Genomic DNA, 72,089 nt, shown 5'->3' on the forward strand with positions numbered 1-72,089 from the left:
GCAAATGACGCTGGGGAACATCAGGGGATCAGCGCTCGTCCGCCGGGCCGCACGTAGTGACGGCATGACGGCCCGCGCTCCCGGTCGGTGGCTTCATTTAGCATTCCCGTCGTTGAGTCCCCGGCGCTTCGGCAGCAAAACTACGTCTAACAACAAACTAAAGGGAGAGAAAGAAAGAAGAAGAAGAAGAAACAAAAAAAACCTTTCCTGGGATCATTGGATTACACGTTAATGCTGCCATTAGATTGGGCCCGTCGCAGAAAGAGATGTGGCCGGGTAATTTGGTTGTCTGTCATTCCCTCCATATCTCCATATCATTCAAAGCTGCATATTCATCGAGCCATCGTCTTAATTGTGATCTCCTTCGGTAAGATCTCCACGTTATTAAACTGGCTGTACTTTCCGTCTGCCAGTGGCCATAGATGTACCTAAATCTACACCAGGGATTGTTATTTTTATGTAAAAGCTTTTTTTACGTAAAAGCGATAGACCAAGTTGAAAGCCATCACTCATAAGAAGTGAGGTCTATTTGCGAAACTAAAAAACAAAATTTAAACGACTGAGTGAGTGATTTTCAGACACTGAGAGGGAGCCAGTCGTTTATTTCAATTTTCTGCATGGATTGCGAGCCACTGAGGCCGGCGTCTCCAGGCACGGGGAAAAAACTCATCAAAACCAATGAAATTATCCGCCTGAGCTGTCATTAAGTACCACATCGATGTTATGATGGGTCCAATCATCTTGCAAGTTCTCTCTCTAGCTCTCTGTACTCCTTCCCCCTCCTCTACTTCCCTACCCAATCTGCATTAGTTAAGACTGACGGATCTGCACTGCCTGGCAATCAACTACGTGTATACGATACCTCCAATCCCGTACCTCTTCTCTCCGTACGCGTCTGTAATGACTCCAGTGCAATTTTCTATCTCCAACCACGAACCAGATAGGCTCTTCGATTCGCCGAGGCAATTATTCGGGGAGAGAATTATATTGCTTTTTTCACGGGGGCATTTACCCAAGGGAGGATATTGAAGTTGATGGGACATTGCTTTGATGAGAATCTGGGAATTAAGCGGACGGGAAATATTTGGTCATAAAGTGCTTACTACTCCGCGGTAAAGACGGCGATTTCCGGAGTATAGAGTGCGCGAGTGACATGTCAACTTTATGGATAGGGGAAACAATCAATCCTTTTTTTTTTGATACTCACAAAATTGTTGATTGTTTTTCTGAAAGCATCAGCTTTGCAGAAATGGCTCCAGTACGGGTTTAATGAGCATAATTATGAGTATATGAGCATAATGAAAGACGAGCTCGAGACATTATAACTTGAATGTTCACGCCAAAGAAAACTTGTTTTGAAAATGTTTTTGGTGCCACGTGATGTCAGGCCGTCTGCCTTAAACCTATCCATTGTAACAGGATTTGATCAAAAACAGGATTACTGCAAAAACTTAAATTTAAAGAAAAGTAGGATCATTTGCTTTTCGTCCGTTTTTTCTTTTCGTTTAAAGCAACAAAATTGCTCAACTTAAGAAGGATGCATAACAATCTCCCCTGTTGGAGTTTCAGCTCAGTGGATACAAACAATTCTTTACATACATACATAGAGAATTCCACCAGGAAACTTCGTTCCTAATTCGGCGTAGGCCTAGACTCGAGTCGTAAGTCCATGAATTTTCCCAAAGATTAGCTGTTGCAACGGTCGAAACATTCGCGCTGGAACTGTTGCTCGGATTTTACACTGCGTTTTTGTCACAACTGTGCGCAGGGTTTCAACGTCTCTGCCTCGAGCTCGTTTCCCTTTGCACTTTTTCGGTACAGCGAAAGTGAGGATTTTTGCGTCCAAGAGTTCGGCATTCGACAGACACGAGCAAAGAATTTCAATTGTTGCCTTTAAACAAACATTTGAAATCAGTTGCCTTGGCCGTGACATGACACTGTATCGTACATTTTGCAGAAACAAGGAAAAATAAGCAATTTTGTTTTCTATAAATGGATTCATTGCTGACGTACGTTAAAAGTGCGCGTGCGGGCCCCTCATTTTGAAACCACCTAATTCATGTTGTAGTTTTTATCCAAATGATAACATTTCTCAGGGTATTATAGACACCAGTCCTATCTTCACTTTCAACAGTTAAAGCAGTAAGTATTTTCCGGGAAATTACAGTATAAGGATCCCACGTGGCTTCGACTTCCGTTTAACACAGTTAAAACACCGTTTGTCAGTGTATATTGGCCCAAATGGACCGGAAATAAGAACATTAGCTCATTCGAATTGGTTCGCTTTGTGCCCAAACAAAAGGAAATCAAACAGAATATTTAAAGGGCATGCAATGTATTTTTTAATACTACGTGTATCTTGAAAATGCACCTCCCATTTAACCTTATTTTCAATTTTCATTTTGCCATTTTGAAGGGTATTTTGGTGCCTTTTTCGGTTTTATGCTGATGCCAATCTCCGCTCAATGTTCATGAGCAAAACTGTGATGTCATTCCGGACAGAAACCTCAATGTTTAAATACAGCTATTTCAGCACAAAAACTTGCTAGAATTTTGGATATTTTGCTGACGTAAATTTTCTTTTCTTTGGTGATTCGTTGTTGTGTCACAACATGGCAGTAAGCCAATGAGCAACCCTTTCTCACAAATGATTCAACGAGTAAATTTTGTATTTACAATTTGAACAGAAAACCCCTAAACTGACCATTGTCTACCTGAAATGACATCACATATAGGAACAACGCCCTAAGTTGTCCGGAAAAGCATGGATTTTTTTAATGTTTAAAGAAGTGCACTTTCAATTAAATTAATCAAAAAGGGATGTCAAATAGTTTTCATACATTTAAGAGGAGTAGAAAGTTATTATTATTTTTTTATTATTATTTATTGGGTTTATTATCACCATTTAGCAGCTAAAAGCTGAATTGCACAGTGATGTACAATAAAAAGTTCAATTGAATTAGAAATGATCACAATTCAAGAGAAATTAAAACACATACAAAATCCACAACAATCCATTATTCTAAAAAAAAAAAACACGCTTGGATAATAGTAATTACAAATGTATACAGTTAAAAATTCTATGTTGTACTATATTGATGAGTCTGGTGAGATAGGGTACTGGGCTGTTTCTAAATCTCTTGGATGAACTGGGATACTCCTCAAGTGTTCTACTCGGTCTAAGATTCATAGTGTGTGAACTTTTTGATTTAGGGAACCACTCATTAAATCTACCTGATTTAAAAGCACTTAGAGCAAAGTTTGTGCACATAGCGGTTCTTCTATCATAAAGGTGATCCAGACACAGAGTAGATAGAGCATGTTCGTAACCAGTGTATTGACTTCCTAGAATAATACGGCACACTCGTTTTTGGATCGACTCAATTTGATTGGTCTGTTTGAGTGTAATGCTTGAGTGCCACACTGGCGATGCGTATTCTAGGACTGGTCTAACATAGCCTGTATATATAGTCACAAGTTCTTTCTGAGTAAAACCAGTTTCTTTCAGTTTCACGAGCATGAATAATTTTCTATTTGCTTTACCTATCATCTCGGCAATATGCGAGTCCTACTTTTTAAAGTTGCACAAAATGTGTTTCTAAGAAAAACTCATCGCATGGACCCTTTAAATGATATTGACGCCAAATAGTTGTGGTTTTTCTTTTTGATTAAAAATACAGTTTCAAGAGCAGGCATTGCGAGATAGACACGCCATCAAAACAATATAACACAAAACACCGCACGATTTTCAGTGTATAGTTATGCGCGCCCGTACCCTTACATTAATGATCTTTCCAATGATATTGTTCCTTGGGAAACGCGTTTAAACGCCCTTAAAATGCGCATTCCAAGCGAGAGTGCCCCTTTAACATCAAACGTTCAAAACCACTTATATACTTCAGGTGGTTTTTACCAAAAGGTACAGGATATCTGAGCGTGCCGACGTTTTACAAACGTCAAAACTATAGTCCCTTTGTATGTTCAGAATCGATCTGGTATCACTGCGGCCTGGAGTTCGGAGTATAGTAACTCTAGTCCGGAGATTACCCGGAGCTTCGAAACTGCTCCCTCGCCGTCGCCCCGTCTGCGTCGCTCCCGTCGTGCCCCGTAGAGTCCGGGTGACATCCAGTCATACCCACTAGGCTGAAGACTTCCATCTCTTGTATATAGATGTACAAAAGTTTGTTAAGGAAACAAAAAAGTAAAGGGCCCACTTTCATGGAACTGTTGAGTAAACAATAATATTTCTTAGCAAATGAAATAGCTGAAATGTGGGCTGTTATTACCTTGTCTTGGAATAATGTATGCAGGACAGCAGGGATATGAGTGGATACATGAAATCATCTCCAGGCAATCGGGTTCTTGAATATGCATGCCAGGTGTACCATTCTACTTTCTAGCTTCACCAAGGAACAGTCAACTTTATTGGAATCAATCCAACGAATAGCCTTAAGAGTTATCATCCCTGATAAATCCTATACGAGCAGGCATTGGAACAGTGAAATATTCAAAAGTTCTGTGAACAATTTCTCGCGGATAAGTCCAATTCCAACCCAATCATTTACTATTTAAGCATCAGCAGGTGTCATATTTATTGCTCCAAAAAAATCTGTTCAGCCCGCCTCTGTGCAGACCAAACAGGTACAAAAACAGTTGTTCATCCCATGCTATAATTTGCAATCTTGACTTCTTGTCCAAAGTTTCCAAATTGATTTGTATCGGTGTACATTTATGTGCAATTGTGTATAGTAAATTTCTGTTTTAATATTGTCTTATTAATTGTTTTAGTTTTCAAAGTTTCATGTAGTCTATGTATGGTGTCGATTTGTACTTTGAGTGTTCGATAATCTTAAATTTGTTGTTAATACATGTACTTAAGCGTTTTAATTTATCTTCTTAAATTGCTGTGCTTTTATCCAACCATTTTTTTTAAACGTATTTGTGGTTGCAAGTAAAAAAAAAAAACCAATAATACAAATAAAATATTTTAACACTGGAAAACTACAGTGTAGTGTTTATTTCAATTTTCAATTTCAATAACATTTCAATCAAACGTAAAGTAAAAGCATAATAAGTAGTGGGAGGCATGATTTTAAAAAGCCGGAGCTCTTAAGGGGCATGCCTATACTTAAATGCAAAATTGTAACAAAAGAATCATTTAAAGACAAACAGACAAACTATGTACAAATGAAACACAAACAATAGCCCAGGACGGACTGACGAACATGCAGACAACATGGGTCAAAGATTTACATAATAATGAGACTAAACACATACTATTGGCGGAAATAGGGAGCAAAATAGCTGGTCGAGGCAGAAAAAAAGAAAGATACTATGCTAATTGTATATACACCACACATTTTGTCAACAAGGCTTTGTCTTACGGTGTCACACTTTTCTAATACATCTGGAAATAAATGAGCTAACGGTAAGCGAAAGTTAAAACAAAATTGTCAAACAGATCTTAGTTTTTACCCCGAATTTGAAGAGACATGACTACGGTTAGATTCCAAAAACAATCTAGGTCGTATAGGCCGACGGTTCGAAACATGCCCACGTTGTATGCAAGTGGATGTCTTTTTCACAATTAGTGGAAAGGTAACTCATTTAGGAAACACATGATTAAGCATTAGCAATTAATATGTGAATAAATAATAAAACATGTTTGTAATTAGTCGTTGAAAGGTGTTTTAAGGCCACCGCTCGCATTAATTTAACTCGAGGGCATGTACGTAGAAATAGCAGCGAAGAGACGGCAGAAAAATGTAGCATTCAATGAGATTGGCCAGATTGGCATGTACGGACCCCATGCCATGGTTCCCATCATAAACGGTGGTTAGTCAGGACAAGACTGCGTGCACGGTGCTCCGGGCATGAGTCGGGCCCGGTGACGACCGGGTGCCGGGGAGCCAGAACCCGGGCGACCAAGCTGGCTCTAGGCTCGGTGCTCCCACACGAACCACCTCGGGAAATATACAAGTACATGTACATCCCCGTCTCCCTGCGTTCATTTCATTATAATCAGTGGTGGAACAAAATTGGGAAATTTGAAACTCGCACGCAACAGGTCCGTAATGTTATTAACCCCCAAAATACTTCCTTTAACACATGCGTTTAATTGTTTGATTATTGTACCTGGCCTGTTCCTGAAATTGCAGGAGACTGACCCACTTTTCCACACAAAAAACAACTTTCCCTAATGGAGTTTCCAGGGATTATGTGCTATAGATAGAAGAGAACTCCAGCTTCTGTTATATCCCAAATATCCCAACCTTAAGTAACCAAAATGTTTCTAAATTTTCCAAACAAAAACAGAATCTAAATTTGTTGGAGAAATTGTCCCTGAAATTGACTAATTCAAAGCCTTTGTTCATACCGCTCTTTCCCAATGAAAACTCTCTAGCACCGCTCCTGAATTGAACGCAGTTGTATTTTGATTCAGTGAAAAGGGGAGGGGCGTGGCGTGAAATTCCATGCTTGTATCATCAAAGGCACAATCCCGTCACCTAGAGAGACTGACTTTACCAAGAACACATCCCTCGAACAGGCTCCGGGGGCGAATTTTCTTTTCCCAAACGACATCCGTATACATGGTTATTTAGCGCCCTGTTCGATACTTTTATAATACGCAGGTATGTCTTGGCGAGCAGTGCGATAGCTCAGCCGATACAGGGCTGTGATTTTGCACTGCGAGGTCGCGGGTTCGAAACACGGTTTTGCATCCAATTTTAATTTCTTTTCTAACCAGGGGCTTCGAAGGATTTTTTCAGAAAGGAAAATAAAGTCCGAATGTCAAAACGTTTGAATTCATTTTTTTCCTTATATTATATTCTCCAATTTTGTAAGTCCAAAACGCCATAGCGTACACCCATATGCGGATGTCGTTTGGGAGAAAAAAAATCGCCTCCGCGGGTGCATTCGATATCAGCTTGTTTGTAAGTTGTAACAATAATTCATTGGCCAGTCAGTTTCTTTCTTTACCTCTTTACCAGTCAGTTTCTTTCATTCCTATGTAGCTCCATGGTTCAATACAACAGTCATGAATCAAACAAATGTTACTTGTGTTGCAATAATGACACACGAGTCAACACTCACGAGTCAGGCTATGATGTAATGTTTCAATGCATGGTTGCGGGGAAAAAACAAGAGTTATAATATCATTCACAAGTTCAGGGGCGAAAGAACAAAACAATTGTTACAACACTCACATAACAACATGCTGTTGTCGGTTTCGCCATTTTGTCCGCAGTAATTTTGTGACGTCACTTCGGTGCTTTGTCATAACTGCGCATGTGCAATTTTTTTTTTTTAATTAAAGCATGGAGGAATTCCTCCATGATTAAAGTGACCACAGTGGCCATTTGCCTTTTTGCCGACATCACTGGACAGAAGTGTGGTTTTGCCCTTCCATTTTCCCCAAGATGAATCAAAAGTACAAAAGCTCTCGTGACTTACAACAACGACAACCGTGTACCTTTAAAACTCAGAAGCAGATTCACATCTGGTCTCCGTTGATTGGATCATTGGACCATCATCTTCATTCCATTCGTAAAAGGGCTCCGAAGACTGCCCAATTACTAATCCGTGGTGAGCGACCCGAAAATAGAGCCGTGTCGGCCTCGATGATATTAACCCATGTCTTATGGCGGAGGCCAGGCTAGCCGCAAGGTCCCACAGGGGTGTTACCCCCATCGACGGGACTGCGCGGACTAGCTGCCGCGCGCGGCAACCACTCAAAAGAGACCGCCATAATTGTAAGTGTATCAGAATTGATCAGCAGTTTGTCTAACGGACAAGGAGCCGGGGTTACAACCCTGCCGTCGGTATGCGGCGTGGCGCCTGCTGCACGGCCCCACGAGCTCCACAGGGACACCCCTCCATGTGGGCCCTTGCCAAAGACTTACGCTACTAGCAACAATTTCCGACCCAACTACCAATCAAGGAATAATACAATTATGGCTTAAATCATAGGGTTTGATTTCACCGGCGCGGATTAAATGTCCCAGTCCAGAGTCTGTAGTAGAGTTGACTTCCACCACAGCGTGATTGGGAGTGAACGGCTAGGTCCGGTATTACAATCATGAAAAGCTGTTTGTGTATTTGCTGTGATGGTTGGTATTTACCAGTGGTGAACCACTGTTGCCGCGCAGAAGAATCAAAATGCTTGCTGTAGCTGGCCGGGTGTGTTGTGCCGCGTCGGCCCGTCAGAACTCAGCACCGTCACGGTAGGAGATCTAGCGGGATGCCCCGGCGGTGGCGTTTGAACGCACTAACTTGTTTCCTCACTCGGGCAACAGCGGGGACTCTGTGATTACCGAATCAAGAGTCATGCGAAGAAATTAGCCCCCGAATACCGGCCCGCAATAACCGATAACGCTTTTTTTTTTGAAGAGGGAGAGCTAAATTATCTCGGGGACCAATTCGGTGAAGAGTTAACAACAAAATAGCGGGGGGTCACAGGTCACAAGACCCTGGCAAAAATGGCCATTGATGGCTCTGTGTGTTACAGTGGTGAGGTTTTTTTTTTTTTTAAATCGTGGGTTCATCATGTCACAAACCTAACTCAAACCCGCTTCTTGAACTTGGATGATCTTTCAGTTTCGAGTCAAATAGATGAAGAATATGAGACAGGACCAGTTTGAGGAATAGACAGTAAGAGGGGGATGCTATCAATCCTTTACCTTGTTATACGGAAGAGAAAACCACTGGGGTGAGGGTTAGACAAAAAGTTTAAGACAAGTCTTTCGGACGAAAAAGGGAACAGCACAGGGAACCCACTACGACAGGTGGCCCCACCATGTGCACGCTGCAAACCGCCTCCACCTTAAATCACTGCTAATTGATTGTTGTCGAGTTCGAGCCACTCGGTAATTTCCCCTCGATTTGCGATGGTTCTGCTGTCGCAGCAGGATTCGTTCGGCAAAAGAAATGGGCCCCTCGTATTCACAATGGCGGTGTCACGTGATCGGTCTTTGCTGGTCCCCAGCCAATGGTCTTCTTTACACCCAACTGACTCGCAGACTCAGTATTGAAGGGAATAAACAACATTTGCAAACATCCAAAAACAAAACTACCAAATTATTATGAAATACCTTACTGGATTGTTCAGGCATGCAACTTTTCCTCGGATCACCTGATTTCCTCTTTTTTTACTTCCCATGTGTGCCATTGAAAATAGAAAAACACTGTACAAAGTCTGGAAAATATTTGAATTTCCTCTTTTTTGTGTGATTTCCCAGTTGCATGCCTGATTGTTAGTGGATGCATAGAGCAAAGTGAATGACAGTCTAAAGCAGCCTGTAAAATAATGGCACCTGGTGTGCAATTTCCAACGCTGGTCGACCGACGTCGGCGTTGGAAAAAAATGACTTTTTTTTTAAAACTGCCCCCAATTTACCATATTTAGTTACCTCGCATTTTGTTTGCAATCGATTACACGCCTATTGATGCAATGCTACAACGGGGCTTCAAATTATAGGCTTTGTACAACTGTGCAGAGAAACAAAATGTGACCGGTATGTTCTCACCTCCAACATGCCCCCTCTCCACAGTTTCTGTATCTTTAATTCCTTTAATTCTTATTTTTACCTGTCAATTTAAAATTTAAAAAAATGAAAGATCAAAAAGAATAAATGAGAAACTCGAAGCCTTAAAAAAGTTCACTGTAATCTTCTGTAGTGAGGGTGTCACATTGTCGAAGCAGATATAAGTTACTTGGTAAACTTCATTTCATCTGCAAGTTGAAAAAAAAGTACGGCCCATATGCGTTCGCAGTTTTATCTGTTAGGTAATTAGATCAGGATCTTTCTGAAATCAAAGAGAGAAAGACAAATATGTTTTGATAAGGACAAAATTAGAGATGCAAGTACAAAAAAGACACTGACCTTGGGCTAGGGTATTGCTTTACAATCAACGCTCAAGCGTGCCCCTAGACTGCATTGGTGCAACAGTCGTTACTACTCTCTAAATTCCAAAGAGTGAAAGTTCACTCCATTCGAGTGAAGATTCACTCCCACAGTCGGAAACAAGGGACTAGACGTTTTAGAGTGAAATTCCTTCAATCATTAAGATCGAGTTTTCACTCGAGCTTCGTCTGCAGTGGTTCTTTTCTCAGACTATTTCAATCAAACATAGGAGTGATTTTTCACTCTAAAACGTCTAGTCCCTACTTTCACTCTTTGGAATTTAGAGAGTAGTCTGGGATGGGTGGGATGCGACGAAGAAACTGTAACAGCCCTTTGCAAGGAGCGTTACTTGGATTCCCGATAACTGTAGGCCGTGTATTCATCATGGTGTATTATATGAACCGTACGAAGCAAGCTAGCTACCACCAGACATGGGGGGGGGGGGGAGCTATCAAATTCAAAGGCCTTGGCCGGCTTGGCCGGACCGCATAACTCTCTCAACCTTTTAAAAACGATTCTGAAACTGGTGTAACGACCAATCTATAAAATATTCTTTTATCATTAGCAGAACAAATGCATCAAGGGCCCATAAAAGATGGTCAAAACTTCTGCTGGGCCTCGCGCTGAGCGGTTTCGCAGCCTGGCCGGGAAGACTCGTGGCGTCGGCCGTAATTCGTGAGTTAACAAGGGACAAGGACCGGCCCCGGCTGGGATCGTCAGTTTTAGATTTTTTTCTCTTCCCTTAGATTTTTTTTTATAGTTTGCTGCTATAACGTAAGAACCCTACAGACCTCCAAATTCCCCCTAAAATATTCCTGCAGACTGCCTCTGTTATTCTAACTAATTAGAAACTGTTGATGTTCAGACGGCCGCTTTTTCTACAGCGCCCAACCAATTGGTCTCTACAGGGCAGCTAATGAGAAACACACATGGTATTCACCGGGCCTCGGGGCCTTCGAGGCCCGGCCGACCGGCTGACTGCAAGCCGGGAAACACGCTGTAACCCTAGTTTTCTTATCACTGAACATTTAATACAGCCGCTTCCTGCACTGTGTGTAGTATTTGTACTGTACTTTAAAGACTCAAAAGACTGGACCAACTTATGCTGCAATCCCACTCGCCGCATGCCGATACCTCATTGCCCCAAATCAGACAATTTCCTCAGCAATCCAGATCACCTGTACCAACTACACCGGTTTCCCCTCCTTGTTACCTGGCCAATAGAGCACACCTGTAGTGGCCGGCGGGCGTTTGATCCCTGGGTCCTCGGGATCAAGCGCCTGTGTATCGGCGGGGCCTGCTCTAGGCACACCACGATTGCACGGCTACTCGGCGTATAAACGCGACGACAGACAACCCAATTACCGTCGCATTTGTCCGGCGTATTTACATAGTGATTATACCAATAAGTTAAACAAACATGACACGCAGCGGGCCTGTAACGCTTTCACGGTAACATATGATATCCATTGACAGACACAGTCAAGTATGATCGCGCCTACCAAGTACCAGCCGCTCTTGCCGACCTGAATTTTCTCTCTCCGGGTTTTATTTCTCTCGATGTTCCTCCAAGTTCCCCAGATCAAAAACTGAAACTTTTTTTTTCAAGGCAGACAAAAACGCCTACAGATATTTGGCCAAGCCGGTGTAACGATTTTATAGACGCCACTGTTTTTGTACTCTGGTGTATCACGCACAACTGTTCTCTGAGGACCTCAATGACTTCACCAATAATGAAATTGACACTGTAGAAAAATCAACGGTATTCGATGTCCATATTTTTGGCCCCTAGGACGATTTTGAGAGTGATTTGACTCCAACCTGTCGCACTGAACCTGTTGAATCTACAGGGACTAGTGTCATGGTTTCTCGCCGTACAGAGAAACACGTTTGTCCTTTTTTTTGGGGGGGGGGGTTGAACGTTTTGGTGGAAATCCATTACAATATGATTTTGTTATTATTTGAGAATGCGTATTAAGGTCCATAAAAGCTAAATATGCAGTGATTTAATTATTACAATGCATGCAATATAAGGTATTTTTGCCTTCGCGAATAAAAAAGTTTCAGCAAAATCTCACAACTTTCCAAAATATCTGTAAATAACAAGAAATTAAGAAACCCTTCAAGAGAAGGCTCAAATTAAACCCTCATTCCTTTTCTAACAATATTATGACGTCTTGAATGTTTTACTTAGGCCTACACCACAAATCAAAATATTTCAGTTTTATTTCACTAAATGGTTTTAACATTTCTTCTTTTTGATATTTGTGGGGAAAAATTGTGTCTTTAAAAAATCGCCGAATAACAAACGAAAGCTAGTGAAAATAAATTACATGGTCATGAAGAGGCCCCCCTCTTCATAAAAAGTGCATATTGCCAAGCCCCGATAAAATTTAGGCAATAGATGGTTGGCTGCCTGGACATGAAAAAAAAGTGGTGCTTAATGTTTGTAAACAAAAGAAAGGACAATTGGAATTTGGGGACTTTGTCTGCGCGTCAATAATGTAGGCACGCTTGTTTGCGCATTATAGTTTCAGGGTTTGTTAAGGGGAGACAATTGCTGTGCACTTGTGTAAAATGGTACAAAGAGAGCCGCTGATGATCAGTCACCGCACCGACATCAGAGAGAGAAAAAAGAGTAGTGACATTTCTAGTATCTCTGTGCTTGCCCGGCTTGTCGGTCCATGCAGGCACCAAAAAATGGTGTGTGTATCGTGTATATTGCAACGCGTCTTTCCCTCGGGGACCAAGGAGTCCCATTGTCAACCCACTGCCTCTCGATCTCGGAAAGGCGCCTCGGGGCAAAACGCGCTGCATCACCGCTTACGGTTCCTTCTAAAGTTCGCCAGCATTGTGCGGCAGTGCCGAGCTGGCGACGACCGGCGACTGTGTCAAAAAACAGACCGCGACAATCCAACAAAAAAATTACACAACAAAACCCCAAAAACCAACCCAATATGCGTTTCATTGGACCATTAAACAATCTCTGGGATTACATTGTTGTGCCATTTTAACTTTTCATCCCAACTATTTGCGACTTTTTTTCTCTCGGTATTGTCGGTGAACACTGGAGCGGGGCGAAAGTCAGTCCGGGGAACAATGTGCAGGGTTTTTCTAAACTTGTGTTGGGCTCCCCGTTGAGTAAGTGCGGCGCCACTGCTTTTCATGGCAGCAATGGTAGGTCTAGCTCTACTATTACCGGTACTGACAATGGCTGCATTATCCGGACGCAGGAGGTGTGGAAGATGGTAATATGTCAAATTCGTCGATCCTCATCGGAAAAAAAAAATTTGCAGCTCTCCCCTAGTCCCAAAAAGTGCAGCCCACAGTAGTCCATTACACTCTGCTCCTTACAATCAAATAAACTTCGCTCGCAAAATCGCACGTATCGTTAGGCTACCATGAATATACAGTACATGTATGCTGCGGATTTCCCCCCAAAGCCCCCCCCCCCCTCCAAAAACTTTCCTTTGATGTGCGAGATCCCCAGTTTCAGCCAAAAAGAGCATCACACAAGCACTTTGAAACCAAAAGCCAGTTTTCATGCAGCTTCCATGCAAGCAGTCGAAGTGTGTAATCACTGAGTAGCATAAAGCTTGCTTTATAGCGAAGTTGAAGTCAGACAGTGTGTATTAAAGTACCTGTGACTGGCTCGACAGTGTTTCTTGATTAATGATTGTTATAACTGCGTTTTCTAAGCAATATTTTCCGCTAAACAGCACCATGAAGGGGACCCAGTTTTCTCGTTTTGATTAAAACAAAATTTAACAATGAATCATAGTTTTGGATTTCCGATAGCACCATGGTGAACTATTGACTTATTATTATGAAAATCTGGTCTCTACAACTTACGCGCAAGCGTAGCGTATGCCGTGTTCTCACTGCATCAGTCATGCAGAATTGGATGTCTTCGGAGCAATGCAAGTGCATGTACGTCGTCCCCAGGGATTACTTTAATTTCAACCTGGTTTCTAATACTAACCGTTTCCAAAAGTGTCAACGTACAATGAACTATTAACTTTGGCAAGATCATACATGTATTATGGAAATCTGGTCCCTACAATTTACCCTCAATCCAATATAATCCTCGCTGCATCAGTCATGCAGAATTTTATGTCTTCGGAGCAATGCAATTACATGTAGTGCCAACGTCGTCCCCAGGGATTACTTTAATATCAACCTCGTTTCCAATAGAAATCTGTGGGTGGGAAACCTTCTTCCTGTATCCTGATTCGATACAGCAATAGTAAGCATCGTGCATTTTTTTTTAAATTTCCAACATGTATTACATATTTTAACGTTCGCTGTGAATTATTAGGCCCACGTCCAATCCACCTCACAAACAATCCTCCCTTTCCATTTTGCTTATTTTTTTATATGTAATGTGATACTACATAATTATTGGCTGGATAAGATTGTAGCATTTTAACTTTGAAAAACATCGTGTTTTTGGATCTCACGCCGCGACGAATTGATTCTGTTTTTACCCCAGACACCGCTTACAAAAATAAACGGTGATTTAAAGCACAACAGGCACCGGACTATTCCTATTTTGCATACACGTGCAAGATGTTTGACTTTGAACATCCAAATGACCAGGGTGGGCAGTGGCGTAGCCACGGGGGGGGGGGGGGGGCGACAGCCCCCCCCCCCCCCCATGAAACCTTGTCGCCCCCCCCAGTCGCCCCCCCCCCCCAACTGAGATTTTGAGTTTCTAAAACAATTATCATTGATCTACATGACGCCCCCCCCCCCCATGAAATGTTCCAGCCCCCCAGCGCCCCCCCCCCCCCCCCCCCCCCCACTGAAAAATTCCTGGCTACGCCACTGAGGGTGGGAGAGCAGGTATAAGTGGTGCGTACTGCTCGACACCACGGGAAGGAGGAGGATGTAGTACAAGAACAGAAGCGTGTTTCCCTTTTCAAAGAGAGACGCAAAACAAACGGAACTTAAAACAAATAATACCATGAAACGATATCCAATTTACCGATATAAACATCATTGTTTATTAACTTACGTAAACTTCACTTAAAGTTGACGGCTATACCACTTGCCAAATATATTGATAAATACACACAGTGTTCGGTGTTTATTTACAATTCATAAATACCTCAGACAGTTTAGCCATTCCTATTGGTCGAGAGCCCGTCACGTGGCCGGTATTAAACGGATGATAACGACATGGCTAGCTGGTCTTAAACACTTTTCCAGTGTCACAATAAAATGTGGACTCCTAAAAATCCAGTGCCTCTTATCGTTTAATTGGTTGAACGTTCACAATCCTCACGTAGGCATGCGCAACACTACCAGGGAGTTAGAATTTTATAGTTCTAAATTCAAAACGCAACGCGCCAGGTGCGTTCTGCGCGACATCGCATAGAACATCATACGCGCGCGTCAATCTCCATAAAAGGGTTGTTTTCATCTTACTCGCCAGCTGAACACTCCATTATTTTGCAGGAGGGATGATTCAAAAGCATAAAGTGAATTTGTTGAACAAAATCGGGATGTTTTGCACGAATTATATGATTTTTTTTTACCGAAAAGGTATTTATGAATGGGAATAAATATGTACTCCGTCGGTATTTATCACTCTGTTTAATACCACTTAGAGTCTGGGTGCTGATAATTACCCTCGCCTCCGGCTCGGGTAATTATCAGCACCCAGACTCTAAGTGGTATTAAACAGAGTGATAAAAACCTCCGGAGCACACATTTATTCCCTTAATAACTTACATATTTATTTTATACAAAGGCATGGTATTACTTCAATCACCGATAATGCATCTACTTCACTTAACCAAAAGAAACCGGTCATGCTGCCGGGATTATCTTTTAAATTATAGTGCATAAGATGAGAAGCAGCAAGATAGGTCCATGATGTCAGTTTATATAACATCTTTCAGAGTTGAGCAATTGAATTTCCACCACTGCCATTTCTTCAAAAAGCTTGTGCGCATAGAACTAATTGTCTTCGTTCAATATGGATAAGAAACATTCCAATGAACTCCAAAATGTTTGTGTTAATCTTCACGGTATACTTAAAACAGCGACAAAAACGAAAACGAGCATCCACTTGAAAAAAATTGAGGCCACAGTACGGCCGCTGATGTAAGGTTTGGAATTTGTGGACCGCAACATGGCCAAAATTCTCTAATCGAGTTATCAACTTCAGCGTTCATGCAGAAAAAGTACAGACATACATTTTGTAAAGTAATTCATTTAAATCCCCGTAAGCCAAACGGATTTTTTTTTGTGCAATCAAAACACCAAGTACACGTATTTGCCTTTTTACCATGTTCAAAGATCCTGGGTATAAACTAAATAATGGTTATACAATGTATTCGTAATGACTACAACAAGCCAAAAAGCCAGCAAAGTTTTGGGTTTGTTTATGGTGTAAATCGAGGACACACATGTGAAACATCCTTGTGTAACTGGGGACAGGAGTCAAATCGAGGACGTCCTCGATTAGAAAACGTGTACAAAACCAATGGGAGCTGTTGCAAATCATCGATGATACGGAACAATAGGAAATACTCGATACACCAAAAACAAACATCCGTGTGTGAGTATGTTCTCTGTACACCCGTGTACATCAACATATTGTGAATTGCGATTCAAACCGAAGTTGTCGTTTTTTACTACACAAATTTCCTCCTCTTTCAGAAACCTATACAGAGGCTTCAGGTCCCATACATTCCCTAATGGGTTGGAACGGGGGGAAAAATCAACGATTTTAGGATTCGCCCTGTCAATTTTTATGGCTTTTGAAATAGACTACATGTTTTGTACTTTTATTCATGCGACGGAGTATGTCTAGTTCTATACATGCCGGAGATCTGAATTGTGTATTTGGGATACGGGACAGTAAAAAAGAAAAGCCGTACATCCATTACCAGCAATTCCCCAAGATTAAGTTGTACAATAAATGGTGGTTGAAATGCTCTCACAAATGGAGACCGACTTTCAGGAGGGCGTTATCTTGAGACCAAAATAGACCCAAGTACACGCTTTAGACTTCTGTATGGAGAATAGAATAAAAACAGTTCAACTTGTACCCCTCTGACTGTACACACGTTTGCCAGTTTTCTAGTCAAATCTGATTGCAGTTTTTTTCAACAAGTGTCTTTACATGTACTTGTACTTATGGCAAAAGTTGCCAACCATGAGGTGGAGCAAAAACATACTGCGCAGATGGCGTCATCTCGTCATAAATGAGTGCTATGCAATGCTCAAATTAACAGTTTAACACCGCAGAGGTACCTAGTACACCCTTATACTGCAAAGTGGAGGAATAACATTTCGATTTTTGAGGAGTAATTCAGGAGGCCCGCTTTTTTCTTTACACTTCCACGCCTCTACAAGCAACTTAGCAGCTTTCTGTTACACAGTAAAGTGGTCTTGAATTACAAACATGCGTCAAGTTAATATTCGTGTAGAATTCAAGTTTAACTTTTTGGAGTTGTTTTAATGTTTAACTCTCATGAGGGTAGACACTGGCCGCGCCTGGTATTGTAAGAAGTACTGAATAAAACACTTGGCAAAGGTGTCTATCAAATTCAAACTGCATGGCACGTGTTCATCACTGCATTCAAATTGAAATGCTTACAAGTTACCACCGTTTGGATTGTTTGAATCGATCTCTTTTTTTTTATCACAGAAGACATCACCTCGGCATATTAAGAAAAAAATGCACATGTCTTAAGGATGTCGCAACAATATAGTAGGTGAAACGGACATGTTCAAAATCTGAGGCGCCGGGGTCATAAACGGACCAATCAGATTATAAGGTTTTACATTATTTTGTTACCAATCAACACAATGTGAAAGCTTCTGCTACCAGCCAAAATAGTATTGCAAGTTCTTGACAATCTTCCGTCATCTTCTGAGTTGTTCAGGAATCAAATAATCATAATATACTTTAATTAACAAATACATTAAAATGTTGTTGTAGCAGTTCATTTATGTTGCCCCTGGAGCGAAAATACTATGTCTATGATAAGACAATTAACAGGTTTTTGTTCCAACATTTTTACACTGTGAGGCAATTGGAGTCATTTCTTGTTATGTGTTACCGTTCTTCCAACATTCTTGGACAGATTTGTTTTGGTCCAGATCGCAGATGTCTCTGATTGTCATAGTCATGGGAAAACTTCCCAATGATTATTATAGCGTTCCTGACGCCGAATACGGGCACAAAAGACTCGCGGATGGTCCATGGTGGGCCGTCCCCGTGGCAGACCCGGGAAAGTACGAGTAGGGGGAAAACTGCAGCGGCTGGAGTAAGCCGGGCATTGCGGCGTGGCGGTGGAGGTGTCCCAGCGAGTAGTAGGTCGGTGGGAACGGCAAGCCGAAGCCAGGCGGCAGGAGGGGCTTGGCGGCCATCTTCAGCTTCTCCAGCTCGGCCTCCTGGAGACGCTTGGCCTTCGCCCGCCGGTTCTGGAACCAGATCTTGACCTGGGTCTCAGTCAGGTTGAGGGAGGCGGAGAACTCGGCCCGCTCGGCGATGGACAGGTACTGCTTCTGACGGAACTTGCGCTCCAGGGATAGGAGCTGTGAGGTGGTGAAGGGGGTGCGGGGCTTGCGGTTGGTCTTGTGCTTGCGGAGCGTGCACTGCACCTTGGGTCCCGGGGCTCCCGGCGCACTGGCACCGTAAGGGCGGGCCTCGGTGGGGGAACCTGCATCGGAGGAGAAAAGACAAAAGACCAGACAATAAGTGAATGGTAAATGATAGATGCCTCGAGTACTGCAACCGGTAGAAAGCGATACTCCTGGTGAAACCATCTCCCTCCACGTCTCGACACTGATGCTGGAGGGCGGCTCCATCACCCGATACGGGGCAATCATAACTTAGAACCCTGGTGCCATTAATGGTAAAACCACCCCTTACCAAAAAAACAACCTGACTGCGGCTGACGGATTTTTTCCCCACTTTTACCAGCCCGGTGGGTTGTTGTTGTTGGGCCTGACAAATTACATTTCGGCGATTGGATTCGCGAGTTTGTTTCTGTTGTTGACATTGCTCACTGATGCGACTAATTGGGAAAACGAGCTGTAGACACAGCATTCAAAACGTGCGTCGTTATCGTCTGTCCTGCAGACTCTGCTACCTTTTTGTGGGCCACGCCAGAGCTCTGTAAAATGAATTTTGTACTTGGAATTCTCTGAACAGTGCAATAATTTGCGCACTCAGACTGTAGTTGAAATATTATATGATTTTGTTTTTCTTTTTATATGGCTGGTAGTAATTTACAAGTCGCAGACCGGCCCAGAATGGGACGGGTGAGAGACCCAGATACCCAGGGGAGGCAAATCAAATGCTTGATTGATACTCCATTTAGAGAACCGACGAAAACATGTGCATTGTATGTCGGGTCATGAGTTGGGCTTTCATTGAACACTTTCCGTGTAGTCTGGTAAAATACGTGTGCAGACTGTCATGGTTACAGTCTACACCGCCTAAAAGTCTGCTGCTAATTTACCAAACCTGACTGGTGCAGTTCTCGAGTGCATTGACGTATATTGCATTTGATTTAGAACATTGTTGTTATTTACAGCGATAGGCTGGTCGTTTTCCCAGCACCACAATAATCCGCAATAAAACTAGGATGAAACTTAAGGAACTTGCAACCAACGAACGAGTTCTTGCGACAAGTCACTGTTTGCCGCAAAAAATGTGTTTAAAATTGTAAATCTGACCAGGAGAGCAAACTTTGCAGAAGAAAATCAACGGTGAGTTTAAGAAATTATTCAAAGGATCAAAACATACACTGAACTGAAATCTCTTGCCGTGTGACAGCAGATGTACCAGTTGGTGGTCATAAATTGTTGGAGAAACTACCCATTGTACAACGCTGGATGGGCACACAAACAACAGTGACTTGTTTTTACGAGCATTTAGCCTGTTATTTAGGTTCTCAATAACACTTTCAATGATCCTGATTTAGCGCAGACATTTGTAATTCCTAGATCTTGTTTGTTCGGCTGTAATATCTATCGGCCTTGGTGACTCAGCATGATTCATTACAGCAAAAACTGTCAGACAAGACAAGTGATACATAATAAACACACCTAGCATTAAGAAAAACACCATCTTTATTGCGTCCAATCTTTTAATTGGTTAGGTTACCTGGTTTTGCGGCCACCATGGTCTGAAGGAGGAACGTACCGACGAACATAGTATACAGTTTAGTGCACATTCCTGTAGTGTAAGTACAAACTCTATACTAGGTCCTGGGCTCGATTCCTGCCCCAGTACGGCCCAATAAGCATGTGTATTTGGTTATCATAAACTCTCGGAACGGATACTTCAGGAGTTGGGAAAAGTCTTGTTTCGAATTTCCTGTGGATCAGATCTGTCTTGCCGCCAAAAGGCCAAATAAAATTTCTCAATTCCTTTAAAATATGCCATGCAATGCAAGACAAAGCATCGGGATTAAGAAATTACCCCGACCCCCAGGAAGGGGCGTGCCTCAGGCATCCGCCAACATATCCCACCCTCTACTTGCTCCCAAACTGATTTTGCCTCCCAGTACACCACACAAAAATTCCGCCGTCACCAAACCGTTCTTTGTTTCGCAATATAACTTTGAAGTTTGCAAAAGGAAGTGATTGACTTCGGTTGAGTTAATTAAACCAATTATTCAACATCAACCTGAGGAATGTCCATACCGATTTCGTGCGTCCAACACGCACCTTCCGATAATACCCGCCGAATTGCCATACCTCGGTTTTGACGAAGCAACAACATTTCGACGAGCGATGGACTTCCGTAGAAGTCCGTGCAATTTCCCGTGCCGCAATTCGGACCGCGGTTGCGATCGCTTCTGATCTCCGATAAAATGGGGCCACGACCCAGATATTATAACTCACGACACGGAAAATCGGGTAATAAGCGGAGTTATAGGAGATCGATGCGGCACGGAGTAAATTAGCAACTCCAAGGCGTGTCTGTTGTCGGCACGGAGCCCTCATTCCACTCTTGTACGTGTCCTAACACTGAATTTCTAAAGCTCTAGGCATTAGCCAAAACTTGCTCAATTTTTTAAAGACAAAAGCAAGCATTTTGTTGTAACTATAGTTCTACACAATGCATGCGTGCTGGGATATTTTGATTGTTCCGAGCCTGATGAACAAAGTTTCCATGCGGAAAAGCTTTTTATGACATCTCTTCGGACAGCACAATAAAACCAACGAAATAAAGTTTGTGTTAAATGCTTGCAACAGGCGATGAGGGTAACAATATTGGATCGCATTGTAAATGTATTGTAAGATAATTCAAGAAAGTAATATGATTAAGCTATTTAGGCTAATTAGGATTTTAGCCAACTTGTAAATAATCCAACAAAAAGTCAGACCATTTTCTTTGAAAGATGACAATATTTACATATTAACATGTGCATGAAAACTGCAGTATAATTTTGCAACAAATTGTAGCACCCGTTGGACAGAGAAATTTGAAATGTAAAATTCAAATGGATGAGGCAACTTTACATCACGTGATGCGGCCGTGTGAATCGCCCCAGAGCGGGAAAGCAATAACGCCCTCACTTGCCAGAGTCATGCCAGGCCTGTTTTATATAGGTTGTTCGTTCAGCCACGGTCTACGATACTTATCAATGGAATCAACGTGGAAATTGCTTTGCTTTTGAGTTCTCCCATTTCATAATAATCCTAGCTATGGATCTGATTAAAGTTTTGGTCTGTTACTTTAATAATCATTCATAGTTACTTTTTGTTCTGTTTAAAAACAAATGAAATGAAAATGGTCAATTTTAAGGCCATGGGTTTTTGGGTTTTGGGTTTTTTTTTAAGGGGGGGGAGGGTAGTATAAGTTCAGTTTCCAGTGCAGTCCATGAAAAAAAGAACAGGCAATTTTGTTTTAATGGAAAATAAAAGTAATGAAGGATCTATCGCCTATAAATATACAGCTTCCAAAAAGACTCTGATAACGCCCAAAAGAAGTGTAAATGTAATGTTTTCGGATGTGATTGTCAAAATCCGGAGGTAAAAATTTCAAATTATCATTCAAAAAGTAAAAAAATTCAATATAAGGTAAGTGTAATATCATGACTTTAGGCCTACTTCCATTGATGTCAATTGTTTTAACGTATTAGTAGTAATATTGATTAAGCTTTCATAAAATCTTTTCCCCATTTTCTGTTTGAGGCCCTTTTTCAGCACAAGACATGACCGGGCAAGATGATGCACCACAATACGGATTCACACAATTCATCAAAATAACACTGGCGAGAAATCCCGGAGCTCAAAAAGAGTTTTGTTAAGGCAGGGAATTATCATGATTATGAAAACACGAGGGGCAAAATCTATACAACATTCTTGGTGGTTTACTAAGCTTGTTGTACATGTGTACATGTAAAGGACATTCACGAAAGGTCAAAGCGTTCCGTATGTAGTTGGTTTCAGCCTACTTTATGTACATGTATACGCATGTATTGTTTCAACCTAAACCGTATAATACATGCGTTTAAGGTAACAAAAAAATCTCCCCATGGCCTCAAGCCTTTTGTGCTTCGGCAGCAAAGCAATTAAATCTGGTTTTCATCCTCAAATTAGGGAGACTAAATCCGATTTCGGCGTAAATATTCTTTATGGGCGCGTTCCCGTGCCTTTTGTCCGGATCTTCAGGATGCTATGAATAATAATTAATATTTCGATCAAAAAGAAGACGCTTGTGCAAGTTCTGGGTCAGGTGAATAACGGGGGTCACGCAAGTTTGTTTATTATTGGTGAATTTTTAGGAAATCTTGCATACAAATGAAAATTAAGCTAATATAGTCACAATACGTATATACAATATTTGCTATGTTAAAAAAGTCAGATACGTGTAGGTGAAAAGTCGACCATTTGGTATGAAGATGAAGTTTCAAGCGAATAAACTCGAAACACGCAACAGCTTTTCGTAACTATTTTGGTTGCATGCATTAGCAGTTTTGACCATGCTTTTTCTGCATGCGGATACATTTTTACTGATAGTGATAGGTCACGCATTCAATTCCATATCACGCGAAACTTTTACTTCCTGATCCACATGTAGTTTGGTATTTGATATTAAAACAACGCGAAGGTTAATGATGACCTTTGACCCCGCAACGGCCGGGTTGTGATGAGAAAAGAAAATTTAGTTTGTCATCATAATGAGCCTGAAGTCAGAGGTCTTGATCTTTGGGGGAAGAAGAGAGGTCTTGATCTTTGGGGGAAGAAAATTCAATTCCTAGACGCACTAAAATAGTGGTCGATCAAATTTCAAACAAAGGTGATACAGACTGCAATGCAAATTATAAGCGAATTCAGTGAATTGGAGATCATAAATGTTTGAAATCGGGGAATTGTCCCAATTTACGTAAGTCATTGTTTCTTGGCATAAATGACCAGCATACGGTTCATTTGACTTGTTTAGTGCAAGCAGAAAAAACAGAAATAAAAAGGGTGAGAGGTTGACACGACTCTTTTCGTGGAGAACACTTTGAAGATGTACATTTCATTTCTTTGAAAGTACATTTTGCTTCTTTGAAAGCTGTGTAATATAACAACTAAATTCTGTAATTTGAGGGAATACCAATCTGACATGCGCCTCTATCTACCCAAGGAGTCATTTGTGTATGCAATAACATCCATTTCATCGGCTCGACGATTTTTTTTTAAATTGATGGAGATGCATTTTTCTGTTTTTCAATTATTTTCTTTAAACAGTAGGAAAAAAATCGAGTCTTCGAAGAACATAACTTTCATGACATCAAACTCGGTGTTGTCTTGACATGCTTGACACTTTTTGTTTGGTATGAATTGAAAGAACACTCAGATTATTCAGGGTTTTTTTCAAAATAAATCAGGTCATACTGGTTTCTGAATGAAAAATACTGTACTACATGACACAATGACAGTATTGCCTTTGACTCATTTATATGAGTGTTTTCCCCTGCGAAATCGGTTAAGATGTTTTCATGGTTTTGAGTGTTTTCGTTCATGTTCAGCATGTTCAGTTTTTGATGAGTAACTCCGACATGTTCTAAGCAGATGGAAAAGCGTGCACAGCATAAACCTAGAAGAAGAAGAGGCTCTGTCATATTCATTATCACTGATAGCATTTCCTCAAATTAGCGGGATTCCATGTTCTTCAGAAACTCGAAATTAGATTGACTTGACGCATGTCCCATTTGGCATGTTTGGTCGTTCGTTACCGACAAATCATATATGCATCATTAAAAGCTTCATTGTTATGGTTTGTAAAAATCATAACCAATTTTCCTGGCCTAAAATATTCGGGTGTTAATAATCACATTGAAGTTTATCTTCAAGATGATAAACAAGATACTGAAAGATTCCCATATCTGGTCATCACTTGTCACCCTGTGCACAAACTGTATGAGACTGGTCTGAACATTTTTAAGTGTTTTCTCAGTAAATACTCTAATATTTTCTCAGATAAATTGGACTTTTTAGGACATAATTATCACTTTATGATGGCTGATAGGTCACTGAAGGGAAAAAGTAGTAATGACCAGAAATGGGAATCTTTCCCAAGATACTAAACAGTTGATGATACGCGAGTGTTGATGCAAAGACGAATACTTACTTAGTGAGTTGGGTGATAGCCTCGCTCCCTGCATCCACGGGAAACTCGTATTGCCCCACGTGTACGTCTTGGTCGTCGGGGATAAATCGCCAGGTCTTGGATGATGATGGTGACTGTGGTGGAGGTGGTGTTGATGGTGGTGAAGCAGGGAGTTGGCAGTTTGAGAATGGTGCGAGGATTTGGAAGCGAGGATTCCTTCCACCGTGTAGGTGAACGAAGGACTGGTGGCACAACACGGGGACGTGGCAGGCTTGGACGGGGTAGTGGTGGCGGTGGTGGCAGCAACACGGTCCCTGGCTGCACCGGTATTGTCCCGTTCTATCTCGGTGGTTGCATACGGTGGTGAGTCCTCGCGCTTCACGCCGACTAGGGACTCCACGCGGAACGACAGGTTCTCCCGGCCCGGGTCCGTGGGCAATTTCTCCGGGCTGGTCGGCGTACTACCCGCCGTCGGTGAGGCGTTATACTCGGGTCTCGAGAACGCCGAATTGGTGCTCACCGTGAGAGTCTTGTTACTGCCGCTCGACATCTTTCCCGCGGAGGTACAACAAAAATGACTGAATCAATAAACAAAACGTCTTCCTATCTTACAATTTCCCCCTTTATTCTAGCGAAAAAGTGAGATTTTCCAGCTTAACTCTATACTTTCAGAACGTCGTGAGTGTTGATAATCGGACGACACATGGAGATAGGAAGTGTTTTTGCCGGTTCACTCCACGCGGTTGAACCTCATGTCAAGAAGTGCGCGTATCAGTGGCGAGTGAGTTCCTCAATAAGCATCCGATATGACCACGAAAGTTCAAGTCATCTGTCAATGGGAAATTGCAGTGGGAGAATCCAAGTGCCGCCTTCGGGTTTTTCTGATACTTTTTTTTTAACTCACTGAGTCCCCTGCCCAATCAAAGTTGGCTATGGTGATGACGCAGACCCCCAACGCGACCGTAACAAACGTCTCGTTGGCTCTCTGCAACAACTCACGCGGCCCGAGACTAGTCCAAAACACACTGTTGCACTATCCCCCAATGGCTGGATAATAAATAATAACCATAATACGATAAATTTGGTCGGCGGCATCCAATTTCATTTGGTATGCGCGTGTTATGGTATGGGGCCCCAGACCTAATCGAATTCATACACTGTATCTATGGGACAATCTAAATGCAATTATGCAGTGTACATTGGCGTAATGGGCCGCAGTCGCTTTCCCTTTCAACTCTGGAGTCTCCGACAAGAAAGATCACTTTGAAAAAAAAAGAAAAAAGTTTTGGGCATTTTTGTTCCCCATTTTGGTGGCTTTAAAGACGCTCGGCAGACTGGAACAGCTCGTGAATGCCCTCGTAAAATTTTTATTCATGAAGATCAAAAAAGTCATTTGCAGTCTGAACACTCCCCCACGAGCGATCAATTACCACTCGGCCAAGCCTGGGCTAATTGCGCGGACAAACAATCTGTCACTATTTGTCACGGCATTCAAGCAGCAGACAACTTATGTTGTGTATAGGCGCCAGGCCCGGCGCGATCAAAGGAGACTCGCGGCTACCAATATGAAACAGTTCCCCCAGTGAAGAATGGCGAGAATATTAACCGGCTCCCATTCACAGACCGGGCCGCTTCTGTGGCCCAAGGTCCCAACCCAGGGGACTGGAACAAACCTGGATTAAGCTAATCTCTACCCCTCTGCGGTGCGCCCCGTATGCAGCCTTTACATACACAGATATTTTTTCCTGCTTTTTTGGTTTTTCAACAATATTCTTGGGTTTGACTAAAGTACCCAACAAAATACACTGAGTATTGCTACAATCACGTCCTGGCCGACATTGTAACCTACAAAGAAATGATACAACCAAGCTGACTAAATCTAGCTCGTGCACAGCGGCCCACGCACGGAGCGGCGGTGCGTAGCACTGTTTGGAGAGTAAATAAATTAAACAACGGGAGGTCACGTGGCGCAAGGATTGGCTTTTGGCCGGGGAAAAAAACCTCAAAAAAAGTTCAGTTGTTCTTGGTGTTGAGCCGTTTAACAAAAAAGGTGGTGTTGCCCAGCAGCGTCAGTGCACGGCACGGCGACGACTCCTGGTATCGGGTTACTCAAAGGGGGACGGAAGATTTGCCGCCTCCCAATCAGGCTGTTTTTCTTTCCCGCTTTTATTCGCCCCGTAATACGCTCCCAGGTCTTTTGTGCAAAGTGATTGGATTTAATTAGGGAGGGATAATAGGTGAAAGGGTAGGGCCGACGTTCACAATTTTGCTGGTAAGATTTTTACATAACGTTTCCAGCGCATTTTATTATGTGAAGCTGACAATATTGTATCAAAGTTCCTTGGGAGGAAATAAAAACTCGACTGCATTAAAAAGTCATAGAGTTATTTTGATGTGTATTTTTTTTTTCAAGCAATCTAATAAACTTGTCAGAAGCGTTGCCGCGACGGCATAAATCGTTCTGGAGGGAAGCTGGTCGCTCGTTGGTTTGGAGAAGTCATTTGGGTTTTACCCGGGCAGACAGGCAGACGACCGATTGTTACGCGGGAGGACTGGGGTCGGGACCCCTTAATCTGAAGTCGGCGAAAGGAATGACGAGTTAAACGGGCGAGAAGTGATCGGGGAGAATGTGGCCACGAGCCAGCCGGCTCAGACGGCCGGCTCCGCAGCCTATAAGGTGCACAATTAGGTGATAATGATTTCCAATTCTTATTAAATTAACCGGATCGTTTGGGGAGTTCAAACAAGTTAAGCGGTTCTCCCGCTTTCCCAGTTCCGATCGGTCCGACATGAGCTGCTGCTCCCGGCCAAGAGTAGAAATCCATCTGTCATTGAAGAGGACTCCGCAGTAACCTTGGGTTGTAAGCCATGGAAGGCCTGTTACCATCCAGTGCTGAGGCAAAGAGAATACAAGAACTTTTAGGATTGGCGCGTATGGTGATCAGGTTATTTTGTTCTTTTTAGTCTGGTGCAATGGCCGGTCGATCATGAGTTGGCCAAGGCTGGTAAATCAACAAATTTCTTTATATTTTTCCCTTGGATTGATAAAGACCCAGTCTGGGCTGGCAAATGACCGTCCTGCAGTTCTGCACAGTCCTGGCCTCGTCTCCCCTCGGACAATGAGGTGAACAGACAGCATGCCATGGCCGGGCCGCTCTGGTCAAAGAAAATTTCACTTGCAAACGTAACGACGGTAGACAGATGAAGAAAAAAAGAAAGAAAGAAAGAAATGCTCTGCGCCATCTTACAAACGTCTGGATACTGTAAACTCAGCTCATGTAATCATGAGATTTTTTTCTTTATGGATCATAGCGGCGTCCCTCTTTGCCCTTACCCTAATACCTCTATCCTTGGCTTGCTAGGAGGGAAAAGACGATACCCCATCAGAGAAAATGGTCCATCAAATTAAAGGATTAAATGGAAGGTACACATCATCTTAAGAGGAGTGTTTAAGATGTGTGTCGGCACTGTTATGGACTTTGGGAATAACAGGCCATTCTTCCGCGCTGATAACAGATAACCATTTCAAGCCCATTTGTTCCCTCACTGGACCTTTTCAATGGCAATTAAAACGATACCGTTGTGGCTTGTGTTCGGCGGCGGCAGCTTATCATGAGGGCCCAAGTACCGAACCACTTTTCTTTATCACGGTGGATTTTTTTCTCCTTCACTCTCAGTCTCAGGACCAATAAAACTCCCTACAAAAACTGAGCCTTCCCCGATAAGACCAGCCAGGGAGCGGGTTTGCTCTGTTGAACATGCCCCGGAGGTGCGGCGCGCTGAGCCCGGCTGTGGAACCAGCGTGCGACCGATTGCTCGCGGCGGCTCGGCGGAGATTGAAACTGTTGCAAAAGTCTCGCGGGGTCAGGGCGGCTCTCAAGATTCGGTTAAATAGAGAGGGTTAATCGGGACTCGCTTGCGCTGCCGCGCCGCTGTGTCCACGGCCCGGGCCCAGCCACCAACATAATCCACACCGAAAGAGAGACACAGAAAAAAAACCTCTTGCAGAGCTGGGGGAGGGCTCGTGGCGAAACTCGAGCGTTGAACCTGGTTGCAAGCCTACTACATTGTTTGGAGGAAGCACATGTACGCGATTGGATCATTGTGAGCTGCAGAGTCGTCGGCTTATACCGCGGTATGAACATCGGTCATCTCGTCCCTCCCACTCAGGTGCTGAAGTCACATCGCCGACAAACCACCCAAGGGATTTTTCTGGGTTAAAATAATTGAAACATATGCTGAAAAGGGTAGAGGTCATTCGACACACAAAGAATAGGGGTCAGGTGAATTAATAAAGAAAATACGTCGGTGAAGGGCAAAACCCTTTTCTGAAAAATGAGGGTGTTATTTTCCACACAAAAAATGAAATGTTGGCATTTGATATTTTCAAAACCTTGTCATTGACTGCGTTCCTGTCTGCTGATCGATCCAAATTTGCCTAGTTGAGACGTCTTCACAAAATTACTACTGATGTCGTAGTTTCGAATCCTTCTCGAAGTCGAAGCAGCAAGTGATTTTGATGCTACAGAACACGGGACACTGTTAAAGGGTCCATGAAGTAACTATTTCTTAGGAACATTTTTTTGCTACTTTCTAATCCTCTTAGGTGTATGAAAACTAAATGATATCCCTTTTTGGTTAATTTTACTGAAAAGTACCTTCTTTAAACATTTAAAATTGTCCATGGATTTTTTTCCTTCACTCTTCTCGGGAAGGCGCTGTGGCCTGTGATGTCATTTCAGTAAGGCACTGTGTAATGTATATTTTATGTTTTTCTCTTGAAATTGTAAACCCAAACATTTCCTCATTGAAAACATTTGTGAGAAAAGCTTGCTCATTTGCTTACTGCCATGACCTGACACAACAACAAATCACTAAGGAAAAGAAAGTCACGACAGCAAAATATCCCAAATTCTGGCAACTTTTTGTGCACAAACAAATTGCAACATTTAGGTTTCTGCCTGATATGACATCAGAGTTTTGCTCATGAATATGGAAATTCGCATTAGCATAAAAGCCAAAAAGGTACCAAAATACCCTTGAAAACGACAAAATAAAAAGTAATTATAAGATTCAAAGGGACATAAAAGTGCCTTTTCACGAATTGCATTAAAAAAATACGTTTCATGGGCCCTTTAACGAATAAATTCGCGAGTAATAATCAGGAGTTTTCACAGAAGCCAAAGTACGGGTAGTTGGCAGCGTCTTATAATAATGCAAGCACCATAGTTAGTTCATATTAAGCCTACTTTTATGGTAGCAGTTACTTGCTTTTCCTATAGTACAGCAAGTAGACCAATCAATATCTGTGTGTTCCTTCCATCCGTGTCATTTTACTGGAAGGTCGTAGGTTCGAGTCCTGCCCGTAAAGCATGAGACCGTTCTCTAGGCTTTTTAGAGCCGGCCATGCTGGTACATCTACGCTGACATTGACAAAGGAAAGATTCTTAATTACGAACGAGTGTACATCAGTTTTGCATGACACAAACGTAAATCTGTTATTTGTAATGGTCTGCTTTCTGGTTGGGCGGGGAGCAACTTGACTCCCCCCCCCCAATATGTTGCAGTTTTTAATGATAGCACTTGCACCAGCACCAATCAACCGGCACTTACAATTTTTACAATTTTACGGGGGAAAGGTATTGATATTGTTTCGTTTAGGGAAATTGCCAATGGGTCACTCCACCGGTCCTAAACCTAGATACGCTACTGCTGGTTTCCCTTTTATAGACCTTTATGCTTAGCGGCCATCTTAGAGGGCATCATCTGTTATTTTAACTCAGTAACAATGACTGTACAAAAGGTCCACTCATACAAAAGGGTCACTCATACATATCCCAGCAAAACAAAGGTATTGCTCTCTATGATGGCTGCTACGCTTAAGGTATTTTTTACAGTGAGGATATTTCAGAATCAATGGCAAACGAAGAACTTAAACGTGAACTAAACTAAACCCGTTTTACAGGTTGGAGTCGAGGGTGGGAGATTCGCGTGCGACATAATTTTAAGGCATTATTGCTTGGTTAATAGTGCTTTTGGGTACTTCAATGCTGATATAGCTGCGGTTTCCAACCAGCCTCCTTCTGACTTGAAGGTGCTGACCAGTGCACAAATTCCCATAGGCATATTAGACACAAAATGATAAATTCTCCACTTCAAAAAAAAATCGGAAACAAATATCTCACAACCCTCACTGCAGGTGTTCAAGACATGCATCAAATTAAACCTTGAATTGCCCTGTTTCATTTTCTGTCCATTTTTTTTAATGTGGTTTTGACCTTGGACTGTTTGGGTGATAATTTCCCTCCACAGAAGACCACTGCTGAAGGGAGATCCCAAAAGCCCATCGCCATCTTGAAAATGATCTATCCACTATAATGGCACAATTGAGGCGACTTTCCAGTCCAATTTTTAATCTTCGTTTTCACGGAAGGTTAAGTTCAACTCCGCATCAGACCCTGGTTTAATTGAGTTGCTACAAACCCTCCAGTGCAAGGACACGAAACTCCCGATTTAGAACGCAAACTGAGGGCATACAAATGGTGATTTTGGTTGGCGAAGGCAACTTTTGCGCATTTACTCTTCAACCGTTAGTAAGAACGCCGATTTCTGCTTGGTGGTATCCTGAAAATCAGAGAGCTACGCCAAACTTTCTCGACGTAAATTATGTAAGGATAAGCATGCACACTTTGCAAATTGAGTTTTAAGTATTACCTTCTAAAGATATGAGTTCTCAAAACGTCATGTTCCTCCTTAATTAAGCCCCTAGACCCCGAGTTAGTCCCCGGTTTGGTTTTGTATTTGGTTTTTGAATAACTGCGATGCCCATAGTGTCCAAAACAAAATGGAATTCGCATACTACCGACTCATAGTATAATACAATTTGGTTGTCACTTCCTGAAGTAGAACAATATTGAGCCGGAGTCCAAAATCAGGGTTTTTTTCACGAAATCGCACGAAACAGAAGTTGCAGACCCAGCCAAGGTTTCGCAAGCCCTATAACAATTGTAAAGTAACCAATGTACTCATTGGCCCTTAAACCTACTTTTCCACTCTCTATTTTGAAAAATTTTAAGTCCTGCATCTTTGACCCTGTTGGCTCTACGATGGTAACCTCTGTATGATAACTATAACCTCTGTATACGGTATCTATAGGTAGTCAACCTTCTTGCCAGCAAGCTCCCTTATGTCACCAAGAAGTTCAGGCCACAATCAAACCAGCCGAGTTGTTTTTGTCCGGGAAAACTCCATGATGCACACCGTGCTGCCAGTATGTCGTGTGGGGGGAGATGCACCCCGTCCCTCCCCTCTCAATCTCCCCTTTGCGCGCCGTGCCTGCCTTGATCGCAAATACCAGGATCCCGGCTCTTGATGTTTCGCCGACCCGGCTTGCCTCCGCCGTCACAAACCGGCCGCCGCCGGGTGTCCCGCTGCTACTTTGTGCCGGTGATGCCGCGGCCGCCTTTTGCTCTTTCACTTTTTTTTTTATTTCTCGATCTCTTCCAGAATCTTAAAGAGACAATCCCGTCCCTGTTAGGAACTCACCACAGATCCTCGTCGCGGTATATACATGTACTACCGTGGGATGACTTCCGTTGCTTCTTTTGCTCCTTATCTTTAGAGGGGGGAGGCATTTCTTACTTGTGGGCCAAATTTCAAAAATATTGAATTTGTAATGATAAGAAGTTTCTTGTGGCTTAATCGATTTCATGGTGACTATTCGCAGTTAAGTAAACTATGCCAACAAAAATTGGAAAAGGCACGCTTGATCTGTGAATTTAAGACAGGGTAAATAAGCAACAAAGAAAGAAATTGGAGAATTTCCCAAATCCTTGAAGTAAACAAGCATATTGTAGTGTGGTCGTCATTTTGTTTTGTTCAGATTTAGGGGATAAGCGAATACAGAGGTAAACATTTTGAGGTTACATTTCTCAATGTCAACAGCCTCCTTAAAGAAAGACATGATGTCCATCTTTTAAACCCCAGGCTCTGGTATGTCGTAATACCGTCGCATTTAAAAAAAAAGTTTGCTCCGAGAACACCAACAACTTTAAAACCGGAACCCATAATATACTCTCTGATTCTAATTGAAATAGTAGTACATGTAACATAGTATTTCAGTGTGGATGCACACACGTGAACTTTGTCGGGCTGCAGTATTCCTTGCACGGCACCTTCAACTTCAAGTTCGGAGCGCTTGCCTTTAATAGGTGACAGTGATGCCAATATAATTTGTCATGACGCACCGGCGCGGTAAACAGCTGATACCGTGCGCTCTCGGGAACACTGTGCTGGCGGAAAATGGGCCTATTGGTTCGTAATTCAAGGACTACAATTTGAATGGTGTCGAGTTGTTTTAAGATTGAAGAGTTTAAGCAAAACCTACAGAATCACAGGACCAGACTGCTGGCTAGCAAGGGGGTGTGGGGGCTGAGGCTTGTTTATGCTGCAGCGCCCTCTGTTGTTTCGAAACGGACAGTCACAGGCTAAAATAATGTCTTCTTCTTTTTTTAACACAATCACTGCGATGGGTCAAAAGCGAAGTATTATAATGATGTATGGATCTATTAAATTGAAAAAGGTTGTGTAACGATTCAGGTAGTTGTTTTTTTTGCAAATGTATACATAAAAACATCTTGTTGTGAAACATATGACTAGACAAGCTTATTAGTACGGCAGATAGGTGATTGCATTGTGCCTTATTTGATGATCCAATCATCCAATTGGGCACACAGTCAGAATATGTCATGAGAAAGATATTTGGTATATAAGGCCATCGCAGATTTGTCCTTTGAAAAAAAAAGATAGGTTTAATAACAAGCAATGGCAGCCATTTTGAAAATTTTGGCAAGTGCTGGTTATTCTACCTATAATTTTCCAAAGGACAAATCTGCGATGGCCTTATAGGCAAATATCTCTCTTAAGACATACTCTGACTAGGCCTATGTGCCAAATTCCATGCTTGTACCATCAAAGGCACAATTCCCCCAAATATTTCCCATATCTGCCCCACTAATATAACTAAACCGGATGCCATAGCACACGAAATTCTATGCTACCGAGTAGGAATGGCTTTTCGCTTCGTTTGCGTTACGCGGTAATCCTACGACAATAATAGAACGGGTCAGTCAGTCAGTCAGCGAGATAACTTTCTGAAAAAAGGGACACCAGGCTGGCCTACGGGGTAATCCTACACGATAGCACTGCCCGGATTCACAAGTGACAGACAGACAGTCGGTGAGTCACTCAGTTAGGAACAAAGAGCACTGCATGTTGTCCCTCTCTGGGCCCCTCAACAATGATTCGGGTGAGATCAGAAGCGTAATATTGATAGGCACGGTTACTCAGTTGGCACTGTGAAAACATACCAGCATGCACGGGTAGGTACGGTATGGAGACCTTGGTTTCGTTCCGATACAGTAATTTGCAATACTCTTTCAAATGTTACCTTACCCACATGACTAAATGTTAACCTTTTGCATTAGAATTGCGACTGACAAAGAAAAGTTAAACTTTTTTTTTTCAAATCAAATTCAAATTCAAGTCTATTATCCACACTAAAAAGTATAGAAATCCGGTTTCCACTGGCATTTCTGAAAAATGACTTTACATAAAACCGCAATAAAACCAATGTATAGTACGATATACACATATCACTGAAATCACATAAAAATTAAACCAACACAATTAATGTCGAATGTTCCTCTTTGCTCGACTTGGTCATAAAAGCGAAGTGTTCTGCCAAGTTTGAAATGTTTCCCTGTAAAAGTATTAGACAGATAGAGGAAGAAGGCACTTTTGAAAGGTCCTCATTACACCTGTAACCCCGTAGTTAATTGCTAGCAAACACATTCTTAATGAGCATAACATTCGTCCCGCATAGTGTACACATATCAAACATTATGAAGCGTGGGCAAAGCAGATATTCATCTGTCCACAAGCGAATTCAGGTACGGCATACGCTAAAATACAATTACAAAAGCCGCAACTTTCTAAAAAGAGAAGGAAAAATTTCTTTCGCAAATGCAGCGTTTGTTCACAATTTTCCCTTCAATGGCACAATTAAACTGGCCCGCTTTTTCCCCCCTCTGTTCGCAACAAAGAAAGTAATCCCTCCGAAAAAAAAGTCAAATCCCCCATTCGCCCAACCTGGCGCCAGCCTACACTTTTCCCAGTAAGGGTGTCAAGGCAACTCGCTTAATTTCAGTCGCATTCATGGAATAAATCACTTACAAAATTAACTCGTGACACCTAAAACTTTTGTTAGGGGAGAGTTTTTTTACCGCACAAAAAAAACACCCAGGCCAAAATTGTGGCGGTGCGAAGTTAGCCACGGAGTTAAAATGCTATCGATGCCTCAGGGGACGTACGTACGGGCAATGAATTGCGTTTTGTCAGGGGTAGCTTTCCTAACTCAAAAGTAGTTAGGGTCTGCTGCAAAAGTACTGAAAAAAATACCACATAAAGGGAGAAATATCAAAAGTTGCCATCCCTCAAAGAAAATTATGCTGACAATATTTCTTAGTGTATTGAACGAGGCGGGTTCGACAATGGAAACAAACTATTGGCATTGTGTTGGGCCAAGCACGCGTAGCGATTTTTTACGAGGAGCGTTATTGTCCGGCCTTTGTGGCTAAATCTACCTCGTAGTCGACATGTCTGATGATTTACCAGATTAGCATTTTCTTTTGGTGGATGCGTGTCGGTTCAAGGTTGCACTTTGCTGAGCAGTGATTATCAATTATCGTTTGCTGCGGGGACTGCACTAGTCGCTTTTCTTCTTTTTGCTCAATGGTCTCACAATCAACTTTATGACTTGTTCTGCTGTTAGCGTGCGTAAGCACCATGAGAAATGACAGTGGTTCAAGGCACACTGTTGACCTCGTTATGAGACTGTTATTAGTTCATCTGCATCACTCACATCACAGCACTGCACTAATTGGGCTCATTGGTGCTGATCCGAAAATGTTTACTTTTCCGAGGCTTTCTTGAAACCCTAACCGCGTACCTTTTTAAAGGGAAAATACAACATTTGCAAACATCAAAAAATAAAACTACCAAATCATTTTGAAATACCTTGCTGGACTGTTAGTGAATGACAGTGTAAAGCATCCTGTAAAATCATGGCACCTGGAATACCGTCATTTTCAAGAAAAGTGGTATTTTTGTATCAATTTCCAACGCTGATCGGCCGATCAGCGTTGGAAAAACTGGCTTTTTTCAAATACTGGCCCCAGTTGACCATCGCACTTGTTTGTAATCGATTACACACCTATGAACGGGTACAAGCCAGCTAGACTGGTTCCCTGACCTTACAATTCCCCAATATATGTAAACTGCTCTGTTTCTTTTAAATGGAGTCAGGGAACCAGACTACAGGAAAATGATTGTTTTTCTTGGTTTTTATAGCATTTTCGAACCCAAAACCTCAAAAAAAGTCAGTGTAACTATATTTGCTATATATTTCCAACCCCCCAATTCCATCCATTTCTGAAAATTACAGCAAAAGCAAATGATGTATATTCCCTTTAAATTCGAACCCTATAACATACCCTTTTGACTTTAATATGCGTGTTTTCGGATCGGATTTCGATCAGTAAAGATATGTTTTATTTGTAAACTTGAATTTCGGGTTAGCCGCGAATCCAACATTTGAAATGCAGTGTGTATAAAAAAATGATACATTTAGAGAAAAATAATATTAAAAATACTAGCTCCTATTTTGTTTACTAATAACTTATATACGCCTACAGAATGATTATTTCTCAACACAATGCTGTTGTTCCTATCTCATTTGGGCACCTACATCCAGAGATACAGACACTTAATTGAAAGGGATGATAATATGTCAATGTGGTCCAATTTGCAGCAAAGGGGATGAAAGGAGTTAACATGCCAGCAATCTCTCTGTTGGCCAACTTACCTATTGTTCTTTGCCAATCAATATTTAGTTGGAACCTATGATTCATGGATTATGTAACTCGTTTATATAATCATTGAAGCATCAGTTAAGGATATTCCAGCTCAACTTTTTTGATACACACTTGTTTGATAGTGTGGGGTTTTGAGCTGGTATTCGTATGACACAGAGGAAGATCACAATAATCCGGAGCGTACTAAAACTATTAGCCTGAAACTAATAGGTCCTTTGTACGGTTGAGCAGAAAGGCTAAAGTCAACCTGTGGCCCACTGTATGGATCACGTGATAACTTTAGTAGCAATTGTCAGTCTCGACGGTTTAAGAGTCCGGTATAACCAGTGACAAAAGGGATACACTCGGCATAATCCTCCATGCTCTAAGTAAAAACAAAAAAAACTCATGTCCAAATCCAGTCGCCGACGGAAATCTGAGCCACTAGCTTCGTCATCTGGGGGAAACACCCTGTTTTATATCTGGACGATTGTGTCTATATACATAACGGGTTGTTAGACATAACCCAAACATATACGTTACGGTTGTTAGACGAAATACAAACATCACCGCATAACGGTGGTATCATCGGGGCCAGGGCAGTGGGTAAACAACGTGGGGACCACCACCCATGCACCCAGAGTGTTTACATTACGAGGCATGATCATCAAAGCATAAAGCTCTATGATCAAAGCGAGCATGGAAGATGGTGAGGTGTTGAGAGGTAGACGGCGGCATCCGCGGCAATATGAGAAGACCCCGCTACAGGTCTGGAGAGAGTTGGGGTAAGGGGTAGGGGAAGGGGTAGGGGTAGGGGTAGAGGTAGGGGTAGGGGTAGGGGTGGGGAGGGGTGGGGGAGGGGGAGGGGTAGAGGTAGGGGTAGAGGTAGGGGTGGGGAGGGGTGGGGGAGGGGGAGGGGTAGGGGTAGGGGAAGGGGTAGGGTAGGGGAAGGGGTAGGGGTAGGGGGTAAGGGTAGGGGTAGGGTTGGGTTAGGGGTAGGGGTAGAGGTATTTTAATCAAAACCGGAGGAGGTGAGGATCATTTCTAGGCCTACAATAGTGGTGATTGGGCAGGGGAAGTTTCAAGCATCGGGCTTCTATTGTGACTCAAATAAAAAAAAAATGAAGATAAACATTTTTAGATCAGTTTGAAAAGAAGAAAAATCGAAGCATCTACAAATTGGTACGTACTGCTGGGCATTTGGTTCCATGCAGCTAGTCAGTACATATGACAACATTGGGTTGGTATAGACAATTACAAACATAACTGTTCCACGAAGGAGTAAAACTTTTTCTCATGCATGATAAATTGCAATTTTCAATTAATTTATCTTACTGCCCCCTGCAGTCATGGATAGCTGATTTAAAAAAAAATTGTGGGGGTTGAACCCCTGAAACATCCCAAAGCCTGACCAATACAGTAAAATAATTCCTTCTTCCGTCCAAAGCAGGAAACAGAAAAGAAACAAGGAGGCAAAATGCAGAAGAGGCCCCAAAACAGGGGAAGCAATTTAGTTTGGAACCCTGAAAAACCAAGTCTCCGACCGGTTTTGTTTTCAAGAATGCCACTTCAAGTTGGTAGAAGGTTCTCGCTTATCACAGATTTAACACCTGCCAGAGTGCTGGTAGAGTTCATTTTCATAATTTAATTGAACCATCCAGAGTTGAAAGACTGGCTTTGAAAACTCAAATGAAAATGATATATATTCTTGGCGCGCTTGGCTCTATTCCACCAGAAATTAAGATTGATGCCTATACGTGGGGTGGGGGGGGGGGGGGTGTAACAAAACCCCTTGCACCCTATTGTATACCGGAGAACGCATGTTATTCCAGCGCCAACACTAAACACGTGTTTTATGCGCCACAATAAAAACTCCCCAGAAAAATAAATTTGTTGGATATCACGAATGGGTCCCCGGGTGCTACTGCCTCCGTCTTGCCTACTACTCCACCTGTTTCCTCCGCGACTAGCGGGGAGATGAATGGCCCGCGACAGCGATTTTGAAATTGCGTCGCTGGTTCGCGGAGCCGTGCTGGCTCCGCGAGGCACTTGCGAGTCTGATGAAGGGGGTTACCTATTAAGGCGGCGTGTTCGGGCCACGCCGGGGCGAAGCTTGTCGGGGTCTCCGAGGACTTACGGTTACCGGGTGTTGCAAGGGGAGAGGGAAATTGTTTGTTACGGTCTCGTTGGTGACCGCGTACCGGTCGAGCAATGCTAGAGTGATTTATCCCGGGACTATGCTCCACATTCAGGGAACAAACTACCGGGGCTTCCCTTCATTAATCTTCCAACTCGTCGGTGAGCTGCCGCCATTTCTTTCCCCAGTCGAGGCAACCAGGGTCATGGTTGCTGCACTTTAGCTTTAAAGTTTTAACTTCTCCCCCCCCCCCCCCCGAACATGAGCAGTAAACATGTTGACATTTCTTTGTTTTCTAAGTGGGGTAAGTTTTTTTTTTATGAAATCATATTTTATAATTTTGGAAGCTTGCCCCCGGCTCCTCAAGGCGCCCACTGACTGCAATAGAGGGGAAAGGCATGGGGCAAAACGATCAAGACAAGAGTGCAACTTGGTCCCTCTGGGCCGGTTCTGCGTGACAGAGAGTCGCCACTCGTACCGGCGCGTTGGCTCCGACCTCAAGGGTGCAGATTCGGCAGCCGTCGGTCCGTCGGTGGCTTGGTTTGGTTGAGTTGGAGGACTTACAGAAATACAGAGCTTTCGATATGTTGAAGTACTCCAGAAGTACATAATTAAATTTTAAAAAATTGAGGTTGGTTAAAATTTCATACTGGAAAGGTAAGCTCGGTTAGATTGTAACAGATTGTTAATGATTGTAACTGTTTGTTTTAACTTTGTCTCTTTTTAAAATGTGTTGGCCCTTTTGGTTCAGAAGTGAAAGTACTTTATGTCTTCTAGCTTCCAATGACATTATTATTATATCTTCAGAGTTGCATTTCAAGCCGGGAATGAAAATGAAAAGTATCACAAGTCTCCACAAGTGAAAGCTAGCACTACTGGAAGTTAAAAGTTTAGTATTGATCATTCCACAAAAGCGGTACGGCGTTGTGTCCTGCGAAATGGCACATCTCTTTGAACGATCCGAATAGGCTACTATGATACCATGCAATGATTGAACAGACCAGGCAAGAGTCAATAGAATGTGTTTCGCCGATGGGGGCGCTATTTGTTATTTTGGTTTGCTTTGACTTACGCTCCATGCGTGGTAATGCTATTAAATGAGCTCAGATCCTCCGAAAAAAAAAAAAAACCAGAATGGGACCTTAATAATAGAGATACTAGCCAGGGACCAGCGCAGCCGCTCAACTCCCCCCCCCCCCCCACCCACCCAGATATTGCGACTGAGAATAACCAAGCATGATGCATAAGTTTGGCGTTTTAGTTTTTCCTTAGGGGTGCAGACCTGCAAATCGACTCTCATAGCTAGACCCAAATTGTAATTACGCGCGTACTTCCAATTTCTTTTTTAAATACTCACAAACTCTCCGAGGTGTTTGAGACACCCATCAAATTAAAACTTATTTCATTATCTTTCATTTTTTGTTAATTTTTTTTGCGAAGTTTAACCGAGGACCTTTTGGGAGAAAATTCCATTCAAAGATGATCACCCCTAAAAGCAGTCCGTGAAGCCTATCGCCATTTTGAAAATGGATGCCTACGCTCCATTACAAAATAGAGCCATTTAGTGCATAATTTCATCCAAATTTCACGGAAATACGAGCTCGCAGTCCTCTGCACGGCTTCTACCCTTGTTTTTTTTTTTTTTTTTTTTTTACAAGTCCTCAAGTTCACGGCCCTCAAAATGCTCTAATACCTGATAATTTGAGGGCATTCAAATCGTGATTTGGCCCGCGTAGGCACTTCTGGGCCTATTTACAGATCTGCACCCTTACGATTTTGATGCGTGCTTATTATATACTTTAATTCCTTGTGTTTTAAAGGGAATGTCCAATTTTTCCTTTGCTTCAATTTTCAGAAATAAATGGATTTGGAGGATTAGTATGTTATAGCAAGTATTGTTAACCTGACTTGTTTCACGTTTTGGGCTTGTAGATGCTGGAAAACCAAGAAAACCATCATGTTCTTGTAGTCTGGCTACCTGACCCCACTTAAGTGGGCCCGGATTAAGCGTTTCGTAGGCCCTAGGCACCAGTGTTCCGAAGGATGGAGAAGGAAGGGGAAAGAAAGAGGGAATAGAAACAAAGTGGAGAATGGAAATAATAAACTCCGCGAAAGCTAAAATCAGATTGGCAAAAGAGTGTACATTCTGCATGTCGCACAAGCTTCCGCGCGAAGTCGCTTCATGTCGGGGGTTGACAGCTACAGCTCTGCGCCCCCGGACCCCACGCCTTCAGGGCTTCGCGCTCTGCGATCGCATATAAAAATTCCACTTTTTAGGATTTAAAGACCCCCCCCCCTTCCTGCAGTCTGGGATCAGGGAACGGGCCTGAACACCAATGCGCAAAGGTACCGACCATGTACATAAATTTTGCGACAATGAAACGAAAACATTATCGCTGAATTGAATTTTGTATTTTAAAAATTGATTTCGAACGATTACAGTACAAGCTCTCAATATAACAAAATAATCATTCTTGCAATTGTCCTCCAATAGAAAAGAAAGAAAATAAAACAAAAAGTTATGTGGCGATGGCCAAGTCTTCAGGAGTCGGACTTATGACCCTAACTCAATGAGCCCCTTACCGACTTCCATATAGAACTCTTCCGGGACTCGGTACCCGGCCCACCACACCTCCTTCCCTGTCCATCCATGTAACTCGAAAGTCAGGCACCATAAAGGGAGGAAACGAGGTGGCACCCTAAGCCTTGCTGCCGAGTCAGCAAAAGAACCCCGTACCTATACGCAGATGCCAACCTGGACTTCGCAGACAGTCCCAACTTGTGAGTCAGCTTACCGACCGACCGAGCTAACTGCTGTTGGTAAATGACGACGGGAAATTAATACTCTTAAATGACAGAACCGCGGGCATGGCATCGAAAACCAAAAACTGGCGCCAAGCGGGTTCGAACCCGTAACCCCCGGTCCGCTGTCAGACAGCTTAACCACTAGGCTGTTTCATTAGGTGCTTTTCTCTTTGCGTTTAAAATATAACTTTTATATCCTCAGTGAGAGAGTTACTTTGTGTTTCACAGCTGCACGAAAGATGCATCAGCATCGCGCTATACACATGAATGCTGTTACGTAACCCTTTTCTACAATCATTCTTACGTAACGATTAGTTGACTATTCAGAGTCACTACCAGCAATTAACCTTACCAAGCTCGTCCTTATTCTGTCTCTTTATTGTTTCGCGTCGCGCGTCTTTCGGCCGGCACTGACATCGCGCTGATGGAGAGAAACTCTAGCAAGTTTCCCCTACTTCATTATATTATTTATATTTTTATATATTCAAACTACTGACCTGTTTACAAATATTTACGAGGGAATTTTGTCTGTGCTTTTCTAATTCAGCTCCCTTAGCTAGCTTGGGGAAATTCATCTTTTCTTGTACTTACGCTAAGTCTAGTGAATGATGCTACTATATTAATACAAGGTCACATTACTTAACGTCAGCCGGTGGCATAATTAGAATCGTGACCACGCGAGTGCAATGACGGCCAGTGGCGTAAATCTGTGCTGGCGAGTGTTGGGGGGGGGGGGGGGGGGGGGGGATGGGGATGGGGGATGCAAATTTCGACCATCTCCCAAAATTCACTAGGAAAAATTAACTCTCCGTGGCAAACTCTTGGTGGTGCACTGCATTGCGAAACGCCCGAATTGCTCGGCCGTGGACATTGGAAAGGGGGGGGGGGGGGGCTGGACACCACATAATACTAGGGGACGCTCTTTATCAATTATGTATACTCGCGCTTACATTTTTAAAAGCTTTTGTATTTTGTTTCTCAACTTTACAGTGCTATTGAATACATTTTAGTTGCTTTGACGTTCGGAAAATACCTCAAAATGCTCATTTGTTTTCTCATCACAAAAAAGTGGGGATGATTCAATAGCCCACTTAACCCCCCCCCCCTCCTTAAGGGCCCCAGCAAAAAAAAATGGATTCTAGACGCCCTGTACATGGTGCGATCTGAGGCAATTTCTCACGACTGCCAAGGTTTCAGCGCAAGATTATCATTTAAACATCATTTTCAAGTTTGGAGTTATTAAATCAGCTGTTCTGAGCTATATAATCAAATGTAGGCTACATTCAGGGACGAAAATCGTTGGGGAACGACATGTCCCCCCGTTCCCCACCGATCGATGCCCATGATTGGCACCGTGCATCAGAACGACAGACTTTACACGTACATAAATGTACGTAGGGCCTTTGCATACATGCTGTACAGCGTCATTTGGTGCATGGAGGTAGAATTAATCGAAAATTATGAGAGACACCACTTTTTTCAAAACTTTTCTCTGCACGCGGTGAACATAAACACTGCCTTATGGCCTATGGGGTACCAGAACAATGGGAGGTACCCCACAAGGAATGCCCACCGACTTGCGGGGTACCGTTTGGTACCCCACAAGTTTTTCACGAAATAGATATATGGATTTTACTCAAAAACTAGGAATGTACTTAAGATAAAAGGGAGCAATTTAAAGACTTTGGGGAATTGTAAGGTCAGAGAATCAGTCTAGCAGGCTTGTACCCCTTCACAGGTGTGTAATCAATTGCAAAGAAAATGCGGAATAACTAAATATGAAACATGAGGAGCAGTTTTTAAAGAAAAAAAAATTTTCAACGCTGGTCGGCCGACCAGCTGTTGGAAAAATACAATTTTTCTTGAAAATGTCAGCACATAGGGAGCCATGATTATACAGGATGCTTGAGAGTGTCATTCCCTAACAATCCAGTAAGGTTTTTCGGGATAACTTGATCATTTTGTTTTCCGATGTTTGCAAATGTTGTATTTTCCTTTTAAAGTGTTTTCGGTTTTTCATAGACTTTTATATATCATGGTTATGTTGTCCGTTCCACTTTTCCCGGTTTTCCACTTCGGATAAACCCCCGATACAGAGCGCTTTCATCGAATAGCGCCCTCATTTGAGAAAAAGAAATCAGATAAAAATATTTTGAGTCGATAGAGGGCGCAATGTAGGAAATCTGGACACCGATGAGCAAAATTCAGCGACACACAAACAGACCGTCAGTAGCAGTTGCTGGACCGTGGGCAATTTAACAGCGCGCACGTTACAGCGTTTATATTTTATTTATACGTGTCAAAACTCATCAGGAGCTTGTGGTTAATTTGGTCTCAACAACAAAATCTAATTACATTTTTTGAATTTGGAAATATTTTTTTTCAGGAAGAGCCAAGACTTGTAGTGACTTCAGCAAAGCGGTGTTGGTTGAAACAAAGAGCACAGATTATTTTTTTCCAAAAAAAAAATAATCAGTTAAAATCAGGTAATAGTGGCCTATCTATGGGAATATCCATTTTTGTACTTGAACACGTCATTCTAAATACCCCTAGCCTCGTGGTGAACATGTATGCCACAGCCTAGGGTGCAACAGTGCAAAAAAAAAGCCCATAGCCACTAGTGCTAAATGCCCATACTTCAAAATTCTTTTTAAAATACTCGGAACTCTCACAGGTATTTAAGCTGCACAGAAAAAAGATGATCGACATGTCATCTTTCAATTTCTTTTCATATCTTGGTGGGTTGACCATTGACTTTTCGAGAAATTCTCGCCCAAATAAGACGACCCCTATTTTCCCTAGAGCGGAACGGTAGCCATCTTGAAAAACGATCCCTCCACAACATGGCAAAATAGCGCCACTTTCGAGCCCAATTGTATCCAAAATGCTCAGAATTGAAAGCCCCGAGTCCGGGCCAGAGGTTCATTGCCATATCTCTTCAATACCCCCAATGTTATGGCTCTCAGAACTCTCTAATAAAGAATATTTTGGTATAACTTTTATTCATGAGCTCGGCGGATGGGTTTAGGCCTATTTACAGGTGTGCACCCCCAAGGAATTGCTCCGGTTTTTTTTATCCTCAGTTAATTTGAACAGCGCCACCTACTTTCTCGTCTCTGATAGGAAAAGTCTATATTGAGGGCGCTGTTTCCACATTCTTGTCAGGACGAAAGGAGTAACGATTTGATTGTCAGACTGCGCTGCAGTAGTGGGATATTTTCGGCAACAGCAATCACTGTGAAAAAAAGACATTACTCAGTGTCACCAGCATTAACCAGACTATCAGTCAATATTGTTGTACGTGAAGAGGGCACGCGGGGTAAGGCGTGAACATATTATTGAGTGTGATCTTGGAAAGTGCATTCGGACTAAAATAATTACAGAATCACACATACAAAATGAACACATTCTTTTTGATTTTGTGTTAGCTCTCTGCATTTTATTATTTTTACATTTTGTCCTTGATAACATTAAACTATTTTGCACATGGAATAAGTGGCTTGGCTTTGGTAATTAAACCGTTGACCTTCAAAGCGCCCACAACCGCCCTCACACTGTCCCAAACTCCCCCACATTGATTTATGGAGGAGTAGATATAATGTTATACAATTTCATACAAGTGCTAAAGGGTTAGTGCTATAGTTTTTCTCTCTTGCACTGCGGTATAGTATAGGTTGTTCGATGAACTTAGATGAATTATACAGTGTGTATTAGAAAATGCAAACAAATATAACGGAATGCCAGACGTAGAATGTGTAACCAACGTAGATAATACAGGTATGGTTTGAAAGATACGCCTTTCCACGTTAAAATGAGACATCAAACGTCCAAATCTGATAATTTTTGACAGAGTTATGAGTAGTTTTCCAAAAGAGGTCTTTTTTTTGCGAATACTTCCCCAAATTTAAGAAATTTAGTTAGTCCAAGTTGTGTTTGCAATCAGTTACACATCTGTAAACGGGTGGTGCAAGCCAGCTAGTCTGGTTCCCTGGCCTGACATTTCCCGGACGTCTAACTTTTGCTCCGCTTCGTCTGAAGTAGGGTCAGGGAATCAGACTACAAGAACAACATTTGTTTTCTTGTTTTTCAAGTGCTAAAGGGTTAGTGCAATTTTTTTCTCTCTCTTGCACTTCGGTATAGAATGGGTTGTTCGATGTACTTAAATGTATTGTACAGCATTTGCTTTTGCTGTAATTTTTTAGAAATGGATGGATTTAGGGGTAAGTATATATTATAATGTAACACTGACATGTTTAAAGTCTTGTGTTCGTAGATGCTGGAGAAACCATCCCATCCAAAAAAAAGTACATTTCGGTACAAAAGTCACAAGCACACTAATTTCCAACAATTTTTATTCAACAGTTTTACTTTATGTTTCGTGAAACACCCCTCTGGCCATGACTATGGTATGTGCCTCGCGTGCGTAGTGCTAAAAATCTCCTTATATGGAAATTTGTGCGCGCGCGGCGCGTACTGCGCGATGTGGCGCAGAACGCAGCGGTGCTTTACCAGGGGTTTAAAACCAACCAAGTGACGGGCTCGCGACCAATAGGAATGGGTAAACTGTCTGAGGTATTTAGGAATACTTATTGTTCCTTAGGTTATTATTTTATTATTTCTTAATGTCTATAATTGCTTTACTTTTGTTTTTACGGATTCTCTTAATTTGGAAAGCAGATTAGTTACACTGTTTCCCGCCCCCATCAAACAATGGGGACCAGTAGCTAGCGCCCGATTGATTGAATAACCTCTGCGCATGCGTAGCATGATTGTTTATTTTTGAATCATTAATTAAGCGTTGTGCATGGACGATAATTGAACACATGATTAAAAAAAAATGACTCTTGTCTCACCACACTAAAAGTACGCAAAATAGCTAGTGTCTCCATAAAGGCAACTTTCAAGTATTTCAACTGCATAGGTTTTAAAATACTAAACAGTAACGCCCCTCTCTTAATTGATATATGCCAGAGAAGCTCATCACAAAGTGCACATTCGAGGCACATTGCCAGTTTGCAATAGGCTGGTTAAGCGCAAACATTACTGTGTGGTTTTGGATTCAGGAGGCGAGATTCAGACCTATGCACGACCTGCATATAATTTGCATACATTAGGAGGAAAGCCTCCTGATGTATTCAGGACTCACTACTAGCTACCTGTCCCCATATTTGAAGTCCAAAGGACAATAGGACAGTGAACCAAACTACAGATTAGTCTGCCGTGCATAGTCCAATAATATACTGGCTTGAGGTAGGCTAACTGGTGCCAACCCAGAAAACGAAACTCAAAATTTGTCGCAATGTTAACGCCTGCTTCAATTTATGACAAATGTATCCCGAAGAAAACTGCATAATTCCAGTATTAGTTACGGCACTCGACCGCTGACTCTAGCTGCATGCGGTATCTCTGGCTTTTCAGACAATGAATTTGTCAATACAAAAACCTTTTTTGAACAGTAAAACTAAGCTGCGATTAAATAAGGGAGAATCGTTGAAAGGTAACCGTTTCCCGGCATATTCAAACGATTACTGAATGGGCTGTGAGAAAAAAATGTACGTGTTAAAAAACTTAGGAGCGACGACACATAATCTCGCGGTTGAAAAGCGCGAAGGCTCACAAGCGTGTCTCTGATTTGTTCGGCAACGCCCTCCAACATTATTTCCACCAGATCTGTGATCGCGTTTTCTGTCAACGGCTTTGCCTTTCCTTCACTCCCCCATTATCTGATGGTGGGGGAGGGGGAGAGATTCGTCCTCGTGTTGCCCGAGCCGATGGGAGTTGCCCCGGCTGATTGTGAGCAGAAATGGGCCCCACCGCAAGAAGAAGAAAAAAAAGTGGTCTTCTGGGGGCCGTTTTTTTTTGGCACAAGGGTCTTAAGTCATTATTTCCCGAAATTGGTGAGGCACCGCGCAAAATTGAAGATGAGAGACGGGTTTAGAGGGCCATGAATCACCCTGCGGCAGCTGTAATTCATACCGATGTGACATGGAGGCGGTGGGGGGGGGGGGGGGGGGGGGGTGACCCCTGACCCTTCGGAAAGAGAATCTTGGTAGAATAAAGGGGGCGTTACACACATACAATGGTAATGGAAGAGTGGGTTTAATAGCTCAGGAACCTTCTGAAATTAGGCTTATCACTTCAAAAAGCAAAACAAAAACAAAATCAAAACACCGTTTTTGCTAGAAACAATTACAATGATTAGATTGTCTTTTTAATAAAAGACGTCCATTGGGCGTTGAGATGATTTCTGAGAAGGGTTGGGCCAAGCGAAAGTGAAGTTCAACTGTCATGGCGCCCTCTGTTGATTTTAACATTAAAAACGTATGGGTATCACCCTGGAAACGAAACTTGTTTCCTTTTTTTTTCTTTTTTTAGATTAAAAAGTGTAAAGCCTCCTCAGAGTTACGTATCAAGTGCATGAATGTAATTCAGGAAGTCCTGCCAAACATGTTGGTGAGTAAGCATTTTTTTTTCAATTAGGCTCTCCGTTTATGTGGACCTGTCTGTAAGCCGGAAATTTCAAGATGTCAATATTTCTGGAGAAGTTCACGATGGGTTCGGCCCTCTCATAATCTTATCACTCGCTGTGTTTTCTCTGGACGTCATTTGTAGGCGCCACGATACGTCAAACGCCCAATCAATCAATGGGCCTAATCAGCCGCCCGGATATTCGAATTACTCGCTCAATTCACTCCCCGAACAACTTCTAACACCGAGTAGGAACATTGAATTTCGATAGTACTTGCTTTAAACCCCTCACCCCCCCCCCCCAAAAAAAAAAATCAAAAAAAAATCCAAAGGGACCTTATAAGGTCCGGGGTCCTTTGGGAAAGGATCCCGAGTGTGGTAACGACGATATCCCTAATGAAATTGGACTAACGTTTTGCTAAGGGAAACATGAGAACAGCTCAGTGACCAGCGTTTTATTCTTGTAGAGAATTAAAGGGGAGGCTTTGGCCCCGGGACCGTGACTCAGGAGAAACTGCAAGGGGGCCCACTGGGGAATTGAGCCCGAAGGTTGAGGGGAACAACCTGCTCGACCCTCCCCGCCTTGATGGACGAGATAACGGCCATAAAATTTGCCCTGTCCCCCTAGCCCTCTACTCCCCCTCTTTCTGTACCCTGCAATTTTGTTTCCCTTCTCTGAGAATTGAACAGGGGGAATATGTCTGATTTTCCGCTTATTCTTGAACTTTGAAGTGTTAAAAGATGACAAAATGGTGGCGGGGGGGGGGTATGTATGATTTCCCCATCTTTGTAAAGTAATACAAGTTGACATGATGAATATTAAACTTAAGGTGCCATTTCGTTCTTCCTGAAAATTTTGGGTTTGGGTTTTTTTTCCAGCGACACAGTGTGGTTTGTTGGTAAATGAACCACAATCGAAAGAAATATCCTTTGACTTTTGTTTCTCTGTCTCAAGAAATCACAATTTGTTAACAGTGAAAATTGGACAGTGCCACCATAGGCTTAAAGAGCTGGGTTTGAGTCCCAATTTCGAGGGTAAGTGGCAAAGAAGACACACAAAGACTTTTGAAAACTTGGCAAAAGTACGTTAGTCAAAAAGAGATTTTTGGGGGATTGCGAAAAATCGTCAACAACTTACCACACTTGTCAAAGCGGGCCTCAACACGGTTTGAGCCTCTTCAATATTTTTATGATAATCATCATAATCACCATTACCACCATCGTTGTCAAGATCGCCTTCCTCACTATCACCACCATGCACCATTACCCTGCTAATCCTTAACCCATTCTCACAATCGTCACTAGAATCATCATAACCACCATAATCACCCTAATTTGAATCACCATTGTCAACATAACTGTTAAATCACTATCGCCACCTATACAAACCCTCATGTTGACCACCGCATTCACCATAATCGGCATTATCACTATCATCACCATCGATAATCCTATACCAATTCTTTCACCATCTTCACAACGATCACTACTACCACCACCCTAAACCTAATTCTCACCATCAATACCTTAATCTACATTACTTCAGAATAACCACCACTATCACCTTCATTACATCAACCACTTTCATTACCATAGCCATTAACTCATCGTCACAAAATCATCACTATAATCGCCATCACCTATTCCTAATCGCCAACCCAATGTCATTATCATCACCATAATCACAAGGATCATCAGCGGAACACCACCACCACGATCACCATAATCTTCGGCACCGTTATCACCACGGACCAATAACCTGTGGCTTATACCGTATCACCTTCACCATCCTGACCCTAATCACCCCTTGTGCATAAGTTCAACATGAACTTTACCATCACCACCATAAACCTCCATAAATCATAAACACTTTCTCCCTCCGGCGCGGCATGAGAAAGGACACTTTTCCCCCTTCCCTTTATCCTTCACTTCTCCTGAGTCTCCACCATGATGACTCTACACTTTTCTGGCCTAATGACCCATGTGGCAAACCCGACGCCGATGCAATTGTCATATTAGCACACACCCTATACCGATACCCAAACCTCATTACAGCATCATCACCAGATCAATAAACCTTTCAAACAATTTTCCACCGACGATTACGAAGACGTCTCGGAGGACATTTGTCCTTTTTTTTGGCGAAGGGTTAATGACCCTCTGAGCACAGCTCTGAGTGTCCTCGTTTGAGAGGATTGCTGTATTGTGTTGTATATACGACGGCAAGAAGGATTTTCTCAAGAACAAAATTTCAAACATTTAATTGACGAATTTATACAGGCACTTTAGCAATATTAATGCCGTCCTATTATATTTATCCAGGGGAAGTCATTGCCTCCCCGAACATAATTAGTTCTCGAAGCGTGTTTAGATAAAACGTTACTTTAATATTCACAATTATTTTCCGTAATACAGGCAAAACCATTGTATTCACCTGCCACCTAGGCCTTAACGTAAACAGTAAAAATTGCCGGGGATGGATGCGAATTGTGGATAAGTATTTGCATACGTGTACACAGTCGGGCCTACCTTACGTACCTAGTTTGTCCAGGATTACTTTTTCTATTTTACTCGCACTGTGAACACATTTGCAACCCATTTTTTTCTATCATGATTTCCTGGAGTATTCCTTTTCATTTTGCGACGAATAACCCTAAACCCAAAATGCCTCTAACCCTGTTTTTCAGAGAGGGGGACACCTTGTGTGGACCTGGCTTAGTCCACAGAAGATTCACAGAACCTGCATCGTGTGGACCTGGTTTGTTTTCAGGTCCACACAAAGATAGCAAGGTTGGCACGATGCAGGTTCTGTGAATCGTCTGTGGACTAAGCCAGGTCCACACAAGGTTCCCCCTCTCTGAAAAACAGGTTTAGAGGCATTTTGGTGTTAGGGTTATTCGTCGCAAAATGAAAAGGATAAAAACAGAAACAAATTTTTTTTATCATGATTTCCTTGAGTGTTCCTTTTCATTTTGCGATGAGTAACCCTAACCCCCAAATGCCTCTAAACCTGTTTTCAGAGAGGGGGACACCTTGTCTGGACCTGGCTTAGTCCACAGACGATTCACAGAACCAGCATCGTGTGGACCTGGTTTGTTTTTCAGGTCCACACAAAGAAAGCAAGGTTGGCACATGCAAGATTCGTGTGGAGATATACCTCTTCTATCAATCCCAATCGGAGAAAAAAAAATGGAAGCCGTTTTTGAGGGGTGGAACCTGCAAATATTGCTTCTAATTTTGTTCGCCCAATATTAGTCTGTCCCCTCCCAAAGATTTTTTTAAATCTCCACTGGCACTCATCCCCTTCCCAATTCGACGCGAAATCATCACTGCTCAATCATTGTCTTATCCTGAGTTGTAATGACTCGAGTTAATGACTCGACTCGAGTCTCGAGTCACAATTTTTAGAGACTCGACTCAACTCGAGTCCCTAAGGGTAAAATTAATGACTCGACTCGACCCAAGTCACAAAAGTCAGTGACTTGTTACAACTCTGGTCTTATCCGTTTCGTCTTCAACAGCATGCAGTTCATTTTCATTGCTCTCGGTTTGTGTCAACTCATGGATGCTACTTACGTATGTTGCGAGGGGGCGCTATGGCCTAAATGCCTGAACACTAGCAAATCCCTCATTTTTGTTAACTCCTCGTTACAATTTACTTCAACATAAGGCCAAAAAAAAAAGTCTCCGGTTTCTAGTATGGAGCTTGCCCAAAAAGTGATGCGGCGACGCGGCTTTTTTTTTTTTTTACCTGACTTTTTTGCTTCAAATGTGTGCTGATGACTGCAAATGGTGTCCGACTAAACTTAGTGCAAATATATGGGAGTCCAGTGAGGCCACATAAAGCTTATTCTCGACCATAACCCAATCTAAAAACACGTTAAAATTGTGCAGCAGCAGTATTCCAGTCAAACCAGTGAGTTTGGCGGTTTTGGGACATCATCTTTCATTAAAAAAAAAACTTTTTCATTTTGCCGACGCGCATGGCTACGGCGACGCGCGCGCATACCAGAAACCAGAGACTTTTTTTTTTGGCCTAAGCACTCTTCTGTAATTTCACGGCAAGTGGAAGTGCCGTGCAGTTGTACTTTTCACAATCGGTTTTCGTACGTGACGCTCCGCTCGACATTATTAACCCCTATTTCAATACGGTGTATATTTCTGTCAAGCACAAGTCAATATATCACCGGTGTTTCTCAGTTGTCGACCCGTGGAAATATGCGACCGGCCCGGCGATTAACATACCTGTCCGCGGCCAGTTCCCCCTGTACCCGGGCCCCGCGGTTAGCTCCACCGAAAGCGAGACTTAACTCAACACTGACGGGTGAAATCTCACTCGGGCAATACATTGGTGACAAATTACTCTGTAAATGGAAATCACGGCCGAGCGCATCGGTTTTCACGGTGTAGCGTAATAATCAAGACAAGAGAGGTAAAAAAAGAAGAAGAAAGACGTACCGCCTCTGGGTCGGCTCAGATGGGGGTTATACAGAGTTGTTGAAAGCCGCATCAATCGTGCGGCTGACCCTTGACCCTAAATGGCGCCCTCCGGGTCGCCATTTTAATTCCGCTCTGGACCGATGGGGCAATGATTCTGTCAATAAGCAATCCTCCGAGGTCGGCAATATTGTTCACCCGGAATGCTAACAACTCTCTCCGTCAGGTAAAAACGGAGGTGAAAAAAACCTGGCTGTCTCGCGCGCTATGTTTCAGTTTCGAGAAAAAAAAAACAACTGGCCCGGGCCCACTCACTCATGATAACGAGATAACGAAGGAAATCGGAGCTGAGTGAGGTCGGGGCTGAAATGTCAACGGTATAATAAACCCGCCATAAATCAGCGGTCATTTTCAAGTCGCGTCAGTTTTTTTTTCGTATGAACTTTAACTTAAGAGACCCAATTGTATCAACGACGGTAATAGCTTAAAGCTGTCGCTGACAGCCTGTGTGAAGCATGCATGTACATTCATGGTTCATGATAATGAGTGGGTGATAGTGTCGGTAAACAAATATCTTAAAGGGAAAATGCAACATTTGCAAACATCGAAGAAAAAAAACTACCAAGTTGTTACGAAATACCTTACTAGGATGTTGGTAAATGACAGTCTAAAGCATCCTGTAAAATTAGGGTACCTGGTGTGATGTCATTTTCAAGAAAAATTGTACTTTTGTATACATTTCCAACGGTGGTCGGCCGACCAACGTTGGAAAAACTTAACTGTTTTTCAACTACTGATCCAAATTTACCGGGTTTTTTTCAGTCCAAATTTTGTTTGCTATTGATTCCATGTTCATGAACGGGTGCAGGCCAGCTAGACTGGTTCCCTTAGCTTACAATTTTCCGGCATTTTTACTTAAACATTTTTGTTTTTCTTGGTTTTCCAGCATTTTCGAACACAAAACTTCAAACATGTCAGTGTAACAATATTGTATTCATTATACTAACCCCCCAAATAGTTCATTTCTGAAAATTACAGCAAAAGCCAACAATGTACATTTCCCTTTAATGCATGTCAATGCTGAAAACGCTCTTAAATTCACTGAACAATGGCAGGGTTGAGAAGAAAGTCTCGGGCAGTGTTATTCTACCCGGCAAGAGGCGTGAAACCTATCTCAATTGTTGGTTAATCGTGTACAATTTTACTTTTTGTAAGAGGTAGTCCAAAAGGATGGACACTAGTTATTATGACATAACTGGGACATTGTTCACTGACGATTGCCGTTTTGTTTTTGAGTTGCGTTGCTGTATGGATATAGTGGGTAAAAGTACATGAAGTTGCCTTCTAATCTTTATTTGAGGTTCATTGTCACATTTTGTCCATAAGAAGAGTCGTGTTTATCTTCATAAAAAAAGGCAGCGCCTTTTATTCTCTACTGGCGGGATTCCGCGCTTCGCGCGGCACCCACTAGCTGTGGAGTCGTATACTAATGTTTATGTTGACCTCAATTTGCATGTTGACCCCATGTAGGTGTGGTCAACCTTGGTGCAGCAATTTGGCCGCATTTTTTATCATTAACGTTATGTGTTACGTAAATAGCGATACATTTTGGAGTGTTTTCATAGAGATAATGTAAAAACTATTGAATGTCTAAAAGAATTAATTTGCCAAAAAGGCAAAACAAAACAAACGATTTTTTTTTTCATGTGCCAACCGTGACTTCAGAGGACAATAAAATCGGGGCATATAAGATATAACTAAGCCTCTTCATTATCCCTTTAATGTTGTGTTTCAACACTTCTTAAGGCCTTTTACCCAAAAAAGTGACACACAGACTCAGACACACGATCGACAGACAGCGTAGGACGTTTTAATGCCTGATCTGTGAGAGCAACAAAAATGTTAAAGTATTGCCGTTTTCTACTTCCTAGAGTTTTATCAATTCCTTCCTATGAAAGACAACCCCCCCCCCAAAAAAAAAAATGACCACGGCATGATCAAGGTTTGTAGGTCACATAAACGGCCTCAATCTTTCCACGGCTATTTCAGTCTCAATATAAAATCCGTGATGTAGGGGGGCTGTGTACCCAATTATGCGGCCATTACCAAAAGTGCGTCGTCGGCCTATAAATCTGACAACCGAGCTCGTAAAAGGTCATCGACTCTAGGGGGCGCTCTGGTGACCTTCCCCAGAAAGAGAAGAAAGGTAACGATCGTCCAATAGGTTCGCTGAGTGACAGGTTGATATAGATGCCATATAGTATGACAATGATTGATGGCCTCGTTTCGTGGCCCCGGCGTCCTCTCTAACTTTTATGGTTTTAGCATATGTTTTTTTGAGCCAGAGTTGATCTTCGGGGAACTGTTTTGGCAGGGGATGTTTTCGCAATATAATATTTCTTCTATAGGTTTAATTTGTCTGAATTCAGATTGGGGCTTCAGTAGGCACATATTTTAATCTCTTGTGATTTCCATGAAATGTATAGACAGACGCACGTATAGTCGGAAGAGTTATGCTGCCCCATTGCACAGCGGGTGTTGTGCAGTATATTGAGTTCTTTGTTCTGGTTCTACAGTCAAAATCAACTCTGGGACTTTTCTCGCTTCCCTCCTATATTACTCGGCTTGAATCAACCCTGCTCCGACCTTCTGGTTGGCTTTTCAGTTTCCATACCAGATATCATACTTTTTTTCCTAGAATATCACTGTTTTCCTATGAAAATTGAAGCTATTCCATTCAGTAGGTCCTGAATGCAGTGACAGATCTAGGGGAGGGGGTAGCGGGTTAACCCCACCCCCTCTCTTGGCCCACAACAAGGGGAAATCATGAAAACAAAAGCAAACGCCTGCTTACCCCCACTTGGCAGCTTACCCCCCCCCCCCCCCTCCTCTCGATCAAAACCTGGCTCCGCCCCTGATTGCTTTTTTATCTGATGGTGTCATCGGACGGGTAAAGTAACAAAACCCAACTGTACTCCGACCCAACACACGGTGTCGTTTATCATCTTGTGATTCAGGTCGGGTTTACTTTAAAGTTACAACTAAACTCGCCCGTGGCCCTGTTTGTGTTGTACGAGAGGACCGCTTCAGCTCAGCGGTGCGTTCTTGATCTTACGCGTCAAGATGACCTTAAACCTGACTCCACATTTAATGGCTCTCTGTGGTATTTGGGTATTCATTTGTCGACGAAACCGGTAACCGTTACTTTATAGGGCCAGCTTGGCCTGACAATGATATATTTTGACGAAGCCGGTCGGGTCGTGATGACAGTAATTGGAATCGACTGACTCGACACGACGGTCAAAGAAAAACTTTTGATCTATCTTGAATTCATAGTTTCAAGGTATTACCGAATTTATATTGTAACCATTACCTAAAGTACTGTCCTAAAACAGAAAATCGTATTTGTCTTGCGAGGAGATCTAGAAGTGTCCATGGGCACTTTTTCAGGCAATCTCTCCCACAGCTATAGTCGCTATATACACAGTCGTGTTTTGTTTGTCGGCGCCCCATTTTTATCGTGTTTATCATTTGCATGCTGGCCTAGCCTCGATATGTCAATTGATATCGACCTACATGCATATTGGGGTCGAGGATGCACAAAGCGCCCCCGCAAGTTAGTGCCGCTACACGTATACCCTGGGACGGTATGCTGTATCTGTGCGCCGGTGCGCGGTGGGCAAACTAAACCCAGAAAAAAGTTGCACTTTTGTATACGTGCAAGGTGACATGTGAACCACAACTTGCACGCATACAAAATTGCAACTGTTTTCGGTATCATTTGTCATAAATTACATAAATTCGTACACATTATCACTGTTTTGGGCCAAATAAAGAGTATGGCTGGATAGCAAAGGAATTTCTGTACTGATTAGTCGTTATTTGAGAGAGAGGTGCTCAGTTGTTTATGAGTTAGACAAAAAACGTATTGGAAGGGGGACTTTCTTTTTTGGTTGAGTGTACATCTACCCTGCATCTTTGAAAGTCAATGTGTCTCATTGTGGAACCACATCGTTGATTTGAATGAATTTAAAATGACTGAATTCGCATCATCTTGAATGAAAATGTATAGACCAAGCATTGACCCCGGGGTTCGAGACGTTGAAAAACCTCTTACACCAGAAGCACAAACGACGTCATTGTGATTATGTTGAGGTCTTTAACACTCGCTTTAATATTGGACAAAGTGATGTGTGTTGCAAGTAGCTGTGAGAAGTGAGGTGTATTTTATTGCGGGGATTTAAGATGTCAGACGAAGGGTGTCTGAGATTTATGGCAAAACTGAAATGAATGATTTGTATGCAATATGGATTTTGTTTCTGTGAAATGTCCTAGAAACAATGACCCAAATTGATGGAGAAGTTTCCCACGGTTCCAGTTTGAGCAACTGAAGTAAAACACTCGCTCTGTAGTGTCTGAGTTGATATAGGAGCGTCAGTGCCCATACATTAAAATCGTCCTTTGTTGGCTTGTTGACCGAAAGAATATAATCCACCCTGCCAAAAACTAGAGAATTGTAACACAACTTTTGTTGTGGGGCGACGACGTCACGTCGCTGACCGGTGAAATACCTCTCCCATGGGAGTAGAAAGCACCGTTTCTGGGTTTGCGGCGCGAGAAAGTGCCCCTGAACCTGCTTGGGGCATACCGCGAATTTTCCCCACGCTACATCGCCGCGGTCCCGGAGCCACAACGCGCGGCAGCGAATGGTGGGACCGGGCCCGCTTCTCACGGCTCGGCACTGCCGGTGAGTTACGAGCGCGCGCCTGCGTACAAAATGTCCGCATCCCCCGGGTGCCATTATGACATGTTCGAAAAGGGGTTGGACTCATTTCTCATCTATCAAAAGGTCCGTCGTCGTCTTAAAGGGTCTACAACAGTCACGCAAGAATACCTGGTGCCGCTTTTAAACTTTGATAACCCCTGAAAATTGAATCAGATTCGTTGAAAAAAATATCACGTGATCGGTTGAGCGCCCACTGTTGTCGTCATCTGGTAACGAGACGATTTTGGACGTGCACCACTTGTAATCGGACTCTTCAACTTTCTCAAGTAGTGGACAAAATGTGCCATAATTTAAAAAAAGTGGTAATTTTCAGATTGCACCACTAGACTGGGCGAGTCTAGCAATTATTGATGGACCATTACCAAACAAAAGAGGGTGCTATTTATTATGAATTCTCCCCAGCGTCAATCACCACCATTGTGTAAACCTAGTTAATACGTCGCAACAAGTATTGGCTAATTGGCATTTCAGGGATTTGTGGGTCGGCAGAAGTGAATCAAACAACGGCCGTGGCATTTACATCCCACTTGGTTCTTTATTGGTTATTATGGTAACCCTGGTAGATAGCCAATAAGACACTTAAGGCTGTATGGGCTCCGTGCGCCAACAAAAGAGGGCGCGTTTTTACCACTTTTGAGAGCTCCGTGGACGGGACACACAGCGTGTGCGTACGTACACTGGCATGGTTCGCGCGCGAAGTACGCACGACTTCCTGAATGTGCCAAAGATAGTCACAGCGTTTTCGCGTGAGCCTCAGGCGATGTTGGCGCGCGAATACGTTCGAATTGAATTTGCGATGGTCTCCCAGACTAATCCCCGCCCCCAATAACTTTGGATCATTCAAAATACGCAGTGGATGGACCGGGAACCAGTCCAGGTCTTCCCAACTCTCCTTTTCTGGCAGTTGAAGGAGTACTTATGCACGGAGCCCATACCAAGTACCAACACTTATCGTCACCATTAAGCATTTGTCTTTTTTCTGTGATGAATGTATAAAATCATGTGGTTCGATATCCGTGGACCCTTATATCTGCTTGGCATCTCCGTGACATTGGTCCCCGCCACCCTCAGAGGTTTCCTTTGAAACATCCTTGATACGAAAACCAAATAATGCCGACGTCGATGTTGTCAGAGATTCATCTTTATTATAGCAGCAGCTGATACTTATCGTAGATGTCTAGGCATGTTGGACAACAAGCCATAAGTGTGTCGTCGATCTTGGGGGATGATTGCGGTCGTTATTATTCTGTCAACTGACTTGACTGATATGACCCAATATGATTGTGCAATTTGTTTGTGTCTTGCTGAACACATTGTGATTGAGTTTTCTTTAGAATTGGTCCGGCCGCAAGTTTGAGATGTGTGTATGGAACGTGGGGCTTTGGCATGGAGTTTTCAAGTTGTCATTCTAGAGAAGAGGGGAACGGAGCAAGGAATGGGTCCCTTGTTAAGTGGTCATTCTTCTAAGATTATGCCTGCATACTCGTCATTTTGTATTGCTCTTCACTGCCTCTCTTTCACTTCCGTACATGTATATACTTCTATTTGTGGCCTAGTGGTCTGGAGCATTGTCTGCGGGTAATTGTGTAGGTTGTGGATTCGAGCCCAGCCTGGGCTATAGCACTTCTACACCTAATATGGGTAGAGGCATTATTAATGCCATGCATTGGACTAGTTACCCATCCCAACCCTATTCATACTGTGCAGAGATTAGATATCTTGTCTGTTTCAGTGTGAGGGGCTGGTTCTTCCAGACTTTCCTCTGAACATGGAGGTAGTTTCCTCCATGCTCTGAAGCCCACATGCACCTCGAGTGGCCTTTGTTTTTCTTACGACGGGAGATTTGCATTAAACAAATCTCCATATTGCAGGATTACATAATCCATCGTTCTTTACATCAATGTCTTTATTCTATTAATTTAGTTATTAAAATATTTATTCATGGCATTAGGTAAATCAATCCATGGTTCTGCATATTATGAGTGGAGGTGATTTCTCACGGACACACTCGTCAAGTAAATAATTATGCCGTCTGTCTTCCATCTTCGACAAGCGAATCGCAAGATGACCCCGGGTCAATTCACTGGTATCCCCGTCAGTGTTGAGAACCAGCCAAGGTCTATTGAACTTTCGTTGTACTTGTAGTACGCTTGTTTTCGCAGCACGCACGCCATAGCTCATCAAATCCAACGAGCCGTGGCTGTTGCATGTTGCCTGTCATCGAACGCGGGCCTTTCATCTCGAAGGAGACAACTCGATTGAAAGTATCCAGTCCACTTCATCGAGATAATTTGGAGTTGCGCCTAGCTAGCTCTTCAACGGGAGGTTTAGGACATTAATTGCTTTGACAGATTTGCATGCTATGTTGAAGTTGTTAGGTAAATCCGGGCTCAGTCAAACACAATCTTCACTCGATCCCTCAAATCTGAGGCCCGCTGGATCAAAGAATGGAGGCCGTTCTTCCCAGATGGTGTCAATGATACCTTGATTCACGTTCAAATCTGTGGTCTTTTCTTTTTTGTGGTATACTCGGCTCACTGTGACATCATGTAGCGACCTTGTGTGTGGGAGATCTTTTGATAGGTTCAACATGGGGTTTTCTATTCAAAGTTGGCGAACTTGGCGTTTCCCATCTGTCTGTTCAAAATCTGTAGTGACGAAAATGGTCCTGATTTGCAATCAGATAAAAGACGTCCATATGTTGCTGCCTAATTGATATCGAAGTATGTGTTTCCTGGTGTACAGTTTCTTACTATTTTCTATGCAATTATCTTTTGCCGAAGAAATTTGCTAAGATCGAGATGTCTGATCCTTCAAGATTTATAATTTGGAAAATAGTGAACTTTTATACACTTGTCATACGTTATCGGCAGTCCTTATCCTGTTTCTGATGAGAAACCGAGCAGGACATACTCGTAGCAGTTCCATCTTCCCCGACATTACCTGCAAATGTTGCATTTTTTAATGATTATGATGATTCAGAGCTTGACTAGGTCCGTGGATGCTGTATAAGTGTAGCTGTCGGTTTCAAGGAAACAGTAAATTGTGTTGTATGTTTGTGGTAGAAACAAAGAACATACAATATCGGGTAACATGTTTTGTAATGGAGTTTTACCGGGATGCATTTTGCGATGGTTTTTTACCGGTGTCCACGCTCCTGCTGCCGATTACGAAACAAAAATCAAACATAAGGAGCGATGAATAACTCAACGGCATCTCAAGGCCCCTCGGCATCTTTAAAATTCTTCCGTATAGACGCGAGGAGGTCGGCTCGCTAGCCATCAACGTATTTATGAAGCCAGCTGAGCGAGGAGCTGGTATATTGGGTTGTATTTATGCCTGTCTAACTTTCTCAATCATCGTCAGTGTCCGGCGAAATAGGTTTAGAATGGCCCCACTATTAAGATGTAGATCATTTTTTTTGTTAAACGACGCGGAGGCGGGCGCGGGAAAGCTGTGTAACTATTTAGGTATGCGCTTTCCTGTCACCACACGAGCCAGAAGCCCTTTAGGCTTTGCCTCGAGCCGTCAAACGGCATCACAAGCGGCATTTGATAGCCTCGCATTTGCGAAACGCATCAGAAGTGGGGCAAGGATCTCCCGGCCCCCGGAGCTTGTGGCGAAGGAAGAGGAGGGTATTAAAAATCCATCGATCTAAATCTGCATTCTCATGAACTATCCAACATGCCCTCATGGCAGGGCGCTTGGAATTGGTAGTGTAGTGACGCGGTTAGCCGTAGCACCAGTAGGTAACTTGAGGATATTTTGCACCAAAACGACTTGGGACAGACGGGTCCAGGGTACGGCGGGCGCGTACGGGCTGATGCCAGGTGCGCGGAGCAGGCCCGGGGAGAGATTGAGAGGTTCAGGGGGGACTCCCATGTGTCCAGTCGTAGATCTCTCGCCATGCCCTTTGTTTAACAATAATCACGCTCATAAACATGCTATGTAATGTGACAGGTGGAGCAATATTTTTCAGAGGGGAATAACACAGTTGCTCTTTGTTATCTGTTCCTTGGACCAGGTGATGAGTGTGCGGGAAAAGTGGCAATTTGACATATTTTTTTTCTCCCTTTATATCGGCCTTGGTTACAGTCTTTCTGGCGAGGATTTAATTTTATTGACAGTGCAGGTCTGTCTTATTCAGCAAACATGTGAAAGTATACCCTATAAATAACCTTTTTCAGATTTAATTTGAAAATAGCGTATAGTTATGGAGAAACAATGACAAATCCTGTTTATTAAACCTTGTTTTCTGCTCGTTTAAAACGGCGGACCTCTATTCCCACCAAACCACGCCCCCTTTCTGGATCTTCTTCCGGTGTAGAGAATGCTCACACCTGAGCCCACAAAATGGTTCCAGATTGTGTTGGTCTTTCTATTTTCATTTGGATTCTTTTACCTTTCCGGGCCGCGCATGCTGTTGTGGTATACAAGACAGGCACCGCCGACCGGCCGCACCGATCGGCGCCCACACCTGTAAAAACACTCGGTCTGCCCGGCCGCGGCGGCGCCCCGCTGCACGGCGCACGGGGAAAACACGTCCAATTTACCTTTGACTCGCAGGCACTCCGTCACTCGCTGTAAACGTACGCTCCATGATCAAAAAGAAAAACAGTTACGAGATGAAAATAACAAGAGCTTTTTTTTCTTTTCCTACTCCTTCCTGGCGAAAAAAATATGGTCCCTGCTGAGTCCACAATACAATTACACTTTGTGTGTCTTTCAGGGTATACGTTTTTGTCATCACGTTACAGTCTGACTACTATGGCAGTATCCTGGTGATGAATAGGAAGTGCGCGGCCTAACATGTCAAAACGAATTTTCAAACTCTCTTAAACACTTTTTGTTAAAATCAAATGAACAAATTTATTGCCTCCGCCAAGGAGGTAATGCTTTCATTGGATTTGGTTAGTTTCTTGGTTGGTTGGTTGGTTGGTTGGTTTGTTCGTTGGTTTGTCTGTTTACAAGATAACTCAATTTAGTTATGGACGGATTTGCATGAATTTTGTTTTTTTAGGGGTGGTCCTTGGTACAAGTAGAAATCGATTATATTTTGAGAGTGATCCGGATCTGGGTCTGGATCCAGGATTTTTCTTATTCTTCACCATTTATGCGAGTATTCTTTTGGGTTTACTGACAATATGGTGGGGAATTATTTAGCCTTGGTTTGCGCTCTCTGAGTGCTTTCTAGTGTAGAGCTGTGACCAACTTGCTGGCTGTTAGATGTTACCTGTTTTCTCTGACTAGGGCAGTATGTATTGACGTCACAATGGAGTTTCAGACACTTGTAAAGACTTTTTGTTTTATAAAATAAACAAATTTGTTTCATTTTTAGGACTGTGACCAACTTGATCTTTTTACAGTTTACATGTTCAAGTTGTAGAAGAAAAGTCTTTAATGAAAACACCGCGACCTCACAAAATGCTAATTAAAAACAACAACTTTAAACTCTTCTCCGCTACTTGAGTTTATGATTCCAGTTGCTCTTGTAAAGGTATCTCTTCATTTTCCTCAAACTTTTACAATATTGTTCGAGCACGATTAGGGTTTGGATCTAAGGTATGGCATAAAAGTTTGGATTACTTTCAAGAAGCTGGTTTTATTAACCGTCAACGGTACAAGGTGCAAATCAGTTCAGAGACGAATCTCCGCTCAAGAGTATCAAAAGCAAGTTTAAAAGGAAATTGAAAACTGAAGGTTTGAAAACCACAACCCGCCACTCGTTGGTGGGCTTACGTTTAATTGGTTTAAGATGAAGGAAATGAGCGTCAGGAAGACGCCCGCTGTTGCCCGCTTCCTTTTTCCAAAGAGTGAGCCTGGTGATTTAAAAGAGCTTCTGTCATTGGTCACTCGGTGGCGAAGTCTGTGCTGGCACCCAATTGCGAGGAAGTTCACTTCCTGTTGCCCGCTTCTTCTTTTTTTCCAAAGAGTGAGCCTAGCGATTTCAAAGAAGCTCTGTCATTGGTCACTCGGTGGCAGACTCTGTGCTGGCGCCCAATTGCGCGGAAGTTCACTTCCTGTTGCCAGCTTCTTCTCTCTTTTTTTCGAAGAGTGAGCCTGGTGATTTAAAAGAGGCTCTGTCATTGGTCACTCGTTTGCGGAGTCTGTGCTGGCACCCAATTGCGCGGAAGTTCACTTCCTGAAGGGTGGCTGACAAGTTAGGAAATCGCGAGACTGAACGAGACGTGGCGAGACATCAGCGTCACATCTGGTATTGTGAGTCGCAGATTAACGAGCGAAAGGGCGAAAAAGTTTCTCACGTAAATGACGATATTTTTACGTTTTTCGAATTTAGGACGAAAAATTATGTGATATAATAGCTTAATAACTAATGAAAGTGTGCTACTTTTTCGTGCGCTGTGTTGCTATTTCCACTCATATTTACGAATGGAGCTTTTTTTTTACCCACCCATCTGGCAGCTTTCCAAGGTATAGCAACATTTAAATTCTCTGTCCGTGTTTCCCGAGTGAGACATTCATCGCCAATTTTACCCATTTCTATTGGTCGAGAGCCCGTCACGTGGCCAGTTTTAAACGGTTGATAAAGACCGGCTGGCTTGTCTTAAACACTTTTCCAGTGTCACATGAAATGTTGACTCCCATGAAGTCCAGTGCCTTTTACCGTTTCATTGGTTGAGCGTTCACAATCCTCATGTTGGCATGCGCAAGCAATACTACCAGTGAATCAGTATTTCATTGTCCTAAATTCACAACGCACCGGCACAGCTGTATTCTGCGTCAGATCGCGCAGTAAGCGCGACGCGCAGTAAGCGCGACGCGCGCGCCAATCTCCATATAAGGAGTTGTTTATGAATTCCCCGTGAGCCTGACACACCATTATATAGCTAAAGGGGTGTTTAAAAAAAAAAGAAGTAAATTTGACGAACAAACTCGTTGGAAATTTATAACTTTTGACATGTTTTGACTATGTTTAAGACCGGTTGGAACTTCTGGATGCTGATAATTACCCGCGTCGAATCAGCATCCAGACTCCTACCGGTCTTAAACAAAGTGTTTAAACCAGCCAAGCACACATTTATTTCCTTATTAATTAGTCGATCTGCATACTCTTTTTATCATACTTTTTGATTTTCTTTAAATCAGTTTGCCCTTCTGTTTTTGTAAATGTGATGGCGTACTGAGCTCAAAAAAGATATTTGTCTAGTGCAAACATGTTCACCGAAATCTTCGTTAAATGTTTGCTAAATCAAACCGTAAGTGCTTTTTAATGAAACTGCAACAAAAATTCCAACGACACATCATTTTTTGTTATCGAAAAACCGGTTTGTATTAAGTTGGCTTGCTCTGCAAACTATAGCTGTTGAATCGCAATCAAGTCAATCCGCGACCCAGATTATTAAGTTTTTTTCGACGTGACAACTTCCTTAGTGGGTCCCTCTTGTAGATTCCGGTTTCTGGATCTTTGCCCATATAATTTTTTTTCTTATGCCTGTTTAAATTCTATTTTTTTTAATCGTTCATCATTAATTTTAATATCCACCCCTCCCTTCCCCTGTTGCCACCCATGATTACAACTACTCTTCCAAATTGCTTCAAGATACTTTGACTCAGTGCAAAATTGTGATTCCCTCATATCGACAAATTAAAAGTCAACCGGGGTACACGAGAAGGTGGTTTAGCAGGCTTTCCTGCCCTACTGCAGATTAGGGTATTGCAAAGACTGAGGTAGATGTTGGTTAATTCGAAGTGACAAGACACGAGCCGTCCCAGTCTGAACTACATGCTCGGTGATCAAACCCCATCTGTTAAGCCATAGCACCAAAACAAATGAAGGCTTTCGAAACCTCTTCATCTTCGTCTTCAGGGAATTTCAGGCCACTTTCTTTTTTGGGACATCGACGCCACGTATACATAAGTTCATGCTCTGTTTTCGAAAACTGGCATGAAAATACTACCAAAATGGGACTAAAGTATGTCTTAAGCCATAGATGTAGTCAAAACTGAAATGAAGTCGAGAAACTATTTGTTACCAGATACCATATGCTTCACGGAAATTAAGGGAGTTATAGAAGGCGTTTACCAAACCTCGTATTCATCTACAAATGGCTCATTCATCTATGACACAAGCTGCATCTCAGGCATCAAAAACATTTATAAGCCTGACGTCCGACCAAATGGACCCAACGGGGCCTAAAGTCCTAATATTGGAATCAAGGTAGATGATTGAGCCTAAGTCTGAGACTAGCCGAGTTTTTGGTAAACCACGAGCAATTCATTCCTACTCATGATTCTCGTCAACTCGTTTGTGACTCAAACTGGAATATCGTGGTTTGGTGGTTTTGTGGTACAAGTAAGGGTTTGCCTTGAGTGTGTCCATGGGCAAGTCACTTTATATCAATATAACGGCGATTCCATTCAGGCTAAAGAGCTACCATGGAAGCTGCGTGTGGTGAGCAGTTCGCACCGAATTCAAAATGAATCATATAGATCATGCTCCCATCAAGAGTCCCATGGAAATGAGATTGGTATACTATCAGAGGAAAAGGGGTTGTGGTTTTGATTTAAAGGGTTACATCTCTATAGTCCGATGTCCCATTGGTCCGACGTTCCATTGGTCCGACGTCCCATTGGTCCAACGTCCCGTTGGTCCGATGAAACATACTGCGTAGTTCCACTACTGGTTGAGGTTGACTGACCCTAACCCTAACCATAACCCCAATCCTAATTGTCATTGAATTTTACTCATTGGAATTTCAAACCGGCATCCATATGATGCTTGTGTGTGTTGAGTTTTTTTGTTTGTTTGTCTGTTTGTTTGTTTCAGAAAAAACACAGATCTTTGTAAAGCTTGATAACTGATAGGTGCTTCGACGACTCAAGTTGATGATTTTGACGTCACTATGTTATATGATTCGGCCTTTGTAGACGGGTAAAAACCGTCCCATCCATGTTGCCAGTGTGAGCTTGACTAGATGTGTTACCGAATTTGTGTTATCAAGTCCGAAACAAACAGATTGAGAATTTTGTTGAAACTAACTCTTCATCATTAAAAGGGCTGTCAGTTCTATATCCGAAATATGAAACTTGAGCTGACAAATGAGCATTGCGTGTCACTTTTCAAACTCATCACATTCGTTTTCTTGCATTAGGAAGCTAGTGTCGAAAAAATGGTCAACGTCATCAGTATTCGAGATTGTCCCTTCATATTACTTCATCATGGTCCCAGCTTCGACAAGCAATCGTTGGAAGTGGTGTTTAGTTGTAATCACTCTGCATGTCCCGCATCATATTAGTGTCATTCTGGAGGGGAAAAATATCTGTCGTACTTTCTGTTTTCAATCAGTCTGATCAATTTTGGACGATAACTTTATATGAGTTCCTTAATTTGTGAATATTGTAATTTAGTTTATTCCCAGTTCGTAGAGTATAACATATTATGAGGAATAACGATTTAACTATGTTATTTTCATAACAGGAATTCGACTACATAACTGAGCGTGCATATTTAGTGTTCCCCAAATCAATTCATTGGAGTCTTGTTGGACCTTAAGGCACATGTCCATTCGGGTCAAAGGTCACCCCGCGGTGAGGGCAATTAAAACCCAATCAAACGTCAGAGACAAGCTTTAAATCTCGATCCCCTCTCGTAAATTAGACGGAATGAAATACCAGCCCATGACAGACATGCCTTTAAGAGACCTTTGTATATTTTCAGGAGAGATTCCATCTAGTCTAGCATTGGTGACAGACGGGCTCCCGTACTCTGTTCAATGTTCTAACGAGACGAACGAACCCCTTCTGAAGTGGGCCTGTAATCGGGCCCAACCGGGTTTCCGGTAACCTTAACCGGCATATTGCAAACAGTGGTCTTTATCATATTTTGTTCCAAAACATCAATACACCCTTTCAGGATTTTCTGTCGACAATAATAAGTACTTGACCCTTCGCTCCTCCAGGGCCTATCAGAAGCGCCTCCGCACGGGGACCCCTGGCCGCGACAATTGCCGAGCCAGTTTGTCCGGCGATGGAAGTTGGTTAGTCCCGCAGCGAGCGAGAGAGGGGTTTCCGCTGCGCCGCAGCGTGGCGCGCCAGGTCCCGCATTTTGTCAAGATCAGCCCGGCGCGGTTGCAATGTCATCGCCGCGGTTTATAATTTCCGTGCCGTGTGTGGTGTGTGCTTTCCTTGCTCCTGGTGACGATGTGCAGTACATGTAAATACTGGCCTGGGCTTTTCACTTTTTTCAGTGTGGTTTGGTGCTGAGGTGTATAATAATAATCGTCTCAGGCGGATGAAAGGAAATCCTTGATGGGAACCATTTTGAAGGAGTGTATCTGGATGTGCCGTCTGCCTCAACGGTGTTGTTAAGCAGAGACTACTGACTAGATCTTATTGTGATCGGCGGATGCGGGCGAGTTCACTAGCATCCAGCTAGAGACACTAGGGGCTGAGCAGAAGCCAAGGGGACAGGGCAAAGCGAATGAGGGTGACTCAGTCTCCTCTGTTTAATATCGGGCTGGCACTTCCCTTTGAGTGGGGAATCTTCTGGGAATTCGCCCCACCCCAAAGTGGAAAACATTATTATATCGGGGGATTAATCCACAAGACAGATCACCCCTTGTGCGGTTTTTTTATTATCATCTCGGGTTGGGGAAGGTTAAGTAGGAACAAAAATGAAATGCCGTTTGAGTATTAAATAATGCTATTCATCTGGCAACCTCGTGTGCTTTCCAAGATGCACTTGATTTGGAGACTGTATTTTTGTTGCGGGATTTGTTCTCGAAGTAGGCGCTGCTGGCGGCTTTCGGGGCTTTTTCGGGGGCTGCGGGCCACGCGCGCCGCAGGTCGGAGGACCCGCATAATTTGCGCCTAGTGGGGGACTGACCACATTTCCCTCTACTCCACACATGTTTCTCACATCTTGTAAATCCACAAATAAAAAAAAAAACTCTAGAAAGTGGCGAACATGTGTAAAGTGCCCAAACGTGCCAAACGACGATTATGGTCACTCGTGACCTTCTAACAAGGCACAACCATATTGATTAATATTATAAAACGGGCCAGATGTAAGCATCGGTTTTGTCTCGGCAACCAATCAAAGGAAAATTGCCCCGAGTATAGAAAGTAACTGATATAACTCGACAAGGCTAGCTATGATTAGCCTTGCGTCCCGCGGAGAAAGCAAAACAGGAGAATGATTAGACCCTATTAACACCACTACGCATACGGTACGGGTGTTAGTTGGTTCAGTTGACACTCCACCTTATGCGAGATGTAAAACCAAAAGCTTAGAATATAAAAACACACATACACCATATTTTTCTTCACAGACAGGTTGGGCAGAGACTTTTGGTTTATTTTCCAATCCGTCTGTCCGGCAAGTCAGCTACAGTCACAGCGAGATGATAAGTTGCTACACACCGGAACGCCAGGTCTAAGATTTACGGCGGCGGATGGTGCATCAGTCAGTACCCGGCCGTGAATTAAGACAACCGGCTTACATGCAACCCGCTCCTCTCATGTCTTTGAAAGTGATTTATTACCGACCGAATGAGTTCACATAGGACAGATTTTCGCGTCGGACAATTTTTTTTCTTCTTCTCTTTTTATGATTCACGGAAATTAACGGTCCAAGGATGCTGGGCTGAGGGTTTTTTTTTCGTTGGCAGCCCAGCTCTGGAGAACCCAGTGCCAATTAATAGCTGCGGTGTTTTACGGTCTTTTTTTATGGGTGTGACCCGGGTGACTTAAGTTACAGTATTCTTGGGGTCCGCGAGCATCGAGGGGAGTGGTAGCGGGGGAGGTGTTTAAAGCACTTGACGAAAGAAGCCGGAGAAAATATACTGTGTGACTGATGATCTGATGACGACCGGCCTTGGATGGAGATTTAGAGCGTCGGTGTTATTCGATCAGGCCCGAGCTGTCAAGGTGCTTGACGTCTCAACTTTGCCATCGCGGTGCCCGATCAGCCTACAGGGCCCTCAACAGGGATCGGTGATTTGCTCGCGGAAGGTCGCGCAAAACAAATTAATTATATCACTTTAAGACCGGCGCGGCAGAGGTTGTCACCGGTAACCCGAGACAAGGGTTTGGTGTTTTCTATTTTCTTTCTTTCATCTGTTTTTCCCCTTCTTTGCTTCGATGAAATGGGAGAATGTTTAACTTTTGATGGATGGCCTGATTGTGAGCGAAAAACGAAACGATTTGAGGGCGAACAGCTGAGCATAGCGCGGCGCGCGCCGGGGGTGCCGAGTGGTACTGGAATCGGGAGTAAAAAGAGCCGGTATTAAGTGGCTGATAATATACCCCAACAAGACATTGATTACCTACGCAATGAGATGTTACATCCGTGGTCCACGATAAGACCTTGGGATCTCGCTATATAGCTCTCGCCCCTTGTCGCCTGTTGGTCACAACTGGTTGCCGTCTTATCCTCGCGCGGGTTGTGACCCGACATGCATGACAGCCCCGCCCCTAAAATTGCCGAGATTCGTTCGGGTCTAAAACCGCTGTGATTGGTGGAGGCAACTGTATAAATAAGCCTTTAATTTGATTAGGAGCCAATGGGAAAACAGATCGGCCAATTAGCATGACTAACGACGCGAGTGACAGGTCGCGGATGTGATGTGCCCGGCCTGTGCGCGCTTTCTCTCCCTGGGACCGGCTGGCCCTGATTGCCTCGTTAGCTGAACTCGGCTCAAGCCGCCTATATGAACGAGTTTATTATAGTCTAGCCGCATGATCAACCTCCCGAGTACGTCAGATGACGAGGCACGCTTGCCGTCACCTTAAACACTGAAGTGAGCAGAGGAGACGTACCACACGGTTCATTCAACGCTATGACTTGCAATGATGCAAACACTGTCACTGGACGGTTGGTCAGGCTTTTCACGTGCATGATTAAGGCATAACGGTATTCCGCATATCAACATTTGGACCGAAAGTTGGGTATAAAAAGTCAAACCGAGGAGCTAGTCTTGGATAAATATACGAGCTCGTCAATTTCAACCTGGTGAATTGTTGTTAAGACACTGTGGTCGCCATGGCTTTAGCACCAGCGCTAGGCAGCCACGGTGGTGTGTACATACCTTACCAGAGGGTCTCCACGGTTCGTTTACAACTCCAGCCGGTCCATCCTCGGAGCAACCCGAGGCCTTACACATCGTTCTTCATCAAAGACATCCTTGGCTCGAAGATTGGCGGGGTGGAGCGGGACAGCGGCGATGCCACGACGCCCTGCCCGCGGCCCACTTCCCCCAGCTCCGGTTCCCCCTGGTCCGTTCCGGCCACCGCCGCCGCGGCCGCGACCGCTGCCGCCCCCGGAGCATCGCAGCCGTCTCCGCCGGGCAAAGACGCCAATTTCCCCGTGCGCGACGCGGAGAAGACGTTACCCTCTCCGTCTTGCGGGATTATCAAGAAGGACGCTAACGGCTCGCCACTGTCGGCGCTGGAGGAACTGGCCAACAAGACGTTCACTGGACTTGAAACCAGCATTCTCAGAGCAGCTGAAGGTAAGTTACAATTTATAAGACTAATGCTTCCTTGCCATGTTTGTAAAGTAAATTTAAACTTTTGTTGACATCACGCTTAGATTAGATCACCATTACTAGTTTTAGGTATTTATGTTGATAAAACTCTCGGGCCATTATTCAGCCATTGTCAGCTGTAGTAAAACAGTACCAGTAGGCCTAACATGTCTACTTTTGCAATCTAAATGATGTTTTAAATTGCATTTTCAACTTTTTTAACATCCGTCAAAAAAATTGTACTTCTATGTGCTCCAGGGAGTAGGCCTACAGTTCTTTTACAACTGCTGGGCTACCCCGTACAATAAAACTGTAACTAAATAAAATAAAATGATATATTTGAGTATGTGGTCATAAACATTTACAAATAAAAATGCAGATAATGAAATTACAAGCAAAAATGGACCGTACTTTCTAATTAGTCAAGTATATATGGGCTATGTGATTTTTAGTAGTAGTACGGAATGCAATTTTCCTGCAGTGTCGTTAAAGTTTAAAACAGTTGCAATAATAATGCGCGTGTTGAGGCGCCTTTTTTGAATCTGCAACCGTGAAGCCGATGACCCGTTTCTTTCGGAAATAGTACAGTTAACAGATCACAGACTCCAGTCTACCATCGAGTGAAACCACAAAGTAAACCCAAACTTGATCAAAATGCTGTCATCACAATGATAATTTACTATAATTATAATACGGTACGGACCATGTACATTTGCAACTTCTCTCTGTTAATAAATAATCAATTAATATGATCAACTCGGCCATTCCTTGGTGGTTTTCATAATCCACAATCCTTCACATTAAAAAAAAACTGTCCTTGCCGGGAATTCCAATTGAGACTGCAGCTAGCTTTTTATTGGAATATTTTCGGAATGAGACACGAGTTAACAAGCCTGGCATGGGATCTGTACCATACCGCTCATGATCACCGGTTCACCGCTAGCGCCATTTTTGTCCCCGCGGTTTTCCATTGCACACACCGTTACGTGTCGAACGTTTCCCCGTGTTGGTACCGCACTGCCTACTTACAAGTAGCCGGTCTAAACTAATAACTGAAACACGGTTCAAAATCGAATTACTCTCCATAATGCAATAATGGATTCACGGGCGTTATACATACCTGTCGCAGCCAGCTGCCAGCGCCACAACCACCACCGAGGTTTTTTTGCCCTCCCATTTTCCCCCGCACTGGGGTTTGTGACAATCAAAAACAAGAAAGAATCTTGGAGCGAGAATCTTGGCATATTCACGTCGAATGAAGGAATGAGAAGACACCGTGCAGACCCGACAACTGCCCGAGCATAGCCCCGCGCCGTGTGGTATGGTTTGCGGGGTTGAAGTTAATCGGTTGTGATTAAGACAAATCGCCGGAACCCGTGTGATGTTCCCCAAATCATGAACATAATATTCCGGCGACGTGAAGGGCTGGCGGGCCTGCGCCCGGGCTAAATATCAAACACAAACCAGTGAAAGATTTGTCCATTTTTTTCTGAATTGAAATAACCGTACAGCTACCAAGACGGAGAGCGGACATGACTAGCCTATCTCTGGTAATTGATGGCCGCGCTCCGCCA

The 72,089-nt window shown here is 43.0% G+C and overlaps 2 protein-coding genes across 2 annotated transcripts in view; one reads left to right on the forward strand and one right to left on the reverse strand.

Annotated features, from left to right (window-relative positions):
* Positions 1–17,228: 17,228 nt before the first annotated feature.
* On the reverse strand, positions 17,229–25,844 carry LOC119739984 (muscle segmentation homeobox-like). The gene is made up of 2 exons (XM_038215159.1): positions 24,505–25,844; positions 17,229–18,586 (listed from the first exon to the last, which is right to left on the reverse strand). Exons 1-2 carry the CDS (start codon positions 25,031–25,033, stop codon positions 18,075–18,077), a joined length of 1,041 nt encoding a protein of 346 aa, XP_038071087.1. The 5' UTR covers positions 25,034–25,844; the 3' UTR covers positions 17,229–18,074.
* Positions 25,845–69,203: 43,359 nt separating this feature from the next.
* Positions 69,204–72,089, forward strand: part of LOC119740183 (homeobox protein Nkx-3.2-like) — a 9,156-nt gene continuing 6,270 nt past the window's right edge. Inside the window, exon 1 of the mRNA XM_038215402.1 lies at positions 69,204–70,500. Within this exon, the coding sequence (XP_038071330.1) occupies positions 70,032–70,500 (469 nt within the window). The 5' untranslated portion in view covers positions 69,204–70,031. The remainder of the gene's footprint in view (positions 70,501–72,089) is intronic.

Source organism: Patiria miniata, unplaced genomic scaffold (assembly GCF_015706575.1).
Source record: "Patiria miniata isolate m_02_andy unplaced genomic scaffold, ASM1570657v1 HiC_scaffold_4, whole genome shotgun sequence".
Lineage (NCBI taxonomy): Eukaryota > Metazoa > Echinodermata > Asteroidea > Valvatida > Asterinidae > Patiria > Patiria miniata.

Coding starts and splice junctions, on each gene's coding strand:
- LOC119739984 (XM_038215159.1), bottom strand. CDS start 25,033: ATGTCGAGCGGCAGTAACAAGACTCTCACGGTGAGCACCAATTCGGCG. Junction 18,587..24,504: donor GCTATCACCCAACTCACTAA/GTAAGTATTCGT, acceptor CCTCCGATGCAG/GTTCCCCCACCGAGGCCCGC.